The 72,089-nt window shown below is 35.3% G+C and overlaps 1 long non-coding RNA gene across 1 annotated transcript; it reads left to right on the forward strand.

Moving 5' to 3' along the window:
• The first annotated feature begins 23,696 nt into the window (after positions 1 to 23,696).
• Positions 23,697 to 29,273, forward strand: LOC113942987. Its single transcript, XR_003526142.1, has 3 exons — positions 23,697 to 23,800; positions 25,971 to 26,104; positions 29,216 to 29,273. It is a non-coding gene; the product is annotated as an uncharacterized LOC113942987 (long non-coding RNA).
• Positions 29,274 to 72,089: the final 42,816 nt, after the last annotated feature.

Below are 72,089 nucleotides of genomic sequence, written 5' to 3' on the forward strand. Positions count from 1 at the left end.
GGAATGGTTGGAACAGCAACTGGCCAAAATTCTGATACTCTATTTTGTGTAACAAAACCTACATAATGATATTTCTATATTTGGGGTTGAATCAAATCATGCAGAAACCAATTTTTTTAAATTTCCCATGAGCAGAAATCCTGAAGAAGAAAAAAAGACCGTTTCCCCTATCTCTCTCTGTTCCTATAAAATGAAATAAATGTACTGAGACCTGCAGCTGCTAAACAAAAATTAAATTCTTGAGGGGATCAAAAGACCGAGGAATGAGCTGGCCATCCCAGAAAAGGTATAGAAGACTGTAAAAACTTCAGAAAGAAACAAAGATGATCAAAGACGTGGAGAGGGGTTTAAATACATTTTTGACAAAAAAACCCCACTTTAATTTGCAAAATATAGGGAAGGGAGGTGTAATAAAGTTATATATAATCCTGGGTTTTGTGGAAACGATAAAAAGTTTTTAAGGGCTCATTTCTCCACTAGTATAAGAATGAAGGAGTAAAAAGACCAAACCAGTTGAAGCCAGATCCAAAAGAGAAGTCACCAACAGACATTTAAGTCAGAATTTGCATCTGGAGGATGCTGTGAATGCTCCAAGTTGCTGGGGCAACTAATGAAACTTGGTTTTGAAAGCAAAATCCATGGAAGGTTTTGTGAGACTGCAGAGTAAACTGACTAATAGGATACTGTAGTCATGGGGGTCATCATTGGGTCCAACCATCCTACCAGGAGCAAAACAGCTGGGGCACTGCAGCAGTACTGGGTCAGGCACTGCCATGGGGATGGGCACAGGCTGGGACTGGGCTGCGACTAGAACTCATGGCTGGGCAGGGTAGGGCTGTTGTGAACTGGAGACTGGCTTTGCTGGGGCATTGTTGGGGTAGGGCATCTGGAAAATAGAAAATAAAAGTTTTGGAGACATTTTAAGGTGTGAATCCCTGAGACACACACCCTAGAGCTCCACTCTAAAAGGTGCCCATATCCAGTGTTCAACATCTGTTGCATATCCACAGTGTAGTCATCTTGCACTTTTGCTTAAGACGTTGACAGACCTACATGCTTGTAAGTTGAATCAGGTGAGATGATTCTGGGAGGATATACCAAACTGTTAAATACAGGTCTCCTGTATACCTTTATTTCTGAACTGCATTGCAAAAGTAATAAGAACCCATACCACTGTGTTCCTTGAACAAATGCTGACAAGGTCAAAATCCCTCTTGAAGAGATTAAGAGTGTGATTTGGGGTTATTTTTACCGCTATCTTTCATTTAAGAAACATGTTTGAAAAAGCAGTTCTTTCTCTGTTCTGTATGCCACCTTAGAGGAAAAAAAATTGTTACCATTAAATCAATTTATTTTTATTATTGAAAAAGACTATGATATCTTGAACACATTGGAGATCTAAATATAGACTTCTTTATTTACTTTTAGGAACAGACACCAAAAGTTTACATGAACTATGTGCACAGAGCCATAGTGCCATGATAATCCAAGCAACCATGAAACAAGATTTATCTTTGTGAAATCCTCTAGTACGCTGACCTAAACATTCATAAGGCAAGAATATTTCTTCATTTTTAGTCTACCCTCTATTTATACTTAGGAAGCAAGAAAGAATTTGAGAGCTGGGATTATGCAGTAAGAACAGATGCAGGTTTCACAAGTTCTCCTCCATTGTACCAAGACTTGCTACTGGAAAGACAATGTAATTTTCAAACCTAAAATCTGATAGCACTGAAAGACCTTCATAGCACCCTTAAGAACAAACCGTTAAAACCACTGTGGAGCTGTATATGTTACAGTTTCTAATCTTTCGTATTGTTTTTATCTGTAGACCACATCATCTATAAAACCTTTACTTACAGTCACCCATTTTCCCACATCTTTACTTTTTAAAAACATGTGTTTCATTAATATTTTCAATAAAAGCTCTCAGATAATTTGTCTCGGGAGTTCACCTTTGTTTTATGAATGGTGAATAAGATCAACATATAGATCGTAAACAGTGGTGGTTTTCATTTGGAAGAAATATGGGATCTTAATTGCATTGTAGAGAAGAAATTTAATATTTCCTGTCATCTGCTCCAAATATTTAATTCTATTGTTCTTCTGAAAGGTCAAATCTAGAATGTCACATCTGCAAGGACACCCATGACCCCTCTTGGCATACAAGGTCCTGTAAGATAGAAGCAGGAAGACTGAAGAATGTTTCCTTGAGTGTCCAAAATAGATTTTTAAAAACTTATCCCAACATCTGAGTTCCCCAAGGTATTAGAGTTATGTATACAAATGCACAGAAGGTTTAGCATTTAAAAATATCAGGAAGCATTTCCAAATCAGTCCCAAATGGCTCTAACAGCTTCTTTCCTTTGTTCATTGTTGGTTTGTTGGATTTTATGATTTAGAATTGGGGGGGGGTTGCCTTTAATTATTAATATTTTTACTTTTTATAATTAATCAAAAAAAGATAAAGATCTTTTCTCTGAATACTAGTAGCCCTGGGAACTTTTTTTGATGAAAGAAAATATTTTATTCATATCTCATCTTTACAGTCCCCTTGTTTGTGAATACTAATACTAATGGCATTCCTTAACTCTGGAGTTTATTGGAGGAAAAAAACAGCAGGAAGATGTCTTTAGGGAATCCTGATATTTAACTACTTCCTTTTTCTTAAATAAGTTTCAAAAAAAATACAGAACAAAATAAGGAAACTTTTCACCAAATAACGAAAAATAATCAAAATGGAAGTCTGGAAACAACATAGTCTTTTATTTTGTGTTCACTAATCTTTGAGAGATGTACTTTAAGTTCCTTAACCAAACCTTTTCTCTGTGAGTCTTGGTGCTGGTTAGACTCTATCTTTTTCATGTATCATGACCATTCAATTCCCTTCAATGCAATTAAAACCCCATCTTTCTTCAAACTGATTAAATCTTGCAACATCTGTGAGGGAAGAAAAGAAGGTATAAACATTCTCTTTTCCTTTACACAGACGGGAGGCACAAATCAACAGAATGCAAAATACTCAAGTGGTTGCTTTATGTTAAATCCTATTCAAATAAAAATGTGGGTTTGTGCTTTGCTGCTTTGAGTTCTAAGGGATTTGATTAAGATCACTGATCAAGTCACTGTTAAGAGTCAGAAAAAAAACACCAGCCTTTAGACTTCTAAGACCAAAGTGGAACATTCTACATAAATTTAAAAAGATGCAAGATAAGTGAGATGGGGCAAGACATTTTCTGGGAAAGAGAAAAGGAATTTCTTGTCATTTCAGGAAAAAGGTTTTCATAATTACTTAAGCTGTAAATTAAGAAGGTCAGATTCATGTTTTGAGCAAAATTAAAGATCAGTTATGAAAGAACATATGGAAATAGATTTTAAAATATTTTTCCCCTTTGTGCTAGTATGAATCACAGACCTAAAACTGCGTTAATTCTGGTGATCACAACAAGACACTCAGATGCTTTTTCATAAAGGTTTTATACCAAATAAAAAAGCATATACTTCTGTGAGTGTGCTTTTCTTTTAAATGAGAGAAACATCAGTTAAACGTCACTTGTGTTTTGCCAGAGAACTACGAAATTTTGACATCTTGTGCTTTCCAAGTTTCACTCAAATGAGTCCCTCCTAGGCAGAAGATTCTGTGTTGGAGAAAGACTTTTGTAACCTACTGCTTACACTCCAAACTTGCCTGGGAGAAGAGAATTCTAGAATTCTTGTATTTTTTGTGTTAATTTCTAAAATAATTGTGTAAGTTCTGTTCTTTTTACCTGTGCTAAGAAAGTAGTACTGGAAGATGGAAAAAAAAGATTCATAGACTATCTCTTGCAGATTGAAACATATCTTGAACTTAATAAGTAATTACTGTGACAGGACTTTGCATTTTTCAGTCTGTGAGTTTCTTTGCGTTTTTTATGCTAACAAAGAGCAAACCACTTGACTCCATGGAACTGTCAGAAATTATGCCCTATACATATTTATTTTTCTCTTACCCTTAATTACCTATGTGCGTTCATTGATACACACCTCATATTATCTTTTGGATTAATAAGAGGTATTGGGCTCTTGACCATGCCTCTAGACTTTGGTAATTAAATCCTTGGTGCCTTTCTAAGATCCGTACTCCTGATATCATTGAAATATGTAAGAGACAGTGTGCTGTCTACAAAAATTGTGAGTGCATATATTTTAGTAACATTTTTCTTGTTAAAGAAGAGAGAATTCTCTTCTTTAAGAGAATGTGTGTAGTGGCATGTGTCCATCTCTGTAGAATAGCTAAGATTATATGATTTGATGTAAGGCTTTGTAAATAATCTTTCTATCTTTATCTGTACTTCATCTAGAAGCAGGTGGATCACATTAGATCCTTACAGAAACAGAGTTTCCTCTGGTCCAGTTGTCTTAATTTTAGGGTGTAAATAAACTACATTTTTTACTCTCAGTGTGATCCTGACTCAGTTCAAACTATGTATCAGACTTTTCTTGGAGATTACGTGCTTTTAGAATTTCTTCACATGTAGCTCTGTGCTCAGAATGAAGCAAAAATCCTCTCTGCTTTTTGATGCACACAGATGTTCATTGTGCCAACAAAATGAAACAAATAGAGCTGATTTAAATAACAATATTATAGTTTTCATTTAAAACTAGATAAAACAAAGAGAAGAGATCCATTATCTGTACCTCTGTCACAGAACTGTCTCCTGCAGAGTGCATATGTCTCACTTGAAAGTTTGTTAGGCTTCTGTTTCGAGATATTTTTCAACATAAGTGATGGTTGTGTTTGCCAGAGGGATGTAGAGCAAATGAGAAAAGAGTTGGTATGTGTATAAATTAAATTTGTTTGCACTCATAGAAAAAACATCTTCCTCTAAAGCAATTAGGGTCAAACTTTTTCTTAATAAGTGTCATTATTAAAGGTATAAACTGCTACATGGATACTTCCTTTCCATTCAGGATTATAAGACCCACTTTTCTACTTTTCTTCCTTTTTAGTTTAATAAAACAGACCCCTGATTGATGTTTCAATGATAAATAAATGTTACTTTTAATATCTTTCACTAATAAAAAAAAAATTCAGTTCGCACAACAGTCAGAATCAGGTACTAACCATATCTAGTCTCTTGATTATACTGCCTAGATGTCATATAAACTTCCTTTTGAAGAGGAAAAAAACCCAAAACATTACTTCTGAAATAAAACCTGAAAGTGGTCCTGGGAATAGCTTCTTTGACAGATAGCTTCCAAAAGGCTTAAGGGTTAATACAACCCTAGGCTTGTTACCGTGTGCTCTACACAGCTCTTCAATACTTTCTGCATGTGTTCTTGATCCACATGTTCCTGAACGTATCATGATGCCAGGGCTTGCAACACATTTTGGGTTATAAAAATACAGCTTTGACAGGGTGCAATAAAGCCTTTACATCATTAGTTACATTTTTAACAGGAAAAGAATCTCAAATACACAAAACCAGGAAATATGTCTTTTGTTGTAAGGATTGCTATATGGGAATAAAAGTAAAGTCAGTGTCAAGTTCTGCTTAGTGTAGATGTAACTAGTTTGCTCTAAATTAGCCTTGAAGAATATGGAGGTGAATTACTCTACAAAACATGACCTGGAGATAAAAGATAACTGCATGGGACAAATATATTTGCCAGCCAATATATGTGGTCAATGCACAGGTACCTGTGGAATGATAGGGAAGTCCCCTGAGGACCAAATCACAATCCATTCCTGTGTCTATGATAACAATGTAAAAATATGTATTAGCAAGTTTTTACAGAGGACAGTCTTTGGTGGGATAATAAATGATAAAAAGGAGAGATTGTTCCTGTGCATTTGTCATAATCTGGGTGGATGATCAGAGTGGGAACCATTCACCAAACCTGACTATAATCTAGTGTGGTTATGGTTTAACCCCAGTTGGCAACTAAGCACTGTACAGCCACTTGCTCCCTCGCCTCTGGAGGGATGTGGGAGAGAATTGGAAGGGTAAAAATGAGAAAACTTGTGGGTTGACATAAAGACAGTTTAATATGTAAAGCAAAAGTGGTGGATGCGTGTGAAGTAAAACAAGGAATTCATTCACCTCTTCCTATAGGTAGGCAGGTGTTCAGCCATCTCCAGGAAAGCAGGGCTCCTTTACATAGAACAGTGCCTTGAGAATGCAAATGCCATCACTTCAAACTTTTTTGCCCCCTTCATTCTTCTTCTCCCAGATTTATATGCTGAGCATGACACAATATGGTATTAGAATATCCCTTTAGTCAGCTGAGATCCTACATCTGTCCTCTCCCAACTTCTTGTGCATGCCCAGCCTACTTGTTGATGGGATGGGGTGAGAGGCAGGAAAGTCCTTGACACTGCGTAAGCACTCCTCAGCCACAAAGAAAACATTTCTGCAGTATGAACACTATTTTCAGCATAAATCCAAAACACAGCCCCGTACCAGCTACTGTGAAGGAAATTAACTCTCTCCCAACCAACTCCAGCACAATCTCCCCCTCTGAGATTAATTAGTCTTCTAGTCTGAACTGTTCTCTGGAGGATACTATCATACTATCTTTCTCTACTGACTATAGCGGACTCTAGGGAAATTAGCCTTTATAGACAAAAATTAGCCTTTGGAAATACATTCCCCTTCCCTGGTCTGACAAATATCTACATAGCTGGTATGTGAATAATGCATATACTTGTAAAGCTTCTTGCAAAATACCACTTGGGAAAATAAAAAGGACTCCGTTGACTGTCATTGCACACAAAATATGCCTGCTTTGGAATAAGTGAGAAGCACAGCTACTCTTCAGTCTAAACCATCTATGAAACCCTCTAAAATGGGAAATCAGCAAAATTAACAGTCATTGTTTTTCCAGAAAAAGCAAGAGTCGTCATATTTCAGATCTGTGGCTAGTACAGATCTGCAGAATTCCCAGATTATTGCACAGAACAGAGAAGTGGGTTGTTTTTCCTTTTACATAGGACATACCAGTCATTTCAGAATGGTTTTTTTTTTTCCAAACAGATCTAAGATTGATAAAGTGTGAATCTTTTTGAAACAAACCAATGCAGATTCCAAGATACTTCCTTATGAAAGACTGATTCTTTGTATTTGGAGTGTGGAGAATGTTTTACCATTAATTTTAAAACCTTTGACAATGGGGAATTAAAGAGCAAACAGTGACTAAACATTACATAAAGCGACATCAATGTCAAAATATGAGGAAGTGAAGTCCTTTTTACTCACTGATATATGTGTAAATTGAAGCTTTCCTAAACCCAACAGGTAGACCCTGAACAAATTATAAGAGAAATAAAAGATGTGGTCCTTTACTGCATAGAGTAACATAACATACCAGTTGCAAATGAAGTCACTTTTCCTTAAGCTCATTCCTCCAAGGTATCTCTCTTGAAATCATATCTGTCTGGAATTTTTCAGATACCGACATCATTAATTTATCCTCTTCACATATGCAAGGATTTCCCAAGAGAAATAAGGAAAGGACAACATGCACGCAAACACACACAAATATTTTTTAAAATTACTTTATTGCTTTTTAAAAGAATTATGTAAATATCCCTATTTTAAGATAAAATTTTTAAGAATATTGTAAATATATAGTAAAAATGCTACATACTTTGTCCTTCTCAAATAGAAACAACACACATGAATTTATTAAATAGGAGGAATATGTTTGTGCTCTACATCATAACACAATCCAGACATATGGATTGTACCTCTGTGATCTCCAAATGTCTGTTTCTTCAGAAACTGTCCTCTGCAGATTACACAGACATTTCTGAAAAGTTTATAAAAAGAACAGATATCATCTACTGATCATTTTGAACCTAAATAATAATGTAGTTTTGCATTATTTAAACATAATACCCAAAATAGAAGAGCATGTCTGCAGATGGATAACAATAGTTATAAATGCAGAGAAAGATTGTCTGTTAGAGTAATAAGTATGTTTTGGTTTTATGATCATCTTGTCTAGATTCTAAATTACCTAAATAGAAGTTCTTTGATGCACAGTAAGCCTTAAAGCTAAAGATGAATTTAAATGCCTAAGCTTGCTGTTTTGACTTTTGAAATGTTGATCCCAGATACTTGAATAAAACTTTCTGACATGATGTTATACGGTAAGCATTCACTAAAAATTTCAAATATTATTGTCTAATATTTGTCAAACATGCTAATAATTGTCTTTTGCCTCTATAGATTTTCTTCCATTGAATCAGAGTACATAATTTAGAGATTCAATGTTACATATTTGATACCTATGTGAAATTGGTCTAATTATGCAGTCCTTGATTTCACGAGCATAGAGAAATGCCAAGTAAGGAGACAGCATCAAATTGTCTCTGCTAATCTCCACTCTACAACCAGAGGTTTCACATGGTTATAAACAAGGTAGTCAGAAGAGTGGACAGATAACGCCTTACATGGAAGTCTTATGGTTTTCTCCTATATCTTTTTTGTTCCCTTTAGAATTCTGACATAGGAAAGCTCTTGTTATTCTTGAAAATCAGATATCCTTACAGGCATCTAATTTAAGACTTCACTTTTTACAAGTCAAATTATAACATCTTAGTGGCTTTTATTCCAGTGCACTTAATTAGAAGTAGAACAAGAAGTGCAAACTGTGTCTTGCTGCTTTGTTAATGTCAGAGGAGATGATAACCAGGAGCTGGATACTTACTTTTCTATATGAAATGACAAGTAAATGTAAATTCAAATTCACTTTTTTGGTAGTTGTGTATTTTGTATTGCTATGGAGATTCATTCCTGTCCATCTGAAAGTCCAATCCTGTGAAAAGTTATTATATTTAAATCTTAGAATCACAGAATATGCTGTTTTGGAAGGGATGCATCAGGATCATCGAGTCCAGCTCCTGGCCCTGCACAGAACACCCCAAGAGTCACCCCATGTACGTGCAAGTATTGGTCAAACACTTCTTAAACTCTGTCAGGCTTGGTGCTGTGACCACTTCCCTGGGAATACTGTTCCAGTGCTCAACCACTGTCTGGGTGAAAAACCTTTTCCTGATATCCAACCTAAACCTCCCCTGGCTGAACTTCATGCCATTTAGTAAGGATCAAGGGAATTCATAATCTCACATGTTCCTGCAAGGCATCTCTGTCTCATTTTTTTCCTCTACTAGCTTCTGTGTCAGTCAAACAAAGTAAAATTTAATTTTGAAGAGGAAAAACAAAATATATGAATCAAAAACCAAAATTACTAACCATCATAATCTTCAGTATATAAAACAGATTCATGCCACTTATGATCAGGGTAGTGCCGTGACCTAATGTACCATTAAAAAAATAATTCACATCCAACAAAAATCACCTCTGTACAACTGTGCATTCAATTTCATAAAACAAGCCAGAGACACAGTAAGAGGTTAAACATATCTAAATATCAGTAAATTACACACATAATTAAACACAGATTTGACTTCAATTACTCCTATTTTTTAAGATGAACTGTACTCAAGAGAAAGTAATATTCATAAATAGGAAAACAGGAAAAAATCGACCCCCCAATAAAAAGAACAGGTTTTGTAATTTCAAGATATTCCCCTTCAGAAACAACAATTTAGAAATGTTGAGCTATGCTGTGTCATTCAGTTTCTTTGTGACACTGTCTATCTAAAGAGCCTCATGCTTATAACACAGTCTAAGTGAACCATATAAGGAACAGTCCTCAACAAGTCGTGTTTTCTCTCTATAACCATCCTATACTTCAAAGGGTTACAGTACCATCTCAATTTACTAATATATGTCAAGATTATTATGGAAATAATAATCAAAAGTGAAAAGGAATATATTAGTCTTTTAGGAGCTATTTAGGTGTTGATTGAGTTGCCTTAAAATTGGGTTTAATTTGTGCAAGAATCGAAAAGGGCTGAACTGAGGATGTAAAGCATTTTGGAGAATATTGAACCACTATTAACCAAACTTTCCCTTACTCTTTATGCACACAGTCATAGCGTATTTCCACTTTGCAATGTGCTTTATTGTCAGTGTTTTCATGCAGACATGTATAGCTGTTTTGAAATAGAAGCTCCTATATTGGTCCTTGCATAGAGAAAGATATTAACTTTTTGAGGTCTCTGATCTCAAGACTTTTACTGTTCAGATCTGTATACTGATATCATCTGAATTGTCTCCCCTTTCTGCTTTTCTGTATACATTTTCTGTATATATCCATCTCTTTTGTTTGTCTTTTCAAGATTATGAAGCCATAATATTCCCTTAAGAAGAATTTTAAAGCCTGATTATGACAACATAATTAAAAGTAAAGACTTCATTGCAAATGCAATGGATTTGATTTTAATGTCACTACTTACAGAGTAGAAACACTTCCTAGGTTGTGTTACATTGTTAGACTGAAATAGATGAAACTATAGAGGAAGTAAAGGACAACTTCTTAATCAAGATAATCAGATTTTTGTTTGTTATTAAGGAAACCTGACATCTGATAAATATTCTTACTCAGTCGAAGTCCTGGCAAAAGGAGGCTCAAACGGAGGCTTTGAACTGCAACACTATACTATCCACATGTGTTAACTTATTTTTGAAATCCCGGATTTAGTTTTTATGCTGAAGTAAAAATTATCTGCACCATCTGGTAGGACAAAGATGATGCTTGGACTGTAAATTCCATAATTTGTCATTGCAGTAAACAATTCAAGAAACTGTATAAGAAGTGCACACAGTGTCCTCTTCCACTGTGGTGCAAACTTTCCACTCTGTAATTACTTCACACTTTCTGGAATAAGTCTTAACCTTCCAGAGAATGTTTCCTCTTCCATAAATATTACTGACACAGCAGAAAACAGCTGGGATTTTCTGTAAATATAAAACTCAGACAATTAACTCATGTACAACACACACGTCATCATATTCAATTGCCATTTTCATGGTGGTTTGTCCTTTCTACATTTTATTATTCATTTATGATAGCTATTATATGCCTTTCAGAGTCTGTCTGGCTCTCCTGAGGAATATTTATGACTATTATAGGGCTCTTATGAGAAGACCCAAGGATAGTTATTGCAGAAACTCTGTGAAGTGCTACATTAGTGTAGAGATATGCTGGTAGTAAAATACCTGAACTTGTTTCAAAGTATCCCTTGATGGAAATTAAAAGATGGGCTTCTTCTGGTGAGGTTTTGTATCTCCTCTAACCTCATCACCTCAGAGAACCAAGTAGTTCTGATTGGAAGTTTAGTATTCAGTAGTTGCAACTGCTGCCTGGAATTAAGAGACTTGGAAGAGCTTCTAATGGAAAGAAACAAGAAAATACCCTGTTTTAAAAGCTATCTACTGCAGTAATAACACAGAAGAAATAAAAATAGAGAGACTATAGGTGAAAATAGAAGGCCTAAAGGTGCACCTTCTGACACTCAGGGGCATCTCTGTTACCCTTTACCCCTCTACTTCCTTCTATTTTAAAGAAGGAAGGGCAATGTCTTGAAGTGAATCTGAATGCTACAGTACTGCACCACCTTCCGAGAGGGAATAAATCTGTAAGGAAGAAAAATAAATTGGGAAGGAGGGACAAGGGCATAGCTTTCACTATCTGCTTTTTTTTTATTTATTTTATTGGTTTCTAATTTTATTCCTGTGTCAATAACTCACCGTGAAGCAAATTTTTGAATAATTTTTGTTCAATCCATGTCCATTGAAATCTTTAGTATGTTTCTTTGTCCCCTTCATATAAAGATCAAGAAGTCGTTTCAGTTTTGAACAAGAAGATTTTCTGGTACGTTAATGGTTTTGTGGGAACAAATATACTATATTACCAGGGAAGTAATTTGAGGAACATCTTGGGTGGTAAATGAAATAAGGTGATTTATCAGGATAGAAAAATTAAAGAAAGAAAAAGAGAAGATCAAAAAAGGGAGGAAACTAAAAGAAATATAAAAACAAAAGCTTCATAATATGTAGATACAATATAAATATAAACATTTCCAAATTGAGTGCAAAAATTATCTTCACCTAATATAGAATATAAATTCCTGTGATTAGTTCAAGTCCTGAGAATGCAAGAAATAGGTTCTATTATGCAGTCTCATTTAATACACTTTTTTCTAGTGGAATCTCTGCTATAAGTTAGATGATATCCTTATCTTTTGAACTTAGTTTTTGCTCAATGACTGAATGGCATTTTAGACCACTCCAACATTTATCTTTGGCTATTTGAGGGAAGTTGAAACAACCTATTTGCAAAAGACTAATCTTACCCCAGGAAAAATAGTCTCCACAGGTATCTTCGTTAATCAAAGGAGAGCAGAAGTTTCCACAAAGATGTTTCATAACAAGAGGCTCTTAATCATCACTCAGTCCTCCTGCACTGAGGATTCCTAAGAAGATTATCCTTCATAGGTAATAAAATCAGTCTTTCTGACTAGCCCTTCAAAGGATAATCATACTTCATTACAAAAATGACCCTCTTAAAATATTTCTTGACATGGAATGCGCTTTAGTGTTTTTAGCTGTACATTTCCATGTCTCTCTCCTTATTGCCATATTTCCCTCTGCCCACTTTCCTCTACTCTCACTTACAGGTCATTGATTTTGTTCAAATTATTAGTAAAAGTTCTTTTTATACTAGGTTGAACATCACACCACAAGATCAAATTACTATTCCCACTTTCCTGTACTCTTGCCCATAAGCTTCCTTGATTCTGATTCTTGGGTAAAACCCATCAGATTACTCATATTTAACCAAAATCAAAGAAAAAAACCAAATCAAACCAAACCACTCCCTCTCCCCCCCAAAAAAAAACCCAACCAAACAAAAAACATACCAAAACATGTAATGACTTAGTAAATAACTTAAGTGAAGTCAATATTATCAGTTTCCTCTAGCTGAGGATCTGGCCCTGAGTATTTGGTAAGTGTGAGATAAAGTGTAAATAAATCATATTGCAATATTGGAGTGTATGGCAATTGAGTTATTTTGTTTTCTGAATTCCCCTTCTTTTGCTCTTCTGGTTTACTTTAATTAACAAACAGCATGAAGCTTTTTAAACCTGTCCTTGATGTTCATTGAGGAACAGCAAATGCCAAACTTTAACCTACAATTAATCACAAATAGTGAGATACCTTATAGGAGGTAGCAGAAAATATAATCATTCACATTTAAATTAAGTGTTTCAAATAATGATTTAATTGAGAATTAATAAGGCAGTTATTGCAGGTTAATTAAATGCCACTTGGTGATTAAAAACATATTATTTATTCAGATTAACCACTATTAGGCAGTAGTGTAGCCCCACACCCTGCTGTGACTTATTATTTTAAAAGACTCTACCAATGTATTTCTCATTTTCAGGTTTGTTTTGTTTTTTACTTTGTTTCTGTTTCTTGAAAACAAGATGAGAAAATAACCCAAAATTCTTAGCATAAGATTTTTTTGTCCCTAACATAGAATATTTGTGGGGATTTTTGGCGTGAACATTTTTTAAGATTTATTTATAGAAATTGTAAGGAAAAAACCACTAAAATATTGCAAGTGTTGTACATATACAAGCTAATATAAAAAAAAGAGGAAATTTTAAAAAGAATGCATACAAAACAATAGAAATCGAGAAATTCAATTATCAAATCTGTAAACTTCCAAATAAATCCTATGATTTACCTAATGAGTCATAACCAGTTAATTTGCAATAATGTGTGAATATTGTCTTTTGGTGGTCAGCAGTGGGTGTTAGAAAAATCCACATATTCTTTTATAAAGCCTTTTTAACAGTGCATTGTTGCTTTTGTTGTGTTGTTCTGATAGGTTATTTAGAATTGCTTGTAGATGAAAGATTGCCATAATAGAGCAAACTTTTCATCTATATTACTACACAGTATAAGCACCATCTTTTCTGATTGTAAATCCAAAACAACTTTAAATCAAAGCAACCATGTAAATCAGTTTTGCATGCACAACAGGACAGTGGGGTTCACCTATCTCCGTTTGAACAAGAAACTGAAGCCTGGCAGGTAGCATGTTACAATCATTTCCTTTTGGAAAGATTGCACAACTACCTTGAGACGAGGGAAGTGACAATCATATATATATGCACATAGATATTCTTTGCCACTTTTGCTGATTCTCATCTTCTTCAATGAACTACCACCGCACAAAAAGATTTTATACTACAGAACCCAGGCCTCTTCACAATCTCTCAGTATTGTTGCAACACCCCTTTCTGCCTGAAGCAAGAGGTTTTCTTCCATTTTTCTGTTTGGACAACCTTCTCAAACACATGATGTGTTGTTATGTGCAGACACAGAAACTGGACTTGATGATCCTTGTGGTTCACTTTCAACTTAGGATGTTCTGTGATTCTATGATAAGTGAGCTAGAGAAATACCAGGCAGCTTCTCCCTTATAGTCATCTATCTTAAAAAACAATTTCTTTTATCCTGTTTTGACATAGAACACAGATGATTAGCCCAGCTTAAGTTAAAAAGATAATGAAGGCAGGAACTAATCAAAAGATTAATTTACCATGATTTATAGCAAAGTTCTTCATAGAAACTGAGACAGAGAAAAAGCTTCTATGAGCTGGTTTAAAACTATTGCTTAAAGTCACATATCAGAAGAATAAAACAGTTTCTTTTCACTGCTACAAACTGTATTGCTTTTTCACATCATCAAAGACAGTAGAACTGGTGTTCCATTGGCTGGAGAACATTTTGCACCAGTCTGCACAACTGTTATGACTTCTGAGAGGACAAAGTCCCCTACCAATCATCTTCTCTAAAGTCACAGATGGCTTGATGATAAGTATTTTGCTGGCACCAGTAGGTTTATAAACAGTCCTCTTAATAATATAACAGTTGAGTTTAAAGTCATTTTACAGAAAAAAATTTTACAGAAAAAAAACTTCATGACATATCTGAGTCATTAAGGGAAAGACAAACTTACAACGGAAAGGATTTTGATAAAGAAATCAATTACACTAGCTTCTGTTCCCTCAAATTCTCAGAATCTTAAGTCGGAAGAGGAGACAGTCAACAAGGTTTTTTTTACTTCAGTTGGGTGTATAAGTGTTTTCTCCAGAGGTCAGGAAGGTGACTCTTTCCTAAGCAAAGCAGGTAATAGAGAAAACTATAAGCTACCATGATGAACAAGACAGACAATCTTTTCTTGATGAAAAAGTCAGTGAGAATAGAGGAGAATGTAGCCTCACTTATTTTGCATTTCCTTCAGACTCCTCTAGCAGACAATTTCATCAACTTCTCACATCTCTGAAGTGTTCATGAAAGTGATGTATGACTGTGAGGTGATGCAAATGGTATATGTCAACAGGTGTCAGGATCTTCATAATGTTTGAGTTAAACAGCTGAAGATATTTTAAAAATATGTAAATATTTAAGGTATGTCCATTTTAAGATATAAAAGACTGGATACTCTTACAGTGCCATTTGGTGTAGCTGTATGGGCCATATGGCTGTTGTGGATCTGATTCCCACATTCTTCTTCAATTTTCCAAGACTGACTGCAAATTATAAATTGCAATCAGCTTTCCAGCCTCTTGGTATACCTCAGTGCATGCTCTGCAAACCTCACCTTATCCTAAAACAACAAAACAGACATTAAAATGAGGGAGCAATTAGCATGCAGATCAATTGTAAAATGCATTGCCTTGGCATTATTAAAACGTCAGTGGATAAGGATTGGGGTGGAAATAAAGGACAAAAGTATTTAAATAACTCAAAATGCATTATCATATATTTTTCTCTCTACCATTTTGGGTTCATACAATTAATGATTGAAATCAATGTTGTTTGAAGGTTCTGAGGTGGCATAAAGACAAAAACAACTTTCAATCTTAAAGAAAAAAATATACAAACATACTGACACATCCATACCTTTCATTACAATTTATCTAAAATAAAATTAGTGAGTTCTGTAATTTCAAAAGCACCCCATTACACTGTATTCACAGGGGTTTTTTCCCTCCCTGAGAAATAAGAAGGGTGAAAATGAGAGAGAACTCCATGAGATACAGAAATAAAGAATACTGATCTCTGATAAGTATGAGATGCTCAGCCTTTTTTTTTTTCTTTAATGAACTCAAGATGTGTTGTGACTGCAGTAGATACCATAGGTAGACAGAACACGTAAGAGCATCAGGTCTTACTTCATATCAATTAGTTTGCTCCTGCACCTTTTCTTGCTTTGGTGTTTCAGATCATATTGAAAGGGAAGACTTGCATCATACTTCATACTAGGAACAACAGCACTTTCTATGGAGAAAGTAAATCTGATGATACGGTATGGTAAAACCATGGTAACATCGCAATTTTTTTGCTTTATTGGGTTCCATTTGAATATGAAGCCCTTTAAAATGTCCTCTTTCTTCAGACATCCCATCCTCTCCAGCAGGAGGTATATCACAGATGACTCACTCACACATCACATCAGGACCATGGAGGATTCAGGAAGTGGAATCTGAATCCGTGTTGCAGAGATGCATCTGTGTGAAATGCCTTTCTTCAGCACACTGCTAAGTGTACTTAGAGGCTTTGCTTTGCTGTGGCTACACCTGCATTACTCCAGCTGGTGAACCGCAGAGATAAGATGCAGACGGTCAGGAGATGAGCATCTTGTCTCATCACAGGAATAATGAGAGGAACAAAATATTACAAAATACAGGTAGGTTAACATACAGGAAATAAATAGGCTTTAGGATGTGCAGGAGAAATGAATGACTGGGAATTTCTAACCACAATATAGGGAGTAAATAAGGAACCTCTAGGCAGATCTTCTTTGCTTCCTTAAAAGATGAACAAAGTAGCAGAGTGTGGGAATGTAGTTGAGGAGGTATGGAAGAATTTTTCTTCAAGGAGCGGAAATGCAGGGGGAAAACAGTATTTTAGTACTCATGGAAATGCTGCATGTAGGTAGGAAAAGACCTCCCATAGCATGTGTGGTTCTCTCATCTTAAATTGATTTTGGTAGAGATTGCAGAAACTGTATGAGAAACTATGAATATCCTAGAGGCAAAATTGTGAATAGTTTAGTCACAGTCTTTCCTTCTCATGGTATCCTATTTTGTACATTAGGGGCACTCAAGGTGTTTTTGAAACGCAGCTGAAACTCACCAGCAGGCTACAAGTGCTGGTGTGACTGCACTTGGAATGGAACATAAGCACAGCTACATGCTGTGACCTCATATGTCTTGTGTGTTAAGAAACCAATGTAAAGAGGAAAGAATGAACTCCCAGCCTCGCAAAGTAAAAGGCATTATTTATTATTATTGTTGTAATTACTATTACTATATTCAACAATAAGAAATGCTATGAGAACTGCAGTAAAAATATTTTTAATTGGAAAAATAAATTAAAATTTCCATCTTCAACAAAAAGAATTTTTTTCAAACGATTTCTTCAAAATTTTTTATATACTACATTATTTTATTGAAAGAAATATTTACTGGAAGACACATTTTTCATGGAGAATTTCACCATTCAAGACATTTCTGTCAGCTCTAGCAGAAGTAATTCTGTAAATATTTGTTTGACATTTTGTGTAATCAATTTTCATGTAGATTTTCGTTTGAGTTTTGAGTTATTTGATTATTCTTATTTGGAACTGATTAATTAGGGAGGCTTAGATTCTCCACTAAGAACACTAGAACAGAATATCAGTATTAAATCCCTAGTTCAATGTTTTTCAAACTAAGGATTTTAAATTGTTCCTGTCTTCCCATTACTATTACAGTAGATTGATAAAGTGTCCAATAGACCTATCTATCTCACAGGGAGGATACATAGTCAAACAAAAATGTCCAAAGAAGGTGTCAATTCAAATATTGATGTTCAAAACATTACCGTATTCCTACAAAATGGTCGGTTATCAGTAAAATACTTTGACCCAGAGCAACAGATACTTTGTATATGTAATCAAGAATACATTTTCTGTGTGAAGTAAGTCCTGTGACCTGACTGACATCTTCCAGTACAAATCTGTCCTCTCATTCTCCTACCAACACAATTCTCTTCTTGAACTAGATTGAATCTCACATCTGCAGCCTTGGCTGGTCTTCTGCTCTTTCAGACCTTTTTCTCCTGTCTCTAATTTTCTCTCTGCATACATTTTCTCACAACTCTCTGCACTTTCTTTTTGCCTTTGACTCACCCTTTTCTCTCTGTAATTTTCCCACTTCTTTTCCATCAGAGAAGTTCCTTAGCTGTTGTTCTTGAGTGCAGCAGCACATGGTGGTGACCCCTCTCTCGTTGTAACAACACTTCATCATGTTCATCTTCCTTGCAGTAATATTTCCATTGCCAGAAGAACAGCTACAAAACCACCAACTTCTTGTTGCATATTTCAATTAACTCTCTTTCACAAAGAAAAAAAAAAAATGACTGTACAATAGATGTTATGCTTCAGTGCTTTTAGATTAAACATTTTTATCCTTTAATGCATTCTTCTTTAAAGATTTCTTTTGATTTCTCCTCAGACTTACAATTCAAAATAAATTAAAATTCTAAATTTTTAGTCTTTGTTTAATTCTTTTGTTTTAAGCTAATAATAATGCTCAACTTATTAATTTTTAGCATATTTTAAAATAGTAACGACTAATAGTTAGATTTTAAAAATGAAAGCTTACTTCTCTTTTTGTTTTGTCACAAAGAACAGAAACATGAACAGTCCTATGATGGATTTATGAGGGGAAGAAGGGAGGAAAAAAGGTGTTAGCTTTTATAACAGTTTTTTTGCTATTTCTTTTTTGTGCAAAGAAAAGAATAGCTTGACAGTACAGCTCCTGCCACACTTTTGCTAATCTCAGCTGCCAGACTGAAGAGGACAGAAAGGGTCTCTGCTGTTGTACTATGGACTTCAGTAGCTCTACTGCTATTTCAGAGTCTGGGAAATTAAATAAAAAACAGCCTTCCCAGCTGTAAAATTGTATGATCCAGGAGACTCCTGAACTTATATGGACAAAGACATAAGGTGCAGATCAGGGGATGCTGTATTAACATGTGTCAGCCACTGAAAGAAAACCATTTGCCTCTATTGAGATCTTCACGTCAAAACTCAGTCTACAAATCTGCAAAAGGATTTTGCAGATCCTTTTGATTTAAGGTCCTGTTTATGCCTTTTTCTATATATGTTCAAGGCCAAGTTTGTTTTTCAGATTCACAGTAACTATTTGTCATGACAAAATCCCTTCCTTTAGTCTCAGCAATTGCATCTCCTTTCCCTTCCTATACCCAGAACAGTACTTCAGAGATTTTTGTGTCCTGTTTTTATACATGAAAATAAAATCTTTCATGTCCTTCCCCTTATCTGTCACATAGTATATAAAATATTCTAAATTTGAGATTTTTTTCAATATTTCTAAGTTACTTTTGTTTGAGTTTTTAAGTGGATAGCTTGAAATTTTTCTCTCATACTTGTATTTTTTTTCTTCTGAAGATCTACAAAACTTAATCTTCATTCCTTCAGTTCTTCTTTCTAGTTCTTGTTCATGATACTCAAGATACAAACTTGACAATCATCAAACAACTCTAAACAGTGTTCGAGTTTGATGATTGTTATGGTTTCCTGTATTTCCTTTACAACTGTTGCATTTTAGTGTATCTTGTCTTAGCCTTTGGCTTCAGACTTTCAGTGAAATAATCCTTCTATTCTAATAAAACAGTACCTAGAAGCAAAAATTCCTCATAAGGCCTTGTAGTCTGTGAACTAAGAATACTAGCAAAACACAGATTCAAGTTGGAATGAATAAATCTAGAAAGTAAAAGATTCTCCAAGGTATCCACTCTTAATACTGCTTTTTAATTAGTATTTCATAAAGTATATGACATACGTTGTGTTTGGCTAAATACATCTGTAACACATCTTTGTCTTAAAGTACCATCAAGTTCTTACTTAAGTTCCTTTCTAAGCAAGAAAGAAGTTTGCCTCATGTCCAACTATTTTAACACTCTGGTTCAAATAACTGACCATTTGTCTTATCCTAAACTTCCTTGATGTATGCATCTCACTTCTATTAGGTTCTCAAAAACTTTTATGCAAATTATCCTTAAAGGAATAGGGTACAAAATATTGTAACGTCTCCATATAAACAGGTACTGTTGGCACATCATAACATTAATCATCACACTGGGTGTTTATAGCTCCTATCAACGACAGAGTCAGGCAATACCCCTAAAGAGCATAAATGTTCAAACAGAGAATCTATCTGCCACCTAAAATTGTTAAGGAAAAGTAGATTGCAAAAATGCCTTGTTACCATACAGCTATAGCATCCTACAGCAACTAGAAGAAATTATCCTGTTTATGAGATATCTGCCTATATTTTTTTCCTCTCCATTGTAGCATTTTTAACATTTTATATACATTTTCTTGTGTCACAGTCTTTTAAACCATCTTCTAGGTAAGGAAATTACTAGAGACTTGCTTTTTTTTTTGGTTTTGTTCTTTGCAGGTCTGACATATTTTACCTTGTTACAGTGATGCAGGATTAGCACATGGCTTAAATTCTGCTTCCAAGAATTCTGTATTAGAATCAATATGGAAGCTTCACCTTCATATTCCCTTTACACAGAAGTGTAATTCAGAATGGTAGCTTTTAATCAGTACAGCCATTCAACATTGTAGTCAGTTTATTTTCTAGTTAGAGTTTATTTAAAAATAAAATTATGTATTCTATACCTATATGATGAAAAATATCTTCTGGCAAAATAGACACTAGTAAACTTATAGATAGATGAGTCCTTAGCTTATACATTGTTATACTTAGTTCAGCATTGCCTGACCCAGAAAAATATTCCTTAGTTAAGGAGATCGTGTTCATTTTGTGGTGCTTTTTTTCCTCTTTTTTTTTTCCAAGTACTTGTAATTACTGAAAGTTGGCCAATACACTCACTTAATCTTTTCAATGTGTTAACTGTTGCTTTATCTATCCTGGAAGATATAACGGAAGCTGATTTTGCACTACTTGAGTTTTGCAAATTGATGCTGCCAGGATCTGCTTTGCAAGTGATATTGAACTTTCACTGGATAAGATAACTTAGATCTTTGTTAATTTCATAGAATAATTAAGATTCCCTGTAAGTGGAAACCTTGGACAGGTATACGATGCTTAGAGGTACAAAAGCTGTTCAAGAATCATTATTATATCAATGCAATACGCTGATATAATTGTAAAATAGAAATAAGCCAGGTAAAAGAGCGGTTATAAAACACTCTGAGCTGTTTCAGCAAGATGCATGCTGACCTCAGACTATAGCAAAAAATCTCCCGTTACTTACATGACATTTTTTTCTGTGCAAATGTTTCACTCTGTGACCTACTTTTTCTACTTTATTAATTCAAAAAAATACAATGTAGCATGTGAAAAAGAGCCAGTGCTGATGAATACTACAGGCCCATTGCTTAGGTTACGAGGGAAATTTTCCCTTTGGTGAGCACAAGTTCTGAAAACACTTCATATTTCCATTCAATGACTGCATTAATTTGCTTTGTTTCTAAGCACTAGATACACTTCACCTAAATCCAGGCTTAATTTATCTACCTTTACCTATCCTTTAACATTGTGAAACTCATCTGTCCTATACAGGTTTACGACCTACCTAATTACTCTGACTGCAGGGACATGTAGGGGCATAGATTTCTTTGGTGTCTCCTTCTTCCCTAGGGAGCTACTTGGGCAATGCCCATGTGTGCTCACAAGTGGGAACAGGAACTTGTCTCCTGTCTACCAATCCACTGACAATCAAGATAACCAACTTCTTTCTCAGTCCCTAGAGCTGTCTGCAAAGTTGTTGGTCATGGCATAGAGTCATGTTCTAATACAAGCTTTCTTTATGTTGATAGAAGTAGTTGATGATATTTACTTCTTCTATAATACTTCAGTTTATGGAGGTGAAAGAGAACTGGAGTTCCAGCACACTTGCTGAGGGATTTGGATGATCAATTTATACTTAAACTTAAAAATAAGAGTAGACTAATCCCTTTCTTCTTCTTTTTTTTTCAATTTCCACCAATTAAAAGGGATTAAAATTATTTTGTTTTCTGGGACCCTGCTTGAGCAAGACGATTGGACTAGATGACCTCCTGTGGACCCTTCCAATTTTACCCTTTCTGTGATTCATAGTTTATACGTGTTTGCGCTGTTACAGTTTTTAATCATAGGACATAAAATTTAAGTAGAGACATAATGCAAATATTACATTATGACAGAGGTGTATTGCTATTCCTTTTTTGTTTCAAATTCAAAGGAAAATCTTGTAAGCATAACGGTTTTTATGAAACTTAAATGAGAGCAAAAGATAGATTACTGCGAAAATGCAGATAGATATAACTCTTTTTCCCATAAGTAGGCCATGTAGTAACTTGTTTTTTACGGTATGCTTAGTTGTCATAAGCTGCCTTTAAACCAGGTTAGAGGCAGTCTATATGTTCTTGCTTTGGCCTACGTAATCTTAGCACAGGCTTATGTGATACAGTACATGCTATAAATCAATGCAAAACACTGTGGAGTAGATAAATGTCTTTGTTATAGGAGTTCTTATTGTATTAATAGGATTCCAAAATAGAGATTCAAAAGAGATAATATTCTCATTAAAACAGAAAGTCAAAATATGGTACTGATAGGATAATGATTTTGTGTGTATGTTTAAATGTGTGTATAGGGAAGACTAAGAAAAATAGGTGCATATAAATTTATCCATAAAATCATAGAGGCATTTTATATACTTTGAAACCTAATGACCTGGAACTAAGTCCTGAAATTTTGTTTCAATTAAGTTAAAGTATCTCTGAAGTTCAGTAGTCTTAACATTTAAACTTTTAACTTTTCAGTCAGAAAATTGGCAGACAACTAGTTTAGTTCTTTAGTCTGTAGGGAATTAAATACCAAAGTACAACCAGACAACATATTGGATATACAATTTCAAGAACGAGAAATTGAATAAAGCCATATGAATTGCAAGTAGAAAAGTAAAATGCATTTCTAATATCCCACAGTGAGGAGTTTTATTTAGGTAGAAACATACTGAAAAGCAGCTTCCTCAAGCAAACATCATGAAAACTTTCTAGCTGATGATATCAGCTAGAATTCTGGAATGCAAAGGGTTAAAGAATCCAAGAGATTTCATAATTTCTCATACATCAGTGAGAAAACCTTAGGGCTGATGCTAGCTGATGAACCAAGATTTAATGTAATATGGTCAATTCATTTTGTACTGATTACAGTTCAAGCAGTTGCATCCTGCCCTATCAGTTATACTTCTCAGAAGGCTGCACTATTTTGGGTGAAAATAGACATAACATCAAAGAGTTTAAAATATATGCATTAGGACAGGGAAAAATGAGTATAAACTGGAAATGTTAAAAAGAAATAAAATGAAGAAATCCCTTGTCTAGCTGCTTACATAGAAATTTTTTCAAAGAATTTTAGAAACTAGATCTGCATTGAAAACAACATCGTAATTTTTTTAAAAATTAGTATGTTTTTAGGCTTTATACATAAGACCTATTATACCAATAATGAATAATAAAACATAATTTTAGAAGTATTGTGGTCTAAGTCTGCTCCCAATAGTCCAACAGTGAACTATATTTTTTAGAAAACTTCTCTCCAGTGTTCATTTATCAAAATTCTGCTGTCCTTTTCAGAGGAGGTTACTTTACTCATTTAGGGATGCGTTTTGTAAAAGCTAGCCATCTTGTGATGTTTTATCCAAAGCATTATCTATTCAAAGGAAAAGGAAAGGAAAACAGGGATTAATTCTCAGCAATGAAGATGTAAAGAAGTGGAGTGGACCCTGAGGAGTAGGTAGGATAGAATGCTGTTAAATGATTTAAGCTAGTTCTTATGATTGCCTCCACACAAATATCCCCAATTGGTATCTATTTGACCTAGACTGATAACAGTACACATAACAATTCAGTTATGGGTTCCCTTCTGTACAGGTACAGTGATACCTCCTATCAAAATAAAAAGTAGATTTTGTTAGAACAGTAAATAGTAGGGAAGCTTTGGAGTCATGAGTGATTTTCTGTTACAGAAGCAGGTATATGGGATAATAAATGAAGGATTGATTTTATATTCCTGATTCAAACAAATAATAAATTTTCTGTTGTGTTCACTGAGATTATTCTTTTAAATGCAACTCAAGATCAGAACATTTTCTAGTCTGCTCTTACTTTTTACAGGACTACAACAGTGCTGAATAAGGACAATCATTTAAGGAAAAAATCAGCAAATTTATTTTTTTGAGAATGCTCTGGAAAGGTCACCTCAGATAAATGTTGGTTAACTCTTAAATCTTTGGTCATTCTGAAAACACACCTTGAAAACTGTAAAGTGTATGTTTTTCAAATAAATTGAGAAAACTAATTTTCTCTATCAGCTGACTGGGCTCTGGGGTTTCTCTACTTTCAAAAGTACTCAATAAAGAAGACAAACCAAAAATAACTCTTTATTTTATGTGATAACCTCTGTTATTTTGTGGCTGAGTCCAGGCTACATAGAGGGGATGACTGACTGTTACTTTTGAAGGCATTCACTAAATTTGACAACTTCTTTTATACTGATATATGTCAACGGCTCTCTGGTCAAGTCAGCTTGCTTCCACATGAGACCCTTTGCAGTACGCTGAAGTTTTTTTGAAGAAAATACTTTTCCTCCAGTATGAATCATAAAGTTTAATTAATTTATATCAAAGAACTAAGATCAAGTCAGCTATTTTAATTTATGCCAGCTGAGCCACATAACTTTCACTGCCTTTTCCAATTGTGTCAATCTAACATGATTGTCACTGTAAACAGATGGAGTATTATGGCAGCATTAAGCATTTTGGGTAGAGGATCACGCAGAGGACTTACACCCTTTGTTCTACTTCTCCACTTGATACTGTAATGATTTTGGTATACTTAGTTTACTATTTTTACATAGATAGCTTTCAATTAAGAGTCATAAAACAATCATAAAATTCTATCTTCTGATGACAGGGTATTTTTGTGGTATTGACTGTGTGTGAATACAGACGTACATTTGTACAGCAAGCTGTGTCATAATAATATTTCGTGTATATTTTATTTGAGCTACTGTAGGAACTCATATTTTCTCATTTCTCAAGAAATGTATATTTTTTTCACATTTTTTTCTACAACCCCAGTCAATGTTCTTGTGCAAGATGTCCTGGTACTGAATTCCTTTCCATTTTTGATTACCACTACATAAAATTGTTTATGTATAAGTTATCACGCAGAAGAAACATCAAGACTGAAAATGAGAAGATTAAAGTTTTTCATTTGGTATAAATTTTAAGAAGTTAGAGATTTACAAATAATAGTTTATACTAGTCTATCTTTTAACATGTGTTAATAAACAGCTAATATTCTACCCTGTCACAGAATAACATAGACCTTAATCAAGGCAAAAGACTTAAAAATATGCTTAAATTTTATCATTTTGGGACTGAGGCAAACCATCCCACGGTATCTCTCCATTGATAACATCCGAATGGATCCAGCTTCAATATGGTCAGCACAACTGTTCAGCTGTAAGGTTACTGCCATGTCACATCTTAGCATACTGCCCAAGGACGTGTTGATAGGTTGACTACAGCCCCAGAACCTTACCTTCACCTCAGCAAATCTGTCTTGAAGTGTCACTGAGAATTGTACATCAATATGTCCTGCTCTCCCTAATGACTGGTCTTCTGGCCAGATCTTTATAGTGATTTTATTAAACAATCGTGGTGTGTTTTTTAGTAAGTATTGAATTTTGTGTGGTTGAAATTGTTTTGGGATTTTTTTTTCCTTTGTTAATTCCATAGAAATTATTTATATTATTCAAATCCTTGAGCAGGTGCTTTGGATGAAAGTAGCAAATAAAATTCTTGAGCCATTAGTCAGCTAAATGCACCATAGCAATACAAGTAAACGTAGAAATATACTGTGTAACTAACCACACATAAAATAATTTGGTTTGCATTTAGGAAACTATCGACCTGACAAAGTATTTTGGCTATACCTGCAGTGGACTGTTGATGACTTATTCATATTGCGAGCAGGCTTCCCTAAGCCCACTAGGAAGAGCTGTAATGCTCATTGCTATTCCATCCCAGAACAGGTAACAGCTGAAAAACAGTTAATAATTATTAAAGGCATGCATTTCAGGCTACTACAGTGAAAATCATCAGAAAAAAGTAAATATGTATCTATGCATTCAAAAGTTTAAACAAATTAATTGAATGCTCCTATACTGTTATATGTAATTCTACTCTCTCCTTAATTCTAATGTGTTGATCACCTAAATGAAGTAGAAGAGGAGTGGATAAAGAAAAGCTGGATGAGATATATTTTGTATCTCATAGATAGATTTCACAGGATAAAGATAAAACTTCAAAGTGAGATGACAGAAATGAACAAGTATTCTAAATCACGAGTTCCGACAAAATTTTTTTGCCAAGAAAAATGGGTTTAAACTAGAAACAAGATCAAGATTTTAAAAGATATTTCAGAAATAAAAAATATGCTAAATGTGTATGCCTGTACCATCAACTCTAATTGGTCATGACTATAGTCAATTTGGTAAAGTCAAAGTTTAGAATCAGAAATATAAAACCACATTTGGGAAAAAAACATGCTTAAGATGCATATCTGACCCCTCTGAAGCCACAGCTTTACCAAGTAGGGTCAATGAAGTTGTAGCAATGATATGACATGACATGACTTAACAACAAAATTAGCTGAACACCTTTTTACAGAAAAAAACTTAAGCAGAAATGCTGATTCACCAAAACTAAAATTCTGAGAAACTGAATTATATTCAGTAGTAACCTCTCTAGCTTCCTCACAGATAACACTCTCAGCTTTCAGGTGAAAATGATTCTCTCTAGCTGTAAGGCAATTTCATAATATGGACTTCAAACAGATACTTAAATGTTAGCTACTTTGAAAAACAGAGAATGAGTCATTTCTATGTAACAGAGGGGAAAAATCTTTATAAAATTCCCCTTACACTTTGATATAGTCTGGGATAAAAACGGTAAAAGAGAAGAAAATAATACAGATTTAATTTTGAAATTTCTAAAATGCAATACTTCAAATCAATTTTGTTAAAAATCTCAACATTTTCAACTTTTAAATATCACATTTTTAATTTTTTTTATGTTTCTAAATATTGGCTTAAAATTGCACCAGATAAATAGGTAAGTAGGTAGAGACCAAAAAAACGCAAACCCAAATGTTGTGCTACAGATTAAATAAAATATTTCCATTTGACAAAACTGACATCAGTGATCTTTAGTGCCTATGTGAAAACTTGACAAAATCCTTTCTTTCAAGTCAAGTATTTTCATTAGTTTTTGCTTCCGGTTTTCATAATGAAAAAAGAAATTTCGTATTGCTCAGTGTGTTAAATATACATGGTCAGATTTGTGGGGAGTAAGAGTGATGTTGCTCCTGTGAGGAGAGGCCAGGGCTATCCCATGCCAGACACAACCATTTCCAAATGTCCTCTTGAGGATGGGAGTAACTGAGCAGCTTTATGGACATTTATCTGGTAGATAAGGATATCTCATCACACTATTTAAGGGGTGGGGGGAGAGGTAGGTAGGTCTATTTAAAGAGTTCATTACTCTTCAAGGAAGAAAAAGAGAAAACCTCCCAAAATATTACTCAGGGAGGAGAAAATATACTACAATTTCAGTATATTATGTATCTAATGACTTTGGAGAATAAAGTTCAGATATTATGCCCAATGTGGGCATATTCCCTTTGTGGGAAGCAGAATAAAGCTAGTGTGAATCCAAAGGTCTCTGGGTTTTTTGTCACTTGTCTGAAGCAGTCTTTTAAAATACGTCTTCATACAACATGCCTGTACTCAGGACCGGTCTGTATATTATACTGTGCTTTTAGTCAATGCAATTAGCAAAAAGAACTCATTTTCCCTTTATTTTCCTGCAGTACACAAATCTGGCAGGTTCGTGACAGGTATCCTTCCTTCTTTTTTACTCCATAGAGAAAGTCTTAAAATCACGGGATGATAATGATAATGAAGAGGACTCAATGCTCAACCAGTATAGTATCAACGTCTCTGGCTCTGAGCAAGAGAGATAGAAAGGCAATAATGAACTACATACCTTCTGACTTTCTGTCACAGTCCATTGATTAGAAAGTATGGACAAAAATTTTAATAATTATTTGATACATGAATAAATAACTGATGCCCTCTATTGTGAAAATACAAGGTCTATCTTTTGAACTGACTCACATCTCTTCTTTGTGGGCCATGTTCAGTGTTTGCACACAGTAACAGAGTATAAATTATGCAGGGATAATGATTCAAGAATTCAGGAAGGACTTTAAAAAACTTACTGTCTGCAAGGCACACCTGTGCTTCTTTACTTATTAATATGCGTTTCTTTGTTTCTACATTTATATTTAGAACACTGTAAAGGGCAGGTTGGGAGAGTAAAGTTTTTGAAGATACTACCAATAAAAGTTACAAAAATAAGTGGGAAAAGTTTTAAAATAAGTACAAAACAAAGTCTTCAAACAAAGCAATGCAAACCCAGAATAGAAAGTGGAAGTTTCTACAGTTATACAGACTTTAGGCTCTGCTGAACAGCTGTGAGTCCAGCTTTGAGGGGAAAATGTATTTGCAAAAGGGAATGATGAGATTTCTGCATACAAAATATCTTAAGCTTGACATGCATTTTTATGAATGTAACAAAGGTCTAGTAATCACTGTAATTTGTAAGGAGTGATTCCTGCTCCTTTACTGGACTGGTTAGCAACAAATTGGCAAATAGTTTATAAATGTTACTGACATGGGTGGTTAGAGTTGTCTTGCTTTAGAGATTAGGACATTTTGTTAGTTTTTTATAAGAGTTAAGTCTGTTCACAGTGAGTAGTTATGGAAACAATTTTTTTAAAAGGTAACACATTTCATTTTGTACATTTGAGCATTCATTCTGCCCAAAGAACTACAGAATGTTGCAAGTACAAGGTAAACTGTGTTGAACACAACAGCCTGACTCCGCACTAATGAAACGACTGGGTTGCTGAATTACTCCTTGCCTAGGAACACTCTTTTGAGTACTGTAAAAATTATAAATTATGACCACAGCAGAAGCAATACGTATAAGGGTAAACTCTGAGTTATATACCACATTTGACATGCTGAGGTTGGCATATTATCATGGCTTGCTAAACCCTCTTGAATCTCTGTTTACAGGTCTGCTTAGCTACTGGCCACATGAAGAAGTAAGGAAGCAGCAACCTGGGGAACACGAATGCACAGGGTGCACAGAATGGTACCCAGGTCTTCATCTTGTCAATGCACATCATACTGAAAAGGTGAAGACCTACACATATCTCCTTGTGAAATATATTTCAGGAAAGTGTACAGTAATATCATTTATTTGGATTCCTTTATTCAAATACAGTTTAATACTAGACAGACAAGTATACTTTCCTCTATTAAGAACCCTCAAATTTTGTTTGATAGAAACCCTAATTTCTCAGATATTCCTCACCTTATTTAATTTCAAAGTTTCCATTAAAAATATGTATGATATAAAATAGAAATATATATAGGCAGAAAAGTTCTAACACATCTTCATATCAGAAATTAGAAGATACATGCCAAAAAGCTTAAATGCTATTTGCAGAACTACAACCTAAACATTCATAACCTGTTACCTAAGACTATAAGTCTCTACATTGTTTTAAAGTAGCTTAAGAACCTTAAATGTCTACTCAAAACTGCATAGATCTAGGGAGCACTAAACAGGTAAGGCTCTGGTTTATATCTCAGCTCTGTAAGAAAGTAAAAATTTCATGGTTTGGGAATGGTATTCTTCAATTTAGTACTCCCTCCAGCTCCCCTCTCCCCTCTCCCATGCAACGTGCTGCAGAGAGGAATTGAAGGCATAAAAGGCAAAGATCACAGGTTGAGACAAGAACAATTTACTGGAAACAGCAATGAGATAAGAAAACATACAATAACAGCAACAATATTAGTGACAGAAGCTACAAGAAAGGTGAATGATTTACACAGAAACCTCCCAACAATAGACAGTACCGGACAGCTCCCACCACCACGTTTACTGAACTGGAGTAGAATCCCTTCTCCCTGGAAGAAAATTCCTTCTCCCCATCCCCAGCAATGACATAAAGTGATATAGAATAACCTCTGGGTCCTGGCCATGCCTCCTCCTGGCTACAACCAGGACAAAACCCAAGATACTTTCCTCTCTGAATTGCCTGTTTGAGACTGATTCATCTGACTTTTCAGATTATCTTTGTTGGGTTGAACCTCCCGGAAACTATTAACATAAAATATTGCACTCACTTCTGTCCTTTCCAGTTTTTACATAGGAATATTTTGGTTAAAGAATGCACCTGTGCCCCTGGAAGACCTTGTCTGAGTTTTCACACTGCTGTAGGGAGCTGAACCCATATCACCAGAGCCATCTGTTAACCAATAGGCTGTTTGGTATTCAAACCAGGTCTTAAGTTCATCCGTTTAACAAATGTTCTGCTTATATAAATTTTTTGCAATATTTATGGAGCAAGGGTTGGATTTTCATTCTTTCTCATTCTAACTCTCTAATTACCACCAGCCTATGACTTAATTCAGCATTTCATACTGAAGAGGCAGTACTGCTTGTTCAGCATGTCTTAACATGTCAAGCTTATGGTCTTTATTAAGCATCCCAATATCTAGAAATCTGATCATAAAACACTCAAGATGAAATTTATGTGACCAAACATATGCAGCTAGGCTATCTTTATTGTCAGAGATAAATATATTTAGTGGAAGACTCCATTCTACCTTTAGGTGGCTATCTGTATTGGGTCAGAATTTCACCTTAAAACAATCTCCTTGAATTATAAAGAGTGTCTAGAGTGAAAAGTTCAGCTGTAGGTGAATGGTTTGCAGATGTCTAAAGTCTGATGAGGTAATTTCAATCACTTTTAGTATCTATGTCTCTTTTTTTTTTTTTTTTTCTGGAACTATTGTTAATACCTGTTTGGAAAGCATTTTTCTTGCATAATTTGAGCAGCTATAAAAATTGGTCAAATAATTGAGTTTGGAAGCATATTTTCCTTTATCATGTGGATAGAAGTTTCTTCATGAATTTTACCCATCAGACTTTCAAGCTTTTCTGTCCTTATCAAATTAATGTATTATTGTCTGAAATATAAGTTTTCTCTCTCTTCTAGGTTTATGTGCACTTTCAGTGCTACAGGTGCTGTGGTTGTAGTGACAGAGTTAGTCTGTGTGAAGAGAGGTCAGAACATGGCCCATGTCAGATACAACTAGTTTCAGACAGCTCAAATAAACCCACTGCAGGGCACAGATGGCCCACTCAGCCAACATGGTGACTCCTCAGAGAAAATGGATGCAAAAATGCATCACAGCAGTGTCAGAAATGAGGAAAAACATGTGAGAAGTATCCCTGCAGAAAGTAAGGTGAAAAAAGGAGGACTCCTCCTCCTCTACACTTGCAGGCACCAGTGTAGAGGTTCCTCTGTGATCATGGTGGATCAGGTTGTCCCTCCGGAGCTCACGGAGGACCACAAGGGGGTAAATATCCACACTGCAACCTATGGGGGACCCCATACCAGAACAGGTGGACATGTTCTAAAGAAAACACCAGCCTGTGAAGTGAATCCAAGATTGGAGCAGATTTTCTTGCCAGAACTGCAGCCCATGGGGGACCCACACTGGATCAGTCTGTTCCTGGTGCACCATACTCCCTGGAGAGAACACATGCTAGAACAGTTCTTGAAGAGCTGCAGTCTGTGGGAAGGACTTATGCTGGAGAAGTTTTTAAAGGACTCTATCCCATTAGAGTGCCCACATGCTGGAGTAGAGGAACAGTGTGAGGAGTAAGGAGAGGCAGAGGCAAAGTGTATTCCTCATCCTCCTGCCCTGTTTGGATTAGAGAAAGTGATAGAGTAGTTGAGAATGAAGCAGCGAGGTTGAGCCTGGGAAGAAGGTAGTGTGGAGAAAGTTGTTTTAGTTTTTGTCTTTGCTCCTTACTTAACTTTTAACAGGCAAAAAGTTTTGTTTCCCCAAATTTGATCTGTTTTGTCTGTGAAGGTAGTGGGTAAGTGATCTTCCTATCTCAACCCCTGAGCATCTCCATCTTCTTTTGTCCTCATCCTGTTAAAGAGCAACTGAACAACTGTCTGGCAGCTGACAAAGTCAACTTATTGCATCTTTATACTGAAAGTGGTATCTTTCTGTGTTCTTCCCAGAAAAGTAATGAAATGGGGTTTTTTTGAAAGATGGAGTTCAAAGAGATGCATGGATATATCTGCGTTGTCTGTTGAGTACCATTTGGAATCTCTTTGCTGTTATAGACTTCCAGGTGTTTAGAAGGGAGATGGATTGGCCACAAGCTACTGTCTAAAAGCAAGGTAGCCTTTACCAGAAAGATGTAGGCCCAAATCATCACAATATTCAGAGCAGAGATGTGCCTCTCTTTTTTTTCAGAGGAACATTAATTCCACTAACTGCAATACCATGTGATCCTTACAGGCATGATTGGATTCTGTGGTTGTAAGCAATCCTCTAAATATGCATTGACAACACTGATGAATATTTATAAGGATAGGCAGAAATAATAGTAAGGTAGGCACTAGAATCTGATACTATGCTTTTTTTCTGAATGTGTGTTCAGTGCTACTTTCCCCCCTACTTTTTGATTTCCGAATTAAAAAAAAAGAAAAGGCAGAAAAGAAATTGTAACTGAATGTAGTTTCCCTTCCTTACTTTTCTTCTCTGCTTACTAGAGAGCTGAGGTAAGAGGAAAATCCTACCTAAACATCTTTCCTTCTTCACAAAGCAGAACTCCTAAAGATCTGATAAATTAGCTATTTAAATACAATTGATAGCAATGCACACTTAAGTATAAAACTTAATGACTAAACACAATTTTGAAAGAGGTTTGGGTCAATGTCAAAATACAGCCGGATCTTCAGCTGGTGGAAAACGACGGCATTGTGTTGGATGTAGTGAAGCAATGCCACTGTTCACCAGCTGAGGCTCAAGTTGTTTTTTATTTACCTAAAGATTTACTTTAATATGGTTCCTCTGTCACGCTCACTGGCATAATACTCACGCTTAATGTAGGCATTGCAGCGTAAAGGATGTGTTCTGCCATTCAATGAAATGTTTAAATGAACCACCTGCAGCCTATCGCTAGTTAGCAATGCAGGTGGAAGTGCAGAATCCCACAAGGAAAGTTACCCTGCTTTTTCATCACCCAGCAAAACAGGTTCTGCTGTGTAGGTTTGTGTGTTACCATTGCTGAGAAATGGCTTACACACTTACTGTACAACCCTTGCTTCTCATATTTCAAAATGTCAGACTGATTTGAGGGTTCTTGGAGCTGATGAGGAGTGCAATATAAAGCCAAATTCTATTCAGTTTGCGAAATTGTGGGTTATACTTGACAATGTAGAAGAAAATATTTTCTTATGTCTTTGAACTTACTCCTGTGAGTAGTTTTTGTGCTGTTTCAAAGTAATTTAGCTCTTGGGAAGGAACAGAAACAATGATCATCTGTCCAGGATAAGAATTAATAGGACCAGTATTGATCAGCCACAACTGTTTACATAGGGCTCTGGTCAGAGTCAAATGTAACATTTCTTCACATCTACCTTTGATTTTTCTCTAGAGAATTTCATCTAAAGATATGCCAGTTGCAGGATTCTAGTTATCTAATTCTATCCATCACTATCAGAAAAAAATTGAGAAAAATAAAAAGAGCAACACAAAATCAGCTAGATAAATAAAACTACCATGGGCAAAAGGAAGACATTTGTTTACATGTAAAAGTCCAAAGGGGAACATCTGGTACTCTCCATTTATAAGGAAACACACACTCTTTCCTTAATACCCTATCTAAGAAGAAAAAATCGACATACAAATTCCAAACCCATCGATGTATCATTATTGTCACAGGAAATGTTTCCTATTCACATCAAAGTTACTGAACTAGGATTCACTTTGTTTTATTTTATTTTTTTAATTTTATTTTATGCATAAGCAGAAGTAGTTGTTACAAGGTATTCCAGTTGTCCTGGAAATTATATTGCATGAGTAGCATTGGAATTAATAGCCACTTAAAAATATATTCCCATTTCCCAGAAGTCAAATTGAGTTTTGATGATGTTTCACCGGAGGCAGAACCAACTCCTGAATAAACCATAAAGGAAAATAATAAAATAAGTGGGATATACGGGGTTACACTGTCACTCTGTCTAGCCAAATATTTTGTTTCAAATCATGGGAAATAAAGGGGGTTCATGGAAGGTAAAAAATCCAGGGTCTTTTATGGTAAAATTATTCAAAAGTCTTCTCCCAGTGTCTAGCAACCAGAAAGGCCCCAACTCATTATTTGAGCCAGAATTAATTTCATTGACATATTTAAAAGTGAAAACAAAACCAAAGTAGACTCTGCAGAGGTCTGGAGCTGTTATTCATCTTTGTTTTTAACTGAAGGCTCAAGCAACTGTAAAAAGATCGCATCATTTCAAATTTGCTTGAAGTTTCAAAGAGGAAGCACTGTTCTTCAGAATGGTTTTATCTGGAGTTATCAGCAGACCAAGACAAGGGCTATTGCCTGGTCTGAATAAGATACCATTGAAAAAGTTTTTTAGAGGAAAACTACACAGCAGATTTATTGTTTTGTTAGCACTATATTCAATTGTATGGGAAGATAAGGGAAAACAGGATGAACTCAGCTCAAGCTGAAGAATTTAGATATAAAATATAGGTAGAATGAATAAAAAATATCTTGTTCACCTTTATACTTTGCTAGGAATCAAGACTGGTTCCCAAGACTGGTTCTCAAGAAAAAAATTAAGGGGTTGTCACATCAGTTTCAAGGGACTAACACAACAGCTGTGGCTTAACATTGCATGTTGTGCAGTGAAATGGGCCAACTGCATCTCACCTCGAGTCTAAATGTACATCGTCAGTGATAATCCTGCCTACTGCAGAGCTTAGGGAATCACACTGCTGCTAGAGATGTAAAATTTTAGCCAGAATTCACAAGCAGTTGAACAAAAGCCCCTGTGTATTCTTGAGAATCTCACTTTGGACATTCAGTGTGAACAATACTGTCAGCCAAGAGAGATTTATCAATAAATACAAGTTTGTGAATGGCCTCATATATGTAACTGGTTACAGTAAGTGGTGTCAGCAACACTATAAAGGCACATCCAAGATACACTTATTATTACCAGAAGGTCAGTTAAGAAGAGATCACCAAGTAACTAAGAAAATATCAAACATCTGTTTTATTATTGAAAAAAAGTGTTATATTGGCATAATAGTAAGTAAGAGTGCTGGTACAGAAATACATTATTTTATATGAAATGCTGGCAAATATATGTCAATATGTCTGGAAAAATAAAGCAAGTAGATTCTACTTACCTGCTTTTATCCAGGATCATGCTACTTGAAAGACATTAATAAGTTCGAGTTAGATACCAAGACAGAGTGATCCAAAACTTCAAGGCATGTTAATACTAATTAATTCTGTTCAATTTCAGGTGTTCAGCTGAAACCAGAGTCCAGTCTCTGGACTTCCTCTAAACCAAAGGGTGTCAGACATTTCTAGTAGATATTTCCTTGTGGGAATGTAAGCAACATTAATATACAGGAGGCTTCCTGACTTCTTGCAGACATGAATTTATGTTGATCAGAGTAGGTAACAACTGAGTGTTGACCTTCAAGGTGTAAGCAATGCCTTTACTTTAGACTTAAGTTACTGAAAGAGGTAGATGAATGCTCTAAAGGGTAAAACTGTATGTGAAATGCTGTTCCCAGCCACCAGCAGATGACTAAACATGCAGGAAAACTACACACTGCTGGTGAGGTCAAGGGAGAGGATATTGCTATGGGAATTGCTCTTTTAGAAATTTTCTGATTATCAAAATCAATCAATTCTAGACAGAAAGAATTGTTTCCTTCCCTCCTCCCCCTTCTTCTGAGAAAGAGAGTGACTGTAATATCTTTAGCTCTATTATGGCTTGTTTCTTATTGAGAATTTTCTTAGCTGAATTCCAAATATCTAGTGAAATGCACCCAGCACTACTAATAACAGTCACCAAGGATACACACAGATTTAATGCTGTGTTTGTGGAGCTGGGAGTAATGGCTGTCATACTGAGCTAGTGGAATTACAGTACTTCATTAGCTCCTTTGGAACAGCAGTGATTTTAGAGCAGAAGGTATCTAAACTGTAAACACTTCCCAAATCTTTCCACCCCACCACCTTTTTTAGTGTTGTTGTGTATTTTCAGGTCCAGTGAGAATTCTTAAAGAGATAAAGGTAAAATAGACAATATTTACAATTAAATGTATATTTGTGTAAGTGTAAAGAGAAAACATTCATAGGAACATAGGATTATTAAGGCTGAAAACACCTTTAAGGTCATTGAGTTAAACCATTAACCTAGCACTGTCAGGTCCACCACTAAACCATGTCCCCAAGCACCACATCTTCATGTTTTCTCATCTGCAAACCTCTTTGAAACAATGTATCTGTATATACCAGAACATTTGATTGTTTCTATGTTTTATTGGTACTTAGCACTTACTGTAGCATTAAGGAAGACCGACTGAATTCTTTGCATGGTAGTAGTAAGAAAAAGCAAAAAAGGGAAAGGGCCACAACTTTGTGAAGTACTGTTGCTTTCTTTCACACATTTCTTTTCCCTTGTTTGCAAAATCAGACTTGGGAATATTTGTTAGTTTTTACTGTATTACTCATTTGGTGAAACCTGTGTGGCTACAGAGGGTCATTTTTTGGAATGCACTAGTGCAGCATTGTACAACTCAGATGGTCTTTGTAACAGAACAGTTATTGGCCACCTGGACCTTTACAGGTAGTAAGTAGAAAAGCCCATAGCATGTTGTTTTACATAGCTTTTAATTTTTATTTGTAGTATATTTCTTTTCAAAGGAGGCAGAAAAAGACAGAAGAAAATTAAAAATACCAGTCCTGATAATCACAGGGACTGTATCTTTTACCTCCCACGCTACCAGCACAAAAGTGTTTTTGATTTTTGTGTCTGGTGCAGTGAAACATCAGGACCAGGGACTCATGATTTAAACTGCCCTAGCCTGCCTGCAAGCTATCATTGTGGGTACAGGTAGAAGTGATTTTAACATAGATTGATAGAATGATAGAATGGTTGGGGTTGGAAGGGACCTTTAAAGATCATCTAGTTCCAACTCCCCTGCCATGGGCAGGGACATATTCCCCTAGACCAGGTTGCTCAAAGCTACATCCAGCCTGGCCTTGAACACTTCCAGGGATGGGGCACCCACAACTTCTCTGGGCAACCTGTTCCAGTGTCTCACCACTCTCACATCTAAGAACTTCCTCCTAATATCTAATCTAAACCTACTCTCTTTTAGTTTGAATCTCCCCAAAAGATATTAAAAACTAGAGAGTATATCACTTTGCATTTACTGTCACGGTGGTACAGCCTCTAAAGTACAGAGTAAGTGGGACTGAGCTCAGACAAGGAATTTGTGTTTGTGAGATTTCAGGATAACCAGTCATGGGCTTAAGCACAAATATTTTCAGTGCCCTGTTGTTCTCCCTGTCACTGGGTGCTATCATCACAGTACTTTATTTACTATACAACAAAACTGGGAATCACGGGGATTAAAAACTATTGCTTTCAAGTCTTAATTTCCTGTCAGCCTGCTGGTATAACTGATCCAGAAGGTGCTTTTCATTAAGAACTACAGTAAGAAAATCTCTTAACACTGGATTTCAGTTTTCATACTAAACATTACATTGGATAACCTCCATTATATGCCACCCATCAGGGAAAGTATATTGTGGTTGTGTCTTAGCAGATGTCTGGTGACAAATATCACTCATTTCTGTGGCAATCTTCTTGTGTTAGCCTTCTTGAGACTACAGAAGAGATTAGGATTTAAAACAAAACACTTTTTCAATCTACTTTGTAGACAGACTTCTGCAAAGGTCCTTCCAGACATTTCTTTATTCAGCTGTCAGTAGCTTTTAAGTAATTTTAAAAAGTAATGATGAGGATTTGTTTCTCCCCTGCCCTTCTTATACTGACTTTAAGTAAAGCTTGAAAAACCTTGAGTTTAATAAACAGATAAGGTTTTAAAATGCATAGCAAGAACAGACATTTCAATTGTGATCTTGAAGAAGTTATTTGTACAAAAATTATAAAGATTGTTAGAGAAACGTCTACCAATGGCTTCTTGAGGACATTTCAATCTAGGTCCCCATTTCTGCTGAAGTTAATTGAAAAAAGATTTCAGGACTCTACTCCTATCTTTTCATTAGACGGTACTAAATTTGGCATCCCTAGCTTGAGGGCCTTTCTCCATTATTTATAGATCTGGTAGCCTTGCAGAGACTGGATGGATGGACTTCCATAAGCATAACTCTTTCCTTCCCACTATCCCTTTTTCAAGATACATTGTAAAATTCCTTTCATCGAAAAAGGACATTTAAATCTGAAGTGCCCACATGTCCATTGACCTTGTTATCAGTGACATAAGGCTTATGTTTATTCCATGTATAATAAGAAAAAAAAGGAAAAAAAAAAAAAAAGAAACTCCTGAATTAGAAAGCCTAAATGATCACACTTTACAGGTTGACAAATAAAGCCAGTCTGGTTTTACATGACTGGTAAAAAACAGTTTATGGTATGAAGTTGCGGAAAATGAGATCCTTCTTATTATCACAGATTTTTGTCTTCATTCTTTACCAGTGAAAATTGCCATGTTTCTTTTATTCTAGTGCATTTTTTCAAGGTTCTTATCTTTTGAGCTTATCACCTACTGTTTCTGAAGTATTGGTATGACAAAAAGAAATTTATTGATTTTAAATTTATTTCTTATTTTCTTGGACATACCTGATTGTGCACTACCTCTCTCATTTAGTGAAGAAAAGCTTACAACTCTTCACAATGTATTATGAATAATTAAAATTTTACTAGTGCCTTTATTTATTATGAAAACAAAAATCTAAATGCTGGTGGTGCTCATATAAAATCACAAAATTATTTTTTTCTCCTCTTTTATTTTTTTTCCCAGTAATCCTCTTTAGGGGCTTAAAGAAATAAGATATTATTAAGGTCTTTGGTGGCTCTAGGACGTTGATTGCCAAACCAAACCATTCTTCCAAATATCAGTAAACTAGGAGCAGCAGAATGCTGTGAGCTATTTTTTAGCCAAAAGGATTAGATTTGTCTCTTAGATGGGTCTGACATCTAATATAGATTTCCAATGGGTTGAGTTTCGCCAGTCATAGTTGTGACTTTGCGAGAAGACTTGCAGCTTTCTGAGGGTGGAGTATGTCCCCTGCTGGGGAATTGAAGCATGCACGTCAAGCTCTGGCACAGCAAATCTTCCCTATTACTTGTTTTTATGAAACCTTCAGCTGAGCTGTGGGCACGTATCCACGTGGTCAAATCTTGTGGAACAATTGCTGTTACTGCTACATAGCACAGTGGCTTCTGGATTAAAAAATGAGTCAGCTACAGTTATTTAGGGCTTGCAAAGAAGTACTAGGAATAAAAGGAAAAAAATGAGGCATTACATGCTAGGTAGTTATGTGACTCTAGCCTTTGTTCTGGAGACACACTGGGAGGAGATACTGTCTCGGACTCACACTGTGGTTTATAGGCAGAAGCACAGGAGAAAGACTGTAAAATAATTAGGGAAAGTAACAAGCTGCACTTGAAAATGAAATTAAATTTTTATTTATTTTCATATAAATACCAACACTATTTATGTAAACAATACAAACTGCATCTGTTATTTAGCTTTGTGTGAGATTTTCCATATCATTGAGGTTTAGAGAATATCACTTAGGGAGAAAAGCAATTTTAAGGTTATCATGAGAGTGACAAAGACATTAATCTGACAAGATATGCTCAAGAGACCCAAGATGCAATTCTAGAATTCTTTTTGGCTCTCTCACCCATAATTTCACAGAGCTCAGTGTAATTAACACACTTCATGGGATTTAAGTAGAATTTGTTTCTTATCCATGAGAATGCAAATTTGAGAATGATATGGATCTGTACAGGAGACAGAAACAACTGTTCCCTAGGTAATAACTTGTGCACTGTTTCACACTAGGGGAAAAAAAAAAAACAGGAAAAAAAAAAGAAAAAGGTGATAGGTAAGCATTACTCAAGCTTTATTAAGGAGTTAACATATTTTATAGCTGCTACAAATGCAGAAACCAGATATGTCATAAAATTAATGAAAATTAAATAGTGTATTGTCAGCATGAAAATTTTAGGCCTCGTTTTCTTAAAAGATACATGGAATAATGAAATCTGCAGACTGTGTGTCTGTGTGTGTATAAACGTGTGTGCAATCAGCTAAAAAAAATCAGTAGGTCAGAAGCTTCTGTTAATTCTTAACCAAGAGAAAAGCATTATAACAGAGGAGAGGGCAGTAATTATAGGTGCGCATGTGTCTGCATATGTTTAGAGTACAGAAATACATTCGAGCATTTAAATCAATAATCTTTTTTCTTCAGTAATAACTCACAACATACAATCAAAGAACAGATTAGAAGACTGGTTACTTCCCTGTCCTACATTCTGCCTCAGAAGACAAAATAAACAAAGTCTCTAACATATAAGGACAGATTGGATGGTCTTGATTACCTGCATTTTGATCAGAAAACTAAAAAAAAAAAAAGATTTCATTTTACATGTAATTTTTTAGTAAAGAAAGAGTAAATTATGCAAATAATTTATTAGCCACTGCTAGATTTCTCTAGAAAAAAAAAAATCTCTGAGACAAAAAAGAGTATCTAGATTTTAGACTTTTGGACTTAATCATATTTGAGCACAAAGTGAATAAATGCACAAATGCATAATGTGTGCACAATGTATAAGTCGAATAAATGAAGTAGGGCATACAGTACACACTGGTTTATTAATGCTTCAGGTTTTCCTTGATGTTCCTCAGGCACATTACCAGCTGACTAAAGGATGATCAGATTTACCCTCATCTGCTCTTATTTTTTCCCCTACAGATGAAATAATAAACAAATTAATTAATCTGTACAGTGATGCTTTCCTCAATGCATTCGGCATTGGCAGGACTAATCTGAGAAAATTCTTAAACTGTCAATAGCACAGAATTGGATATAACAAATTTATCCAATATGCCTATTATTTTTACCTAACAAGACTAGAAACATTTTTGATTTTTTAGGATGACTTTAAGGCATTACTAGTTTTTTATGTTTGGAGTTCAAAGCAAATTTGGGAAATTAGGAAAAACTGAACTACTAGACTGGGTAAAAATGTATGTGAAATCAAATCGAAGTCCTATTATTACACAAATAAAAAAATAATGTTGTAGATCTCAGAGTGTCACTGGTGCTTCTGATTTTTAAGCTCTACCAAATATTTATTTCTACAGAAAACTTGATATATCTCCTAGAAAGAATAAGAAATTAATTTTAACTGCTTAAAGAAAGATTTCTTGTTCATAGGCAGATGGAGGCACTTAGATAAGCAGTGAAGCATCACCACTGACGTGAGCACAAATATAAACAGGAGAGGCAGACTAAAAGAGACTGAAGATATAGGTTTATCCCAATGGGAGAGATACGACACATGTACTGTAAACAAAAATACTCTGTTCTTGGTCAAGTCTGACTTTCATGCAATCAGCTTAAAGGAAGCACTTTCTAGAGCCTCTTTACTGATGCTCTATTTATGCCTGGGAAAGTTTTGTTCTTACGGCCTTTTCCTGGGCTCTCTGATTGTCTGCCTCTAACCTTCTCCCTGCTCTGCCCTGAATCCTATTTAAAAGTGAAATTACAGTAATTAATTTATCACACATGCAGTTCAGTTTGTTGACTACAGCTAGATTCATGCAGTATGTTCCTAGTGCAATACTAAATGCCTCATCTCAGTAGATTTTCAGGCCAATAGTAGTCTTGTGCATCTATTTTGTGCATTAGTGGTTTGTTATATTGTGTGAAATCAGCTATTGCTAGGCATTGGATGTAGGTAATTCTGAGAAATATAATTTAATTGAGACACTTATAAGATGATATTTAGGATTTAAAGCCTAGTCCTATCTTTATAACCTTCCAAAACCTACTCCTGAAGCTCTTAGTGGGTCAATTTTCATTTGCAAATTTATATAACTTTCTGACACCTGCTGCCCAATAACTGGTGCCATAAGCAATTCATTCTTAATTTATGTAACTAAACCAGTGACTTCTAGATCCTTAGCTTAATGTGCTGTTTTGTCAAAACAACCCTGTGCTATCTTTTTTGAAGAGCCTAAGAAGTAACACTAATCATGTTAATATGAAAAAAAAATGGTTTGCATCTAGGTATTCTGGTAGTTGGGCAGTGAAATCTCCATGAAATATACAATTCAAGTGTTTTCAAATTTATGATGTGGTTTAAAATAGGTAACACATTATTTTCTCTATAAAAGATCTGCTCTAAGAAGCCCAGTTTGTCACTCCTTCTCTCAAATAAAATATAAATTTTTCTGAAGTTCTTATTCTGTAGCAAATGTATTTCTTTGGTAGAAAAATTTATTCTTGCTTAAATACATGCATTTCTGAACCTGCTTGCTCTAGAATTAAAATTACATGACTACTAATTTTAAAAGTTACAAATAAGAAGTTTTATCACAATGCAACTCAGAACCCCCAGAAATATGATCACATTTTGCATATTAACACTAGAAGAAGTTAAGGCAAGTTACATAGCTCTACTCTATGCTTCAAGTTAGTATCAGTGGTTGTAGAAATGAAGAACCAATTCCAGTATCACAAGCTCTTAGTCCCAGGTCAATAGCTCATTCTATAAACTCATTCTATAAGCTCTAACACAATTTCTTAGTATAAATACGCTGCCAGGCCTGAACTTGCAGATTTCAGCTTCTTTATTTGGGTTCATGATCAGAAGTGATGTCTATGCTACCCAGGATCCAAATTACACACAATTCCTAGGTCAGTATTACCACCTCCAACTATGGCCAGAAATTAATAGGAAATTCATGGGACTAGAACTGGGGGGTTTTTTGTCTGGTCCTCATAAGACAGTGTGCTCTTAAATCACTTATCTACTGAACCCTCTGAGACTTGTCTTCACGTGAGTCCTAAAAATCCACTAGTGGGAATACTGCATGTTGTGAATGTTGCACAGTAGGATTTGTAGAGTCATTCTGGACTTCTACAACAGTGCTAGAGCATTGGTGGTTAGCTCTCATTGGTGGTTAGCAAATATTTTGCACAACTCCAGCTAGATGACGTCAGTAAGAGCTACTCATGCCATCTAGCTGGAGTTGTGCAAAATATTTGACAGTGTCCTCTACAGTCTCCTTTTCTCTAAACTGGAGAGACGTGGATTTGATGGGTGGGCCACTTAGTGGATAAGAAATCGGCTGGATGGCTGCACCCAAAAGAGTTGAAAACAATGGCTTGATGTACAAGTGGAGGCCAGTGATGTATAGCAGTGGGTCAGTATTGGGACTGATGCTGTTTAACATCTTTGTCAGTGACATGGACAGTGGGATTTAGTTCACCCTCAGCAAATTTACTGTGACTTTAAGCTGTGTGGTGAAGTTGACCTTCTGGAGGGAAGGTATGGCATCCAGAGGGACCTTGACAGGCTTGACAGGTGGGCCTGTGCAAACGTCACTAAGATCAAGGACACATGTAAGGCCCTGAACCTGGGTAGGGGCAATCCAGTGATATGACAACGGGGAATGACTTTAAACTGAAGGATGGTAGGTTTAGAATGGACATTAGGAAGAAATTCTTTACTGTGAGGATGGTGAGACACTGGCACAAGTTGTCCAGAGAAGTTGTGCCCCATCCCTGGAAGTGTTCAAGGCCAGGTTGGATGTAGCTTTGAGCAACCTGGTCTAGGGGAACATTTCCTGGCCCATAGCAGTGGGGCTGGATCTATGTAATCTTTAAAATCCCTTCCAACTCCCACCATTCAGTGAGTCTACGATTCATGATTGCTATAAGTCCAAGGTGTTTTCTGAACCTGATAGATATTTTAATATGCCTTGAGGTGCTTTGAAAGATTCCTTCTGGTATTTTATGTGCTGCAGTCTTCTAAATTTCATACAAAGCAGTCAGTTTTACAGACGTAAATGAAAATATGGTGTTCAAATAAGTATAAATCAATTAGAGATGACTGATAGTAAATGTCACGGGGTGACAAGGTAAATCTATTATGTGAAAAGACCAGGATTTTCCCATTCAGGAAAAACTGGTATCCCATTGATGGAAACTGCAGGTGCTGCAGCAAAAAAAAAAAAAAAGAGTTGCTCAGAACCTATTCACCATTTTGATGTTTGGGAATTGGGTACACATGATTCACAGGAAGGTTGGTGTACTGTTTAGGTCCCTGGAATGTTCTAATGCCCCTTGAAGGGTTGAATATTCCCCTTGAATATACCTCCTGGAAGAATGAAAACACTTCTTCCAACACATGAAAACCGACTACAAGCCAAGTGAGCCCCACGCCTGAACTTCTCACTATCTTTTTCAGGGTTGTTTTATCTCCAGAGATTAAAAACTGCTTTGGATTTTCAGTCTGTGGAGACCAGCATGAATAGTTGTACTCTAAGAATTCACTGTAAGTCTTTCACTATTCAAGAAATTCTCTCAGAACCAAATCATAAACTGCTAAAAAGAAATAATAACATTCTATCACCAACTGATATCCCATAGCCCACCTTTGTACCTTGTTTCTGGGGACATTCTTCTCTAATAACCTGAGAACTTTTTTTGTCAGACAAGAATTCTTGGAAATTAGCTGGATCACAAAGTTTCAGGTTCTCCTCAATATATTTAATTTCAGAAAAAAAAAAAAAATTCTTGGTCTTATACAAAAACATGATCAATTGCATCGAGTTGGATGTACTTATTTCTGTCTAGTAGACATTATTCATTGTGTTGTTAGAATTTACCTTCTAATTCTACTTATATTGGCTACAGCAAGTAAAACTTTAAAATAGGTTCCATCAGGCAAGAAAACAAAAGCCGAAAGCAATAATTGTTTCTAAAATCTTTTTGGTTTAATTCTATCTAAAACCTGATTTTTTTCCTCAATTGTTGGCCTAAGAAGAAGCAGTAATTGGATTATTATTATGTGGTATTTGTAGGCATCATCAGTAACCTTGCTTTTTCACAGTTATTCAATACCTACAGGGCAGAAGAATGGTTTATCTGAGTTGTGTGTGGTTTCATAATGACTATTGAATAATTCCTTATGTTCTTCATATACTCGTTCAAGTTATGCTGTGAAACTCACAAGAAATTATTATATATATGTTTGTATTTACATTTATACTTCTATTTGTGTTTATATTTGTATTACATTAACATTGTTAGTTTTTACATCTGTGTTTTTATATATTTATATACTGTCTGAAGTCCAAATCAAAAGCTTTGTTGGAGAAAAGTTTATGTCTCAAATGAGAAACTTTGGTCAGGTCTCTCAATAACTTAAACCAAGATAACACACTAAAGAATGATACTACTTCAGCATGATACTGATTTACACTGCCCGAGCAGCCACTTACATGTATTTGAAGAATGACTCTTTTTTTATTTCAGTATTCTTGTGTCACAGGATTAGCCGACTGAAGAATATTGGCTCTTCTGGATTGGATCAGAGACCCAAACCCATTACTATCTCCTTTTCTGTTGACTACTTAAGGTAACAATAAAATGTTTAAAATTATATATTAAAATTATATAAAAAAAGAGCAAGTATAGAGTTACACAGCTTTGTGTGGCTTGGGGGAATCTCTAAAACAGAGCTTGTATTTCATCAGTGTTTAACAACCCTTGATAGGTTTCTATTTATTTGTCTAAAACGCTTTTGAACTCACTTAGCTTTGGCATCCAGTCTACCCTTTGACAGTGCGTTCCAATGCTTAGTCATATCTTAAATGAAAAAATATATTTTTTTGTTGTTTGAAACCTATGACCTTAAAATTCATCTAATATCTCAGATAACTATTTTATTATGTAAAAGAGTTTCTTGTTCTATTTTTCTCCTTCAGTAGTTCTTAGATTTTTTTATTTGGTTGGTTGATTCAGGTTGATTTGTCAGTGAACAGGAAACTGACATTTCATAGGTGTTTTCAGAGTAGCTGCGAATATATTTGCTGGGTTAACAATGCCTGGTTTAGAGACTTTCACTGTTGTTAAGCAGTGAGAATTTCTGTTTGTGTTTTTCCCATGTGCACAGTTTTGCATGTGTTGCCTCTGCCTGTTTATCACCCACTTACTTGTGCAAGGAACTTTTGCAACCTTTCACAATTAATGGGACTTTCATTGTTAAAACTTATCACTTTCTCCTGCTTTTTTTCTGTCCTATATTTTTAATCCTCTATTCTTCTGGTATTAATAAATCCACAGGTGGAGGTTCCTTTTTTATAACCCACGACTGCTTAGTTTATTTAAGGGTCTTTTATAGAGGACCTTGCAAAAGTTTTTTTTAAAATTCAGGTACAGTGTATTAACTAGATAAAGATCACCCTTGCCTGTATACTTATTTATTCTATAACCTTTAAAAAACCATGATCTTATTTACAGAATTTATTTTTATTCCTCCCCTTTTTATTTTATTAATCTATATGTCTATGAATCTTATTCTAGCAATCTACATGTAAAGAATCAGACACACAACTTCTCAATGCTCTGCATCTTTCCAACATCTCCCCTGTCAGGTTTCTGTAAGGATACTTTAAAAAAAAAGACATAAAATTTGCTAACCTCTATTTTTCTCATACAGAAACTGACTAAAGCAATAGTATAAGATCTATGATCAAATTACAAGGTCATATTTGAGTTATTTAGAAACCCCTGAGTGTATACCATCTTGTCTTGGCAATTCGTTACTATTCATTTATCTATTTGGTCTAAAATCACTTCTATTGACACTTTAATTTAAGATAGTTTCTCCAGTACATCTTTTACAAAGACAATAGTCACTGTGGGAACCTTCCTAAACTCCTCAGAGGTGAGTATCAATGTGAAAAACACATTTAATTTTTCTACCATGGTCTTATCTCCTGCGAGTTCTCCTGTTACAGCTCCATCATCTATCAGCTCTGCAGACTCACTGGCAGACATTCTGCTTTTGACGGGTTGGAAAAAAGGTTTATTATTAGTTTTCATGTTTTTCACAAGCTTGTCCTCTAAACCGTTTTTTTTGGTCCTAGTTTGATTCTACATTATAGTTTTCAGAGCTCATGATACTCAGATGTTCCTTACATGGTCATGAATTCCACTTTATGAAAAGTAAGTTTTGAATTAAAAGAGGTTTTTTTGTTTTACTGCTTACGAATGACATGATTTTGTTTACCACCATGTACTTCACAAAATTTTCATTTCACCTTTAGTACTTTTATCCTTTTAGATTCTTCTTTTAAGTTCTTGGGGTTTTTTAGTATCACTCCTTTTTATAGAGGTGTCCTTGTTTATACATGTGTGTATGTAATTTTTTAATTTATTTTTTAATTCTTATAGGTAAGAAGAATTTAAATGTACTTTGGTCAGTATGGTCCTTCACTAGTAAAAATGTCTGTATGCTCTTATGCTCTGCTCGGAATTATATAAAAAATAGCTGCTCCAAGAGATAATCATTGTAGTATCTAAAATTAGTTTTTATAACATGTCCCAAAATTGCTTTTTACTAATATTCATTGAAAGAGTTGAGTTCACTAATACTTGTTTTTCTGCCATTGTAATTTCTCTCATCTTGGCATGTCCCAATAAACATACCTATGCTATTCAAGTGATTAACAGCACAAGCTTCCTACAATATTCTTTCTATTTAGACATGAAATATTTAAATCAGAGAGAATGTTTCTTGTTGCTACAGTAAATTTTTTTATCTTGTTTTTCCGGCAGCAGATTTCCAGCCACTTCACCTCAAGCCTGTAGGTTGTGCGAGGGATTGTTGTGACCCAGCACTTGGCCTTGTTGAACCTCACGCGATTGGCCTGGGTCCATCGTTCCAGCCCATCCAGATCCTTCTGTTGATCCTTCCTACACTCCAGCAGATCAACACTGCTGCCCAACTTGATGTTATCTGTACACTTGCCCATGGTGCACTCAACCCCCTCACCCAGATTATTGATAAAGATATTAAACTGGATTGGCCCCCATACTAAGCCCTGGGTAACAACACTTATGACCGGCTACCAGCTGGATGTAACATCATTCACCACCACTCTCTGGGCTTGCTCACCCAGACAGTTTTTAATCTAGTGAAAAGTGCACCCATGAGCAGCCAGATTCTCCAGGAAAATGCTGTGGGAAATGGTGTGAAAGGTTTTATTTAAGTCCAGGTAGACAACATCTGCAGCCTTTCCCTCATCCACTAAGTGGGTCACCTTGTCATAGGAAGAGATCAGGTTAGTCAAGCAAGAAATCATGATTTCATATAGTTTCAAAAGATTCTCTTCTCATCTGTAAAAATCTCCTTTTTTTTTGATAAATTTACTTGTTAGGTGGCATTGGATTAAGTTAGGATAGCATAGATTTAAGAAGAATGTATAAACTGATGTTTTTTTAATTTGAAGAAAAAAAAATCCCATGTTGGGAGACAGATTTTTCACAGCAATTTTTCTTTGTGAGAAATGCATTTTTTATGCAACCTCCAATGAGAGTGGCCACAGTAGTAAAGACATTGCAGCTGCTAACACATATTTACATGTGTTTCTTTTTGCTTTGTGAATTTTAGAGTTTTTATGCAATCAGCATGTGTTTTCACACAATTTTCTTTAGTGGACATTTTTCCTTTTTTTTTTTACTTTACAGACCTTGTTCTATACCAGTAATCAATAGTAGGTATACTTGAGAGATGAGTTTTAATGAAATATACATACACACAGAAAAAGTGGCCGTCCTTACATTAGTTGAATTGAGGGGAAAAAATATTTTCACTTCAATTAATGCAACTACATTGATGCACATTAAAGAGACAATATTGTAACCTAGAGAAAAAACTGATAGAAAAGCCCACAACTGCTTCACTCACATCTCACTTCTGCACATCTCCTCATTTACTGACTGTATAACAAAGACATTTCACTCCTAAGACTGTGAAAGTGTTTCAACGTGAATTATCATTAGAAAATAATACTGTCATCTTCCTCCTACTAAAACTGTATGATTGAGAACGGAGAGGAATCTTTCTGTACTCTTTTATGTAGCTGGTAAAAGATGGTGCTGGAAACCTATCGCTGTAGACCTAATTAATGACTAAAGTGAATAAAGCTGAGGAAGTAAACTGGAAATGTAGACTTACTGAACTGCATGCATTAAATAGGGAAGCAATATGTCACACAAAATTATATTAGGAGGTGTCCTGCTAGTAACTTTATAGCTTAGTTTATTATAGGACAATTTTAAAACAGAGAAATTCAGTCTTTCTCCAAAACTATAGCTTTTTCTTTTTTCTTTTTTTTTTTTTCATATCAGCTAACTTAATTCTGGGCTAATTCTTCTGTATAAACAGTTCTGTCTAATACATGTTTAGAATTTTAGTATTTGTGTCTAACTGAATTTCCTGTTAATACACCTGCCTGTTGTTGTACAACATCTCCTCCAATGGCCAGTACTTTACTAAAATTTGATGGCGAGAAGCGTCAGAAGTAATCTAGTGCAGCTTATAGGTTTATTTCAAAAATAGATTTTAGAATGTCAGTGTAAATATTTATCATTTCTGAGCCCCCAGGACATCTTATGTAAATATAGTCTTTTTCTCATTCACCTGACAAAAGAACCCTATGATTCACCTAAAGACTGTGCCAGCCATGCTAGACAATATCAGTGAAAAGGAAGTAGCAGGAACAGCAAGGATTAAACACTCATTGCTAATTTAACAACATTGTAAGGTAAAACATGCACAGGTATTCTTCCCAAGAATGTCAAGGCAGTGGAAGGATTAAAAAAAGGTTGAGAACTTTTTTTGCTATGTGGGGGTGGGCGTAGGGGGTGGGAAGCACTGAAACTGCCTTTGAGAGAGAGTTTAGGCAGAAAGCCTTCCTGTAGAAAACTGAGTCCCTTACTTTCCGTTACAAACTCTTTCAACATTGTATCTACCCCTACAAACATTTATGATTAACTTACCAGAAATTTATATATACATGTAGTTATTATCTACATATATAAATTTGCACTTCTTTGAATTCCAATTTTTGTTATTTTTTCATTCTTTCTTGTCCCTTTTTTCCTTATTTCTAAAATACTATTTCCTTTACCCCATTATTCTATCCTTTTTTTTCTTTTTTGATTCATTTTTCATTGCAAGGCCTGCTTCTCTGTCATTTAGTCTTCTCCTGTTCCTTTTTTCTAGCTCAGAATAACATTGTCACTTAATAACCTGTACCCAAGTACATATTCTCACATTTTTTCTCTCCTCTTTATCCATTAACACTGGCTCTAAAAGAAAAAGAATAGTTAAAAGCCCTCTGCGAAAGTTAAATTATCTACCCTCTCCTCGAGTGATTTGCAAAATGGAAAATTATGTCTTGTTTCTTTGTCTTCCTCATAAAATGTTTGCAAAGATCTACACTGTCTGTAAGAAGAGATTATAAGCTTTAAACTCAACTTAGATGTTTCAGGTAGCTGAAGATGAGTGACCATTATCTGGCCCTACACATTCCAACATTTGCACAGCAGTACAAATGTCCACCAATCACCTGTTAATTCAGAAATTCTGTACTCAGCATCAGTGAGGCTCTAATTCTCCATCCTGTAAGAGAAGGATGATGATATTACTTCCTTAACCTAGCATGGCTGTTCAGACGTCTGGTGCTTAGGTGGCAAATCATACTACCTTTTATCAGTATCTGTTCGGGAAATAAACCTTCTGAAATCACTACTGCTCCTCAGGGGGTAATTGCTGTCTGGTGATTAAAATTCTTATATACCTCTGTTGCCCTTTGGATGTCTATGGAACTGCCAAAAACATACTGTACTTGGCCTTCCATAGACTTAGTCTTACTTGTTTTGTACTTCTCTGCACTATATCTATAGGTGACGTATTTTCCTATGAAATCCTTCCAGATCATGGAGTCTGTGACACTAATAATATTGCATGTACATAATTAAAGAAAAAAATAACATGGTTCTATACAATTTAACTAAATTTATATAACTGATGAGCTGGAGAAGGACTAATTTGTTTGCAACTGATAAACTTATATAATTGAAGCAATTGATAAATTTATATAATCGAAGATTTGTATATTCCATTTTGTCTAATATTTATTATAATATTTCCTTGTAGATCTATGTTTTCTTATCAATCAATAAGAATAAAAGTCCATGTCATTCTAATAATTCTTTATATATTTCTAGATTTTAGTTGATTTCCCCTCCTACCTTTTCCATTTTTGACTTCTTTTTTTTTTTTAAGTGGAAACCAAAACTGAATGCAATACTGTCTAAATCTTGATCAGTATCAAGCAGTTAATTATCAAATCACTTTCTTCTTATACAAATAGTACTACTTTGCAATTTCCATGGCTTTGTAACGTTATCGGAGAGTTCATTCACATTTAGTTAAACATGGGCCAGGCCTTACTTTGTGCTGGCAATGTTGGCCAAATACATAATTTTTACTTTTTACTATGATTTTTCTTACTTAGATAGACCAATTAAAAATTGACATAACTAAAGATTAAAACAGACCATCCCATTCCTGGTAACATCAACTATATATTATAAAGTCAGTAGGTTGGAAAAACAAGTGCATCTGTACTATGCATTCTACACCAGGAGAGTCTCAGAAGGGTAGGAATCATTATGAAAGGAAGTTGACCCCAATCTGGTTACATTCCAGGATCTACTTCACAAAAACAAAACAAACAAAAAAACCCGCTATGATTCAACCCAAATTTTGCATGAAATATTCTTCTGTGGGGAAGGGAACCATTTTGACTGACTCAGCCCAGGTAAAATCATCCTTCCTTCTTATCACATTGCTGACAATTCAAAGAGTGGGCAAAGCTTTTGCAGGGATTTCTGCTGGTTTGTTTTAAAGCTTTGTGACATTATTTATAAGTATCCAAGAAAATGAGACTTTCTTTTATTTTTTGTCTTCTGTTTTGTTTTGGTTTTTTGGGGTTTATTTGGTGGGTTTTTGTTGGTGTTTGGTGGTTTTTTTTTTAGTATGTCTTTTACTTTGTTTTCTAAGCACACAGTGCATTAAGCAGAATTGGACTCATGACCTATAGCAGATCTCTGTAGGTCACACTTGATACTTTTGACTCTGAACCATTAATAATTGCTCTGTGGACTGTTTGCTTTTTTTTTTCCTTTTATTTTCCTTATTTTTTTTCTTCTCTTCAGCATTGCACTTATTTAGCAGTGATTGTATTTAATCAACATTTCTCTAGTTTCCTTATGAGAATGTCATGTGGAACTGCATCAAATTCCTTATTAAAATCAAGACACAGTATGTCCACAGCATTTCCTTTATCCACTAAACTTGTTATCCTATTTGTGAAAGAAATAATGTTAGTTCAGCATGATTTGTTTTTTATGAGTCCATGTTGCCTACTATTTACAAGTTATTTTCCTCCAGGTGCTTACAAATTACCTACTTTATTAATTGTTCTAGCAATTTATCAGGTATTGAGAATTTACTTATCAGTCAGTAAAGTTTTATCAAATAGCATGAAGGTAACTGCCCATCTTGAACATATTGTAAATATGGATTTATAAAAATGCGTTGTTGCCTAATTTTTTATCTAGATTAAGGTTTTCTTTATTTTCAAAGTTGGAGATTATTTTAGACTAAAAGGATATTTTTTTACCAATATGTAACAATGTAATAAAATAATATCTGTCACAGAAAACAACACTAAATTAAATATTATTGTAATACTTTGACCATACCCCACACCGTCTGTATGAGAACCTGTCTGCATGTCAGCTACTGCCTTGTTGACCTACCCTTTTTCTGGAGTATTCTGTGACACTTGAGTTATCACCCATGGAAATTGCTATCAGACATCAGAGTATTCATTAGAGAAATAACTGACGTTTAAGGCTATCTCTATAGTAGATACCAATTTTGGCCTGACATGAATTGTGCCCTAGAATGCTCAACACCAATTATTAAGAAACCCAGCCTACCTTGTCATACATGAATGTTTACCTCTGTTCTTCTGAATTTCTAGTTGCTCCACTAAAAAGTTGAGTGAACTTTCACATGGGAAGATTTCTCCTTGCAACTCAGGCATGAGACAGAGAGTTAGCATTGCAGCTGTGCTTTTCTAATCATTGATTTGAGAACATTGGGAACCCAGATGTGTAATGGATGCACCCCTTGTTGGTAATCAGACGGAATGCTGTAGTTTCTATCAGTAATCAAAAATTCATTATTAAAGGGAATTGGGATTATTTCCTTAATTCCACTATCACTGCTTGATGGATCTTTAGGTCCTGATTTAAGTAACATTTAATTAGCACAGTTGTAGAGAGGTAAAACTTTTCTGAAGCAAAGTAAATCAAATTGCATCTGTTCAAGCTACCAGCAGTTTGGTCTTGGTATAGATTTTCTCAGTATAATTAGTCAAAGCTGGTTCTGACCATCAGAATGATAAGTATTTCTGCGCTACCAGTAAAATAGAATGAGTTATGTTTTCACCCCTCCCAGTAGATATTTAGCAAGACAAACATAAATCTTGCTCCATCTTTATCCAAATACTCTCTTGTGAAAACTATTGAAAAATAGGGAAGTGTTCAAAACAGAGATCTTCAACCTGTTGGCCTGCAAAGGCTTTATGAAGAAATACGAAAAGAGACGTATGTTCCCAGTAGAAAGACAGGGCATTGATTTAGTGTAGTAAAAAGAGCCTCCACATTTTGGAAGCAAGACCTGACAAGTTGAAGAAAAGTCCAGGGCCTAAGGATGAAATATTCACAAAAAAAGCATATTTGTTTCCATTTTTTCAGGCAAAACCAAGACACTTTTTTTTTATTTTTTCTTTTCTTTTTACCTCTGCCCCAGAAAAAGTAGAGAAGTGCAATTATAAGAAACACCTCTGTTAGATTTCAAGGCAGCTAATCCCAGCTAATATGACCAGGCTGTCATATTCCTCATATAGTGAGATAAATATTCTTCACCGGGTGATGTCCTTACCAAGAAATTTTAGTAATTTGTTGTATGATCTAGTATACATAAAATACATAGAAATATTTGGAAAAGTGTCTATAATACTTTGTTGAGCAAGTGGAAAGCAAAGATGCATTCTTAACAAAAATGTGAACCCTTTTCCTGGAAAACATGAGAACACACTAATCTTTATCTTCTAGAGCAGCAAATTTTCTGACAAAATTACCTTCTCACTGGTGTGATCACAAAGCCAAAATGAGGAATCTCAGATCACAATTAGCCCAGAGGATTGAACGGTAAAATAAAAACAAAGAAAAAAAAGACACAAGTTTTCTGTGTTTTCTCAGGTGAATTAAAATGCATGGTAGTCTTTTATTTTCAAGTTACAGCTCACAATGGCAATAATATTTTAATCTCTGGCCTATGCAGTCCTGTTCTGTGCTCTGCTATAGTTTTATAATTGTTGTAAAAAGTTTTAGGATCTTTGGGTCTATTGTGAATGTATACATATGTACCCATGGACATACTACTCATCTTCCACTGGTCAGATTATGTAACTAATACATCTGTTCTAGAACAAGCAACAGTCACAAGTATTGAGGCCATGTTGCTGAGAACACAGCTGTGCTGGGCAGGACACTTCTCAAGGATGAAGGACCACCACCTCCCTAAGATCTTGCTTTATGGTGAACTTGCCACTGGTTGCCACAAGAGAGGAGACCCGAAGAGGAGATACAAGGACTCCCTGAAGCAACATCTCAACCTTGGCCACATTGATCTCCATCGCTGGTCTCTCTGGCCTCCAATCAGGAGGCCTGGAGACACACTATACATAACGCTACTGCTTCCTTCAAGAATGCAAGCAGGATCACCATTGAAGAGAAAAGACAAAGCAGAAAGAATTGTGTCTTACCAATACCATCCAGTGAGTCTTTCTGCTGTGCCTTTTGCAACCGGATTTTATCTTGTATTGGCCTTTTTAGCCACCAGCATGTTTGTAGCAAATGTCCCAAATTTTTGCTCGCAAAGCCTAGCCATGAGACATGAGATGAGACTACTCATCTAGATTTATTTTCCATATCCAGATAAAAAGACATGAGAACTAACCACCAAAATTAATGAAAGGACAATTGACATTCTTATAAAGTCTTATAATTTATACTGCTTATTCCTACTTATTCTTATAATAAGTATTTCTGTTCCCCTAATCAATAATAAAAATACACTATTATGAATTTAAATTGAGTGGTAAATTACCAAGGTTATTATACTCCTTTCAGATTATTTTTCAAGTACAAAAAAAATCCTATAAATTATTTTTTTCCATTGCTATAAAGAAGGTTTAAGCAGCAGACTTATGTTCTTATTTTAGCAGACTGTTTCAGCTTGCTCTAACTTTTGCATCTTACACAGAATGGGTTCCATCAACTTCTCACATAACTCTGGGACAACTATGTCCCTATTCTGTTGAGGAATGATTTGTGGATTTCTCTTTTTTTTTTGTAATTTTTAGTATTTGAGGACCATTCAGGATTGTTAGATTATTCACCATGAAAAGATAGCAAAATACGAGCAGTAAAAACAAGGGTTTGGATGCAAACCTAGCATGAAAATTTCACCCCAGAATTTTTCATGCTAAGAGGTGAAAGCAAACTCTTCCCAGGTTTGTCATCTACCTTGTTTTGCTTTCTCCCTTTTGATTTGTTCCCAAGGGCAAAAGAATGGGAGGAAAAGGTCATGACAGCTCTGTGTATATTTCAAATCTATCTGCTTCTGACATTCATTAAAGACCAGACAAGAATACAGACACAAAGGCACCATAAAGCTATTTTCACTTTCCTTTAGTTCCTTTACCAAGACAAGATCCATCCAAGAGCTGAACCTGGCTTGAGGAATAGTTTTTTCTCTTTTATTTTTACTTCTCTATCCAGCTTGTATTTGTTAGATTACCTGTCCTTCCACTGGTAAGGTTTGATAGTGTCAGTTACTTATCAAGACAAAACTACTGCAAATCTGTTTCTAAGAGATCTGATTCTTCTTATTTGTATATCACAGCTGGTAACTTTCATTGCCACAGAGCATGAAATACTACCAAGTGAAAATTAAGTTACTGGCAGAGCACACCTATGACAATTAGCATTGCAGCTCTCCAAAGAAGAAATGAATAAAAGTTAGGCAACACTGCTTCCTCAAAAAAAGAGAGAGAAATTGTTATAGCAAGAAACAAATTAAAGAAGAATAAATAAATGTGAAAAAATGAAGAAGAATATTAATCTAATATGCAGGAACTAAGGATTATTTAAATTTTATCTAGACTCAGCAAAGTTTCACTCCTATTGGCTACTTGAGATCTACCATCAGCTGTGATCTTTTTTCAGTCTGATGAGCACTCTCATATCCTCAGCCAATTTACAACTTCTTCTCATGTTGATAGATATCTAGATACTTAAAGTCAGCAATGCATAAAATTTGCCTATAGATGTCGATGCATCATAAATCCTTTAATGCACACATTTCTCTCTAAACATTTTGAGGCTATAAAAAAGAAAATATATTAGCATACCTCGTAGCGTAGAAAAAAATTACTGGGATGAAGAGTTGTTTGCAATCTTGCTTTGGCTCTAGAAACAATGCAATACTCTGCGATGGAGAGAAGAGTGCATGCATTTTATTCAGACAAAAATTTCATTGGCTTCCACGTCTTTTAATGATTGTGCAGCAAACTTTATAAACTTGAATTACTGTTATGTCAATCTCTAAAATGAGAAGATTAATTTGGCAAAATACAGATGACAAAATACCATGGGATCATCTCCAGAAGCTTTTTTAGTCAATGCAGAGAACTGGAATGTTTTCATCCACCAACAGAATCACAGAATAGCCCAAGCTGGAAGGCACCTTGCAAGATCATCTTTCATCTTGAATCAGATGTCTAAAGTAAGTCAGATGAATTACACTTTAAAGAGACCTCTTGTTCTCCACTGCAGTACTGGATACCAGTATAACTGGTATCTACACCCTCTGAGACCAAGATAGCTTTAATACTACCAAAAAAATATTTTAACTGAAGAAGTTCATAGTCTATTTCTATTACCATGAATATCCATAATTAATGCCTCTTCCAACTAAGCTGAAAAGTCAATTTGTTATTTTTCAAGTTTTTTAATGTTTATAAAAAAACTTGTTTAAGGCAACAGTGGGTAGCTGTGCTGGAAGTTCTTCTCAAAAAGCAGGAAGTCCCCATGGCAATTTTTGAAGCATTAAAACTTCATTTTCCCCATAAAAAGCCTATTTAAGTATTTTTTAATGTTATAATAAGTTTTCCCAACAGAAAATGAAGCTTTTAATCCTTACTAAAACATTAATTGGGGTTTTTTACTCTATGAAGTCCAAAATATAGATGAAGGGGTTTGATTCTCCATGGCCTTTCATATTAAACCTTACTTACAGTTCCAATAGAGTACCTTTACACCTTCCAGATAGTGCAATTATGTTCCATGTGTTCTTCAAGGTAACTTCTCACTGCCAAAAAGAAAAAAAAATGGTTTTGTATGTATCTCAGACCCAAGATTACTGCTGCAATCACCTCCTATTGCAAAAGTCATTACAAAATATTGCCAAGGACAAATGTAGAATTTCACAGGGTTGTTGAATTTCTTTTAGAAACTACAAGGTATAGACTAGAAAACAATGAGGTCCTAAGACAATAATTTTAATCTACCTTCACTTATATCTCTGGTCTCAGCAGAAATACTCTGTCCTTGCATAAGTGTAACTGAGATTCACATATTTTAATATCAACTAGAAAAGCACCAGATCTGTGAAGATGTTGACTGCCGAAGATGCACAGACAGCCTTCTACTTATGTCAGATTAGCTAAAGAATTGTACCAGGAATATGAAAAAGATTGTTTCATTTGTAATCCCATTCTCATTATTGTCCAAATTAAATCTGTATAGGAGGTAGTCATGTTTTCAAGTGTGTGTATCAGGTTTCTACTTGTGGTTCGTTATCTACTGTGATCCCAAAGACGCTTCTAAGGGAACTATTATGAACGTCCAGAAAGACCAGTTCTGAATATCGTCTCCAGAAAACAAAATATATTTCTAAAATGATTATGTCACTCGGGATTCACAAAAGTTTCAAAACTTCTGACATATAATCATGTTCAGCAGGACTATGACCAGCGGTGCTGCTGTGTGTATACTTACACTTTATGTTGTTTACTCTTCCCTGAATCCAAGTCTTAATCAGTCACAATGTCTAATATTGGTACATCCTCATGCTCTATTTTGACACTTGCCCTCTGTGACTATTAAAAAAGTAAAATTAAGTACAGAAGGAATGCTATATAGCACGTTATATCCTTAAAAAATATGTCTCCAGCTGCAGTGCCCGAAAGGGTCCTCATAGTGCAATACTGAGACTGCAAAGAATGTACAGTACTTGGCTTAGGAACTCAGGTGTCCACAGTGGTACTGTATGTCACCAGTAACAAGTGTGATTTGATTCACAAACATAAAACAGTGTTGTAGAAAATTTGAGCTTGTTGGATGTGGATGCCTTGTATGTTCTGAATTATTTATGCAACTAGGACTACTATAACCAGTTAGGTTTTTAGGTAGAAGTCAGAAGAGTTAAACAGTGTCTATTTAAATCATAATTTGTTTGGTGCAACATCTAGGTTTTGAAACACTGAGTAACAGACTAATATTGCCTTCAAAATTAAATTTATTACATTACACAACCAGAATGAAAAACTAGCAACATGAAAGGGAAAAAGAAAACCAGCAAGACTGTTGCCTGCCACTAGGTCAGGTAGCACTTTTTTTGAACACTTTCCATCTAAACAATTCATCTTTCTGACCCAGAGATGTGAAACTCCTTATGAAGATTCAGAAAAGTCAGTAGGGAGTATGCAATTGATCAGTAAAATGAAATTAATCCCTTTTAAGAAAAGGGACTTTTTGTTGCTTTTCGTATTAGGAAGCTATGTAAACTCTTAGACCCCATTTCTCTCACTGTGGCTGAGAATTCACAGTGACTTTGGACAGCATAACTTTATCTCAACTCCTTTTCTTTTAAGAATAGATGAATTAATTTTTTTCATATCTGTTGTTTTCCAGTGGGATAAGGCTTTATTATGGAAAGTTTTGAGATTAACTTTTTTCCATGAGACTGGTGATGAATATACATATCTGTATGCCTAACAGCTAACTCTGCAAGGATGCATTTGATTCTTCACTCCTTTACATCAAAGTGTATGAATAAGACTTGTTGAAATAAAAAGCATTGTGCCAACATAAAACTGATACGGTAGAGAATCATAATTTCTTGGACCTTAATGGATAGACACTTACTCTACCAAGGAACTGTAAAATGTTGGAATTATGATTTATGAACCTTTTCTACCTAGTTTTGTACTGGTGCAAATGACAAAAGGGAGTGAAGGGCAAAGCAGAATGAGGACATGGTCTACTGAGAAGCTGTGTTTATCCGTTTTTTGCTGACCTAAAACAGGAAAGAATTTGCAGGTTTTTTCAGGAATCTTTCTTGTTTGGAATAAAGCCATGAAGGAACACCTAAATACTCTTCTATTTTTAAGTCTGTTAATCTTTCTGATCCAGATCTCCAGCTCTTTCTTCTTACCAATCTTTCTTTTTGTTGGAACTTATCTCGGCTTGTCTCTCACACTTGCCACCGCACCAATCTCAAATCACTCCAACTTCAGAAGACCTCTTCCCATGAAGTTAAAGAGTTAAATGAGTTAAAGATCTCTTTCAAGATCTGGAAATATTTTTTTTTTTCTGCAGCACTATAGAGTATTAGCTAAGTAAGGTAACAATCACTGTGATTATATTTTTAAGATATTTTTTATGATGTTACATCAGAGTTCTAGCTCTAGGTCTAGATGAGTAATCAAATTACCTCACTGCGATGACCTGCTCATTCTGTCACAGCCTTTGCCACTTGCCATGGTTATTTCTAAGGAAGTCACTTTTCAAATCTCTGTTAAAATTCCTCAGTTCAGGGATCACTTCTATTATTTTTTTTTATGGTGCTTTCCAGAGGAAAAGTCAGGGATTATTCCAAAGGAAAAACTGTAACAACACAAGTATATTTGTATATAATCTGTTGATAGAATTACTGTGAGCCCTCAAATTCCTTGTAGGATAGATAAATGAATATTCACTAAGGGTGGTTTCCTCACTTTGACATTTTCTGGCCTGAAAAATAGGCATCTCACCCAGATGGGATGACTCAGTGTGTCATGGTTTAGAGACAATTTGTCTTTTCATATAAATACCCAAAGGAATAAAAATGGACTGGCTGGATAAGATGTTTGGACTTGAGGAAGGAAACCTTCCCTTATCACCCAGTTTCTATGAAAGAGGTAGAAATTATGATATTCCTTTGAAAAAGTTTACCCTTTATATTAAACATTATTCAGTTTTTAAAAACCTATTGTATAAATGGGATAACAAAGTAAGGGACCAGTGTAAAAATTATATGATGATGACAAGACATGAAAAGTAAGAACACTGTAAAGTACTCTGTATCAGCTATGTGCAGCCAGTGTACTGGTATATATTACCAACCACAGCAAGGTTAGTGGTGGTATTGTCATCAATTATTACTATAATCTTAGGTATCTAATCAGTTATACAGAAGTGAGAATATATTTATAACTGTTTCCCTATATACAGGTAAATGATGACCTAGTACATTTGTTCAGGAAATATAAAAAGAAATGTGTTAGAATACTGAGCTCTAGCTCTCAAAATAACATTATTAAGACAGTTGATTAGTGACTTCACTGAAGATGTAGCATGGAACTAAAAAAATAAAACAAAACAAAAAACCAGCAACCCACACAAAGATTCCCCTTTGTCAAGTAAGACAGGAACTGTAACAAGTGTAGTACAATGTGTAGGGACTTCTACAAAACCTCTTAGATACCTTACTGAATCATGACTTCAAAATGGGCTATGGAAAAAGCACTGATACAGTTTATGTGAAAGCATAGGTTGCGTTCTAGGTTCTTTCAGTCTCCCACTGTAGAGAGAGAGGAATAGGAGTACCTCTTCCCTATACCAAATAGTTTAAAGAATGCATTGCAGCAAGCAGGAATGCCACAGTTCAGCAATCATTAATTGCAGAGAAATATAGAATAGTAAAATCACTGAAGGGGGAGAGAAATTAAGAACATAGTAATAGTGACCTCTTTATTAGAAAACATCGACAGAAGTACTAAGATTGAGAGTTGCAGCTCTCATATTGTGTTCAGTACATTAAAAAGCCATTGTGCAGCAAGAAAACTATGACATAGTTGCCATCGTGGAAATATGATGGAGGCAGTCCTGAAGGGCAAAGTACCCTCAGTTGAGGTTGAAGATGACACTAAGTTGGGCAGGAGTATTGACCTTCTGGAGCATAGGAAGGATCTGCATAGGGATCTGAACAGGCTGGATCAACGGACTGAGGCCAATTGCATGAGGTTCAACAAGGTCAAGTGCCAGGTCCTGTACTTGGGTCACAACAACCCCAATGTAGTGATACAGGTTAGGGGCAGAGTGACTGGAAAGCAGCTCAGTGGGAAAGGATCTGAAGATACCAATCGACAGTCAGCTAAACATGAGCCAGCAGTGTGACCAGGTGGCCAAGAAAGGCAATGGCATCCTGGACTGTCACAGAAAGTGTGACCAGCAAGACTAGGGCAGTGATTGTCCCTCTGTACTTGGCAGTGGTGAGGCAAAACTTCCAGTCCTGTGTCCAGTTCTGAGCCCCTCACTACAAGGACAATGAGGTGCTGGAGTTAGTTCATAGAAGGGCAATGAGGTTGATGAAGGGTTTGGAGCACAGGTCTTATGAGGAGTTGCTGAGGGAGCTGTGGCTGTTTAGCCTGGAGAAAAGGAGGCTTAGGGGAGACCTTATCATCTCTACAAGAACCTGAAAGACAGTTGTAGCAGGATGGGGATTGGTCTCTTCTCCCAAATAAGAAGCACTAGGACAAGAGGATATGGTCTCAAATTGTACCAGGGGAGTTTTAGATTGGATATTAGGAACAATTTCTTCACTGTAAGGGTTGTTAAGTATTGGAACAGGCTACCCAGGAAAATGGTTGAATCACTGTTCCTGAAAGTATTTGAAAGATGTGTAGATGAGGCACTTAGGAAAATGGTTTAGGTGTTGACTTGGCAATGTTAAGTTTATGGTTGGACTTGATCTTAAAGGTCCGTTCCAACCTAAATGATTCTATGTTGCTATCATTTACTTTTTAAACAAGAAATACATTGACTTCCTGTATTTTAGGAAAACTTAGGTGATAATACAGAACAACACATCTCTATTCCAGTGGTTTCTAGGACATAATCACTTATGATAACTTAGTTTAGTTGTCAACCTAAGAATAGATAATTTTTTTTTTCCACAAAAGAATAGAGGACCAAAAGTGTATGAAGGAAGAGCTTCAATTAAAAATCAGAGTTGCATTTAAAGTAGGGCAGCAATTCAATAACATAATTGAGCTATTTTATAGTGTAAGATCAGTTTTGTAAGCCAGATCAATTCCTTCAAGAATCTGTAGGCACAGCAGCCAAAATTTGTTTTCAGATACCCACCTGCTTTTCACACAGAATTAAGAGTGAAAAATACCGTGCATTTTTGAGGGCTGTAACGAACCAAATAAATGAATCTTTACAATTTCTTTTTTGTGATGAGTCAACATGGACTGAAAATTTTATACAGGTCTATGAATAAATATTACTGAAGTCTTTCATGTTACCTGTTGTTAGTTTTGAAAAGTCTTCAGAACTATTCCTAAATCTAATGAAAAGATGCTAACAAAAAGAGATGTAGTAATGGCCAGTAAAAGATCAGGGAAATTACTTTAAGACCAAAGTATCTCTAATTGCTGCACTTATTTTTGCAGCATGATAAAAATAAATCTAATGCATTTGTGTAGTCATGTCATTCATTTTCCTTTTATTCCTCCTTTTGTCTGCTTTACTTAAATGAAATATTATGGAAGAACCTTCAAGTTATGTTACAATTTTCCTTTGTTTAAATAAGTAATAGAAACTATTACTTATAATAGAAACTATTTTTTTTTCCAATAAAGAAACCTTTTAACTATCAATACAAGGAAAACTGTTATTTAGAACCAGACAAGATATTTAACAAAATGAAGATAATTATAGGATTTCATTTGGTCTGATTAAAATTTTTTTAAAAAAAGAATAGGTGTCTTTTACTTCTACCTGTATTTAAACTTCTGTATTTTTACATATTGATGAATCCTCCTTATCTTTTTTCATTTATCATCATTGATATGGGAATTTCAAATTTGGAGGTTTTTTCTTCCCTTCTCTTTGCTCTGTTTGTTGCCAGCGGTACGCAAAATTCCTTATGAACCGCATCCTTTACTCCTTTTCTCAAGGTAAGACAATTTTAAGATATGACATCATACTGAAATATATGTACTTTCTGCTGTGACATTGTATGATTAGTTGATGGTTGGTTTATTTGATGGTTTAATACGTTTCTGATCACCTCTGTAAGTGGCCTTACTATATCTCAGCTTGATGACTTCTACTCATCATTCGGGTTTTTTCTATTAAGAATGGCATGATATTTTGTATGTTGACTGCTATAGATTTGATGCAATAATATTTCTTCTTTTTTACCTGTTACATACATTTCCTTATATTGCACTCTCAAAGGTTTTTTTGTACATCGTTAATGTTTATTCATCTTCTTCCAACCTAATAAGGTTGCTCAGCACCACAGCTGGGGCTATAATAAAATTGAATCCAAAATTTATTTACAATAAAACTAACTATTTCTCTGAAAGTATAGCTGCAAATATTGTTGTTGAATGGTGGGAAATGTTCTGTAGTTAAGTGGTTTAAATCTGCTGAAGTCATACTGCACCTGCCCTCGTCCCTGGAAGTTTCTCAGTCCTGAAATGTACTTCTGTTTTTCAGATTATTTTCTTCAAAGGTTTATATGCAAATATTGTCTTTCTTTTTTTTCTGTCTGCTTGCCTACTCTTAATAAGTTCAAGAAAATCTAATAGAGGATAAGATATTCTCAAAAGGTAATATTTTCCTTATAAACACCTTAAAGATGCATTTCCAGAACAGAGTAGAGCTATCCACTGGGGCACAGGCTACACCAGTAATTTTGCACCAAAATGGTTTGAACTATCCAATTCACACATTTGTATCAGCACAGAAGGAAACTAGGAAAACTGCTTTAGACACTGCTCCTGAAACATTTGCATACAACATAGACTGAGGAAAGAATAGTACTCTGAAATGCGAGGAATATAAGAAAATCGTGGTACCATTGACTGCAGGGACACAGAGTAGGAAAGGAGAAACTAAACAAATAGTGATGGCTATGCAGGAATGGGTGGGATTCCATCTATTACACAGAGAATGGGTGGGGCGCATAGGACTGAAAAACAGATATAGTCAAGTCAGTGTCACATTGAATTAATATCATTGGTCAATGTGTTGACCTTGTAGTATTTGAATGCAGAGTAGCTTTATTATTCACTGTTCAGAAGGAAAATTACCTGTATTATTTTTTACATTTTTAATTTTTTCTTAATTCAATGTAAACTTTGAATCAAATTTTTTACTTTCTTATGTTTACTACTTTTTGACCCTGAATTTCATGTTATCACTCTTTGTGTTTGTCTTCATTAATGGTCTTATGTTGTTCTTTTTACCTTCTTGGTTTAGATGCCCTTGCTATCTCTATGCTTTATTCAATATTAGATTGTTCTGAGAAAAAGATATCTCTTGTTACAGTGGCATCATATGTCCCACTACTCATTTTTTCTTCAGCATACAACTAAATTCTAGAATTCTAAATCAGAAATGTGAGTATCTAATTCTGATTTGCTTCATCATTTGAATTAAAGAAAAACACAAACAAACCCCAAAAAACACACCAAACCAAAAGCCCAACAAACAAATCCAAAACAACAACTGAATTTCAAAGTGAGAAAAAAATCTTTCCATGCCTTCATCTTCTGCTTGAATATTTCAGAGCTTTAGTCCCACTCAGTTCTTCTTGTCCTTATCTCTTCCGACTGACAGTTCTCTGAAGAGATTGAATTCTATTATTCATTGTTTGCAGGCATAGGTATGGTTTCTTGTCTGGAAAGTTAACGGTTTTATTGGTATGGGTCCCTTGGTCCAGTTTTTTTTCACTGGTTTTTTTACATATTGTGTGTCAGAAAGGACCTCACCAGTTTGACTACTGTCACCAGGTTTCATCTACCAACTGCTGTGCAGTAAAATGAAAAGCGTCCATGCTTGTAAAAATAAATATTTGGGTTTTAAGAGATGTTGTGTATAATATTCTGCTATGATCATCTAACCAATTCCATGAGCCATTTTAGAGTTCCCATGAGCTGGAGACTTGGATAATTAAGTGTCAACGTACAAAGAGTTCAAGCCAAGAGCCTTTATGACATATAATTACCCTAATAAATTGATACAGACATTCCTCTGTCCATGATCAAGATCTGATTCTTACAGCCTTTTCCAAAAATTATCCTTTGTGCTTACTGAGAAATAAATTTATAAATGCATCTAGAGAAAAAAAGTTTCTTACCACTTTCTTTTCACATTCTTTTGACTGTTTTTTTTTCTTTTGTTTCTACTATAAGTGAAGATTTTTTTTATTTTTTTTCTTTCAGTGTCTTCCATTTTCTGTCGACACTCTAAGCTTCAGATCAGAAATTTTTAAGCAAATCTGACTGGAACACGCACATCGTCTATGGATGACCCTGTGTCAGAATGTGTTCCAGTTCCTATATGCTGAAGTACAAACAGAAAAAACCCCATATCAGCAGAAATAGGGAAACTAAAAAAATATTTCAGGAAAATGACTGCGTGTTCTTGAACTGAAAAAACAATGTCACTCTTTCATTCATACAACTGATATATGCATTGTATGGATGAATTTGAATTCTCATTGCTCAACTGTGCTTTATAGTTCAGAAACCTCTTTGAAAAAAAAAGGAACCAGAAAACAAAAGAAAACCAACTTAAAACATCAAACTGAAAAGAAGCATCTTCTTTTTCTTTTTGAACAAGTCAAGGTTATAAGTATTGTGTTTGTGGAGACAAACAGCATATTTTCCCTTCAGTAAAGGAGGTTAAGGGATGTGAACTTATGAAAAAAAAAAAATAAAAATTACAGTTACATAGAAAATCACAGACTTTCATTGCCAAAAGGTCTTTTTTTATTTTATGCAGTAAACACAGAATAGTTTTCAAAATTACCTATTTTCAAATCTCCATATTTCTGCTCCAAACTGATGAAAGAACTCTACAAAGTAAGTTGTTTTAAATTTCAACTGTAGTGTGAGCAGTTTCATCTTTTCTATTCTGCTGTAAGAAAGTAGGACAATTGCCTTTCTTTACCTTGTGATGCTTTGCCATGTTTAAATACCATTGTATTAACCCACCTTTGGAGAGGTTAGTTGTAAAATGAAAACCAAAATTAACATATGGAAAGAAACATACAACAAGTAATACCTATTTTTGTCTCTCCTTGAAGATTCATGATAAAAGTTTTCCAAGTATTAGTGGTACATAAACCATGATGAAACCTAGAACATTTTTCACCTGAAAAATCCAAGTAACCACACAAAGAATGGATTAATCCCCCAGATTAAATGAGGCAATCTGGTTGATGATGGTTTTCCTTAGAGGTCTAAGCATATTCTATGAAAAAATAAACATTGTGATGCAATATATTTAAAAAATAAAAAAATCAGTAGAAGCATTTAACCATGATGTTTCTACATTTTATTCCAGAATTACCAGATAAAATATCAGTAATTTAGTGTCAGGGAACAAAATTTTGAAAAATAACTATCAAAAAAAACCCCCAAACCAAACAACCAATGAACAATAGTAAATAACTAAATAGAAGGACTCATCTCCTGTTCTTTAAAACTAAATTGGGTGTGACCTTTTCCAGGATGTCACTGAAGTTACTAAGATTCCTACTGACATCATGGGGATAGAACGAAATCCGTTCTCAGTTCACATATATGCTCCAGAAAGATGCAAATTCACAGGATCAAAAATTAGAAACTCACTGTCGTACTCTTATATCAACTGTAGAGCTAACCAAAAAAATTCTTATCTCATTATGACTTGTGGCATTCTAGTTAGCATGAGTGGTCTACAATGATTACTTGCCTGACTCTTCTCTTTGGAAGGGAAATGTCTTTTTTGATTTTATATCTACTGGTTTAAGCCCTACACGTATAAAAGAGGTTACCCTGTAGCACTGTTGTAAAACTCCAGCCCTGAAAGCTGCTAGCTCATGGGTTTGGCTAGGAATTTTATTTTAGTATATAGATATAGGGTTCTTTAATAACTCCAGATAGCATCAGGAGAATAAGCCATGAGCTTGTTCCAGGGAATTTCTTCATTAATTTAGGGGAGAAAATAAGGGGCATTGGCTAAAGTTCGAAAGGACGCAACACAAATGAAAAAATGGTTTCACCACAATACTGACTCAGCATGTACTATTAATCCACAACACTTAAGTCAAAATCCAGTAAACCAACAACAAAAAAGTTCCAATACATCAACAATGCTTAGGGCAAAATCCAACCAATTCTACAACACTTAAAACAAGATAAAATCCCTGCAAGCCACACTAAGCATCAAGAAAGGAGAAGAGAAAGAGAAGCAGTGCGATCAAGAGGAGAGAAGGAGAAAGAGGGAGAGACAGACTATATAGCTACCACCAAAACCTGTAGAATACCAGCTCTCACAAGTCCAAGTGGCACACACACTCCCCACAAGGTTGTTCTGACCCAAAAATAACTAGTCTGGTGTCTAAGAACTGTGAAAAGCAGTCCTCGGCATCATGGCTGTGGGTCTATGTTTTAACAGTCCTTCATTCCACCGTGTGTGACAGGCCAGGATGCAAGCTCCAGCAGTCAGAGAGACAACATAAATATTAGTGAAGGAGTTCATCACTGATGTAAGAATAAAAATCATCTAATTTGTGTATCACTTTAATTAATAGTGTAAGCCTTTTTTAGGTTACCTACAAGTGATACAACTTTGTCATTCAAATGGGACTAAAAAAGTCTTCAGTCATGGAACTGCGTTTTAGTTTACATAGAACTCAGTGTCGAATACAATGAAAAAGCCTGTGTAAAACTAACTCTGATAGTCACAGTGATCTTTGAAAAACAGTTAATTCAAACAACAGCTTCCAAAAGTTCTAAAAATCTTCATTGTTACTACTTTTCCAGTAATGCCCTGGAGGACTAGAAATAAATACATTTCATATGGTTTTTTACTAGAAACCTGTCTGATTTATGAAGAAATTAAAGAAAACACCTCAAATAGGTCTGGATTTTAAAAACACTTTTCCCTCAAAATTTGCAATCATTTTTGTGACAACAATGTTTATGTCTTTGAAAAGAGACCAGAGTATGGAAAAAATAAATTAAAATAACGTTGATTATATTCAAGAAATAGTGCAAAGTATCTATTGTCTTTCCTTAGCTATATAATCTGTCTCTCCCTCTTTCTCCTTCTCTCCTCTTGATCCCTCTGCTTCTCTTTCTCTGCTCCTTTCTTGATGGTTAGGGTGGCTTGCAGGGATTGTATCTTGTTTTAAGTGTTGTAGAATTGGTTGGATTTTGCCCTAAGCATTGTTGGTGTATTGGAACTTTTTAAGTTCCAGTGAGATTTACTGAGATACCTGGTTGAAATATAACAATCAGAACTGAGGACTGATTTGAGTTGTCTCTATTTTAGGAACTCAATCCAGAGCCAAAAACTGTTCTGTAAAATAGATGACTAGCTATCTAGTTTGGGTATATGGCCAGGCTCTTGACATGGATTTAAGACACAGTCAGATCACATTCTGCATTTTTGTTTCCGGGAAAAGGAAATGTGGTGGTTTCACTCTAGGCCTTCCTAGACACCAACTTGTAACCAGGAAGGAACTAGAAAAGTGATCACGGAAGTATTCCATGCTATTCCTTTATGTAACTGGAGGTATAAATAAAGCCAGGGGGAGGGATCGCATTCTCTTCCTCTCCGGCGAGGTTCGAGAACGGTGGGTCCCTGTTTCGGTCGGGCTTATCTGGAGCCAAGGCCTACAGTGACTGCCGTTATCCGCCACGCGTGAGGGGAGAGCCTTGGGCCGCGTCAGGTCATCCTACCTGTTCGAAGGGAAGTGGTGAGATTTCTGCTAGTTTGCCTTCAGCTGGCTGTTTGACTTGCTCGGTCCTTGCCCCTTTTTGTCTTTCTCCCTTTCCCTTCCCCCCCCCGCCCCCCAGGTGTGTGGTATTCTCCTTTTGTGTATCTGTCTCATATGTGAAAATATATATATATATATATATATTTGCTATAGCTTTGGCTGCTTAGGTTTTTTTCCCTCTTTTCCCTCTCTGGGAGGTGGGTCCTTGTTGTCAAGTTTCGGGGGACTTGGCCGGAAGCCAGCTCGAAACTTGTACAGGAAACCATGTGGGCTGAAAGAGAGAAGGCAGCTGCACAATTCTCTGAACCATTACTGCAGAATACGCTATGTAGTATCTTTATATAGTGTACTCAGGAGTTAACTACTCTGGTGCAATGGGAACATTAAATCATCTTTAAAAGATAAAGACTTTTAGTGCATCTGATTCATAATTTGACTTATGACTTATGCCAAAAAATGGTCAAAAGCCAACATCTTTTTTTCAGTAAGAGAGAGAACATAACCCAAACTGCCAGTTGGTCCCAGGGAGATTTGAAAAACAGGTTGCTAGATCAAGATGGAAAATTGAGGTTATTTTGTTTAGGTACTTACATATTACAGAAAAATAAATAGTTATAGTGAGCTTCAGAAGGCTAATTTCAGCCATAGTTTAAATAAGAAAAATTTTCCTTCAAAATTCATCCTGAATCAAAAAACAAATAATTCCTGAGCAAAAAATATTTCCCCTCATAAAACTCAAACTCAGTAATACATTCTATCTCTTTATACTGAAAACATTTCAATTATTATATTCATTTCTTATCGTTTGTATAATCATCTTTCCTTCTTTAAAGTTTTCTATTGTAAAAGTTTCCTTTTGTACATGTTCTCTAGGCTTTGTTAATTTCATCCCGGTACTGACACTGTCTCAGAAATCAAGAGAAAGAAACAGAAAAAACAAACAAACAAAAAAGAGAGAAAAAAAAAGATAATTCAAACAAACTGAAAGTAGACATATAAAGATGTAAAGCCAGCAAACACAAAATTGTAGCTTTCTAACTTGAAAGACTTGAAAAAGAAATAGCTGAAAGAATTATAATAAGGCTGAAAATTAAAAACAGTAAAGACATGGGAGTGGAATCTCAAAATGAAACAAAAGAAAGAAAAAGAAAGGCCAAATAAGAAAAGTAAATTACCATAATGAAAACTAAAAGCCTTCCTTCATCTGTCTTAAAAATAGATACCAATGTTTGGCTGATTAACTTTGGATTTGTAACCATGGACTTATAGAGAAATGAATGTTGGTAAACTAAACTGTTCACTTAGGGAGTGTAGCTAAATCCATGCAATAGCAGAAACAGCTGTTGACCGTTATGCTTTGCTTTTTGATGATAAGTGGTAAGAAAGGTTGGGAAAAGGTGACAATTCAGCACTTTTTATTATGAGGTAATGGCTCCAGTAATGTTAGCAAACTAATTAAAACCACCATCAGTCCTATTCTCTGTGAAGACACTTAATGGAGTTTCCATTTCTCCCTGCTCTCCTAAAATTTGTTCACATATGGAATAATACTGGAGGTTAGGGTAAAAATGGAACAAATCAAAATTAAAGATTTTATACGTTACTTACACAACCTTCATCCAAACTGAGTAATTCCGTGTTCCTGCACTACATATTTAAATCAAAAAACTTACTCTTACCAGGAAAAGTAAACCTTGTTCTCTGTTATATCTTTGACTGACTCTTTTTCCATATATTATTCACAAAAGGCATATGAATTTTCACATGAATGTCTCCAACTTTCTTTGTCTTCTTAGTCATCCTATGTGCAAGGAGAACTTAAAAGGTTACTCTGATAACAAATATCCTAATATTTTTGTACTGGGTTGCCCTTGGCAGCCAAAATTCCACCCAGACACTCACTCACTGTCTCACCTCCCATGCAGGACAAGGTGAGAACATATGAACAGGAATGAGAAATCTCACGGGTCAAGATGAAGTGAGATTGTTTACCAATTGTTATCTTGGGAAAAAGCCTCCTTGACTTGGACAAAGTTAATCAAATTTATTGCCAAATAGAATAAATATTTTGAGATATTAGGAAACAATAAGGTAAACATCAAAAGGTCACCATTCTTTCCATTTTGCCAGGCTCCTTAGTCCTTAAGTCCTGACTCCTCTACCTCTTCCTTCCCGAATAGCGCAGGGGGATGGGGAACGGGAGTTATAGTCAATCCATATCACTTTATACCTGCCACTTTTTTCTCCACAGAGTTTTCCTCTCTTTCAGCATGTATCTGTCAGGAAAATCTGCTACAGCATAGGTTTTCCATGGGTTGCAGGATTCTCTCTTCCTCTATGGAGCACCTCCACCTGCTACTCCTTCTCTAACACTATTGTTTCTTCTGTTGCTTCTTGCTCTCCCCACTCACCCTCTCACCACCCCACCCGTCTCACATCCAGATCATTTTCTGCCTTTATTAAATACACCACCATCTTGGATGACAGAATCAGGGTTTGGTTGTAGTCTTTTATGGGTTCTTTGGAATCAGCTGGAAACAACCATACCCATCACGACCTCTTCTCAGAGATACCATCCCTACACAACCCCAGCCGCTAGTATGTTGATACCAACACCCAGTGAAAACTTGTACTAGGCCTCACCAGATGTTTGGGATAGA

This window comes from Corapipo altera, unplaced genomic scaffold, assembly GCF_003945725.1.
Source record: "Corapipo altera isolate COAL_440 unplaced genomic scaffold, ASM394572v1 0, whole genome shotgun sequence".
In the NCBI taxonomy this organism is placed as follows: Eukaryota; Metazoa; Chordata; class Aves; order Passeriformes; family Pipridae; genus Corapipo; species Corapipo altera.